Source organism: Astatotilapia calliptera, chromosome 3, assembly GCF_900246225.1.
Source record: "Astatotilapia calliptera chromosome 3, fAstCal1.2, whole genome shotgun sequence".
Lineage (NCBI taxonomy): Eukaryota > Metazoa > Chordata > Actinopteri > Cichliformes > Cichlidae > Astatotilapia > Astatotilapia calliptera.
The window spans coordinates 44,022,299-44,094,387 of NC_039304.1; the positions used below are offsets into that span (position 1 = coordinate 44,022,299).

The 72,089-nt window shown below is 41.2% G+C and overlaps 1 pseudogene; it reads right to left on the bottom strand.

Moving 5' to 3' along the window:
• Nucleotides 1-25,569: 25,569 nt before the first annotated feature.
• On the bottom strand, nucleotides 25,570-49,866 carry LOC113010707 (zinc finger protein 227-like; annotated as a pseudogene).
• Between the last annotated feature and the right edge of the window lie 22,223 nt (nucleotides 49,867-72,089).

Below are 72,089 nucleotides of genomic sequence, written 5' to 3' on the forward strand. Positions count from 1 at the left end.
TTTCACAATGAGTTCACCCGAAACCCTGGCTGATTGTGACCCACACCCGTTTTCACACCTTGGCTCATGTGATTAGGTAGAGTTTCATTAGGGGGTACTTTTGTCCCTCTCAGGGGGACACTCCCACAGGGCTTAAATGTGGGAATCTCCACCATTTGACCTTAGAACTGAAGAAGCTTCTCGGATGAGAGGTGAAACGTCTTCAAGCAAGTTAAAGAAGTCCAGACGCTTTTCTTTGCAAGCTCCTTAGACTACGATGACCTGGATGACTGAGAACCTTCACAGACCTACTCTGTATGTTCGTATGGGTCTAACCCTTTAAGTCCTTTGATTTTTTCCTCGTACTTTATTTTGCCTTTTCATTAACTCTGTCTTTGTACGGACGTGCCGAGTTCTCCATCGTTTTGTACATAACTGTTTTTTGGGCAAATAAAATGCAAGTAGGGATTCAAAACGCAGAATTAATGATTAGCAGTGCTGGAAATGCTAGTGCTTCATGCAGTGTTTTGATTTTGTTGCCACTTGTACCCACAATGCAATGCACGAAAGTCACGTGGTCTGTCAATCTCTATATGGTGGACTGTTAAAGAAGAAGCCATATACAGGGGTGAGGGGAGGTGACCCTTTTGTGATCACCAGGAAGCCACACACACACATACACACAAACACACACATACACACACACGTGCTCGCACATGCATGCACACACACATACACTGTTTTTAACTTTTATGACACCATAGGGGTTTTTCAATGGGAGGTTGTGTCATTTCAATAAAAGGACTGCAAGCAGGGGCTGAAGTTGGAGTTTGCAATGGGTGATCGTGGCTCACGAGTTGGCAGTTCGTCTATAATCGGAAGGTTGCCGGTTTAAGCCCCGGTTGGACAGTTTCGGTCGTTGTTTCCTTGGGCAAGACACTTCACCCGTTACCTACTGGTGGTGGTCACAGGGCCTGGTGGCGCCAGTGTCCGACAGCCTCGCCTCTGTCAGTGTGCCCCAGGGCAGCTGTGGCTACAATGTAGCTGCCATCACCATTGTGTGAATGGGTTAATTAATGTAGTGTAAACCAATTTTGGGTCGTTAAGGACTAAGTAAAGCGGTTTACAAATACAGGCCATTTACCATTTGCTTCTCAGGTGAGGAGCCTCCAGGACCCTGGTCCAGCGGTCTTCCCTTGCAAGTGAAAAACCAATTGATCTCTCTTTGTCGTTCTTTGTTAACGGTGATAAGTCTCCGAACCAGCAAGGCCTGTGAGCGCAGATGTAACAACACCAATGTTTCTGCTTGTAGTACTGTAAAATAGGTGGAATGAAGACACAGTTCCAAAAGCAAACACATTTGGTTGGTGCTGAGAGTGGTCCTGTTGCTAGGGTTGGGGTCATCCTGTAATTTCTTACGAACTACCTTGAATGCAGTAACTGGGATGCAAGTGAAGAGAGATGTAACATCAAATGAGACCATTGTTTCATCTGCCTCTGACAGTTGTGCAGTTACACATCTGGCTACAACTAACAACTTAAATTCAGTTGACCAATTCAACAAAGAGCAGCAGGTCAGATGCTCACGCAGTAATCTAAGAAAATGCACTGAAGCTCATATTAGAAATTATTGTGAGTTGTGATTCTTTTCCCTGTGCTGAGACATAACACAGATCTCAGGGCACCAGCAGGATTCACTTTCACAGACTCACAACCACCAGCTTCACCCCCCCCCCCCCCCTCCAGCTGTAGGCTTTAACATTGAGTTTCCCCACACGTGTACAGACGAGTTAGAGAGCAAGGGAAGAAGAGACGGATTCATAAATGTCTTTGTTTCTGCTCTAACCAAACAATGCTGCTCTACAACTCTAGACTACCAGCCACAAAGACAACAGCTGGAGAAACATCTGTCTACCTCTGACATCCACCAGCTCATCCATACAACAAACAAACATCGACAACCAGGAAGCAGCTTCACCTCTGATCACACACACACACTCAACTCTACTCACTCACCTGGAGAAACAACAACAGTAAGGGTGGTGTTACTGATGATCTCCCATGAGTGTCTTTCTGTCACGTAAACACGACACTCGTATGTTCCAATATCAGCAATCGACACATTTCTTAGAATCAAAGACGCGTCTCCATCCTTCATCTGTCTGTCCTGCAGATCCACCCGGTTCTTAAAAGATGGATGCTGGTGATCTGGAACAAACTGTCCACCCTGGTACAAAAGCACATATTTATCTCCCAGGCCAGCTCTGCTCCAGTGTGCAGATCTGGGCCCTATTTCAGGAAGCCGGTTTAGAAAACTCAGAGTGAAAAACGATACTCAGGGTTGAGTAACCCCGAACTGTCCAACTCGGAATATTCGGTTTCAGAAAGGCTGATAACAATTAGTTCAGTCAACGCGGAGTTGCTTTAACCCCAAGTGAAGCGCGCGGACGAGGATACATAAAGCCCTGATAAGCGGAGCACAGATTAAGCGAGTCACCATGGAGACGGAGGGAAAGAAGGCGCGGTCAATGTATTTTACAGCGCTTGAGGCCGAAATTCTGATGGCAGCATATGCCGATAACATGCAAATTCCGCGGAAAAAAGTAAAGTTAGCCACAGCTGCAACAGACAGGGAGCATGCATGGCAAAACATAGCCGACAGAGTCAATGCGTGAGTGTTAATATAAACATTGATCTAGGGATTTCCACCCATTTAACACGTTATTTTATCATATGTTATTTTATTTGTTATTTTATACATTTTATTTTGTGACGTGATGTGAGCGCAGGTGCAACCCAACAGGCCCCAAACGTGCCTGGCAGCAAGTAAAAATGAAATATAAAAATATAGTCCAAACAGGTAAGGTGTAATTGTATTATGAGCCATAGTGCTTGGTCTGTTTGTCCCATGTAAATCAATTGCAGTTAGAGGCTACATTAATTTCCTTTCTGTAAGCACTTATTGAAATTATCTGAGCACATTACAAGTACATATTTGCTTACTCTGTATGCTCAAATGTGGCCCGTTATAGCCAACAGAAAAAAAGCGGAGGCCCGAAAAACAGGTGGGGGTCCTCCACCACCACCACTCACAGAGGCTGAGCAGTTGGCCCTCAGCCAAAACAGTGGGCGCCCTGTGGCCGAAGGCATCTCTGCGGGGACATCCTCTGAGTCAATAACCCCGCAAGACACAAGTGCCTACAAAAGGGGTAAATTCAAAATAATACATGATGGGCATACATCCTTTCTTCACAGTCACCTTCGCAGTGCTACTCATTCATTTGATAAACTCTTTACCATAATGGATTATTTTGTAGTGAAGTTATTTTCCTACTGATTTTGCCTTCCCTCAGTCTTGGTTGTCTTTGAGAGCATAATGACAATGAAGTGTAAGGTGACTGGTATGTTTGTTAATTGCCATTTGGTCCCTTGTAAGTTATAAGTGACCTGTATAAACCTCATATTCTATCAGTTGATGGTGGTGGTGTACAGCATCTGGTGCAGCCTCCTGTTGAGCCAGACCAACATGCAGTTGTGAGTAATACTCCACAGATTATATGAGGTTACAGTAGAACAGCAATGTTGTTTATTTCTTTACTACAGGAAAATAATGAAGAAACATTGACAGCTGTTACAGAGGAGGAAGCAACAGAGACACTTTATGAGGTTTACATCTTTTAATACTTTGTGTACAGGAAACACAGGCGACCAATAAAGCCAGTTGAACAAAAAATCTGTTTATTCTTCTTTCAACATGTTGAGGTGATGGGTCAAAAGAAATGATTGTGACATATGGTGTCTCTGACTGCTCTTCCATCTTGTATGTCCGTGGGAGGGTCAGGATGTTCATGGTTTGGATCACTGCTGTTTGGTTCAGAAGGACAGTGTTCTCCTCTAATTGTGGCAATGTTGTGAAGAATCACACATGCCACAATAATGTCACATGCCCTTTCTGGGGTGACCCTGAGTCTTTGCAGGCACTGGAACCGGGCCTTAAGCATTCCGATAGTCATTTCAATTCTGGCTCTTGTCCTGCAATTAGCCAGATTATATCGCTGCTGTGGGCCCGGTTCAGGGTCAGGGTAAGGGGTAAGCAAATAGGGTAAACATGGATACCCCCTATCACCAAGCAAGTAGCCAGTGAACTCTCCTAAGACAGAAGGATACACTTCAGTTCAAATGTCCCTGAAGCAATTGGTCTTTATATATTTTAAAGTATTCTCAACTCACCATGTCCAAATTTTGTGCTCAGTGTACATTCACGGAATATTTGTGAGTCATGGACAGAGCCTGGCCACTTGGCTTCCACATTTGTGATAATGTTGGCAGCATCACATATGATCTTCACAGTGCAGAGAACACAAATTAGCATCCATTACTATAATGAAATAATTTGTTAGTTTGAAATGCTACAGGGAACTATGTACCTGTACATTAATGCTGTGGAAAGACTTCCTGTTCACATAGTCTCCTTCATTTACTGAAGGAGCAATGATTGGAATGTGAGTGCCATCTATACAGCCAATCACGCCTGGGAACCCTGAAAATAAATGTACAATTTAAGTAGTAGTCCAAGTATCACCACATCATAAATTAAGTTTTGTTCATCCTGATACCTGCAATTTTGTGGAATCCCTCTTTGATAAATCTTGTGGGTCTATGACCGGGGAACACCACAAACGAGTACAGGAGACGTTTCAGTGCAACTGTAACATTCCTGACTGCCCGACAGACGGTAGCCTTGGAAACGTGCTCAGCGTCACCAATATTATACAGAAAGCTCCCGTTTGCAAAAAACCGAAGTGCAATACAAATAATATGTAATGAACTGAGAGGATGTCCGCGATGTGTCACATGCGTAATATATGGCCTGAGGATGTTATCCAAATAACTTATAGATTGTGCTGAGAAACGGTAACGTTCGCACAGAAAATCATCAGGAAATGATAAAATGTCCAAACGCGCTCTGATCACTCTCTCCCGGCGGTGAGCTCTGCAGAGAATTTGGGCTTCAACATCTAATGGCTCTTCAAGGAAGGGACACGCCATGTCTGACACTTCCTACTGTCAGGTTTCCGACAAAGGGGCGGGGACAGTCAGGGTTAGTTGAAGTAAACCTGCTAGGGGGCAGGTTAGCTTCACGGAGTGTGTCGTCATAGTGACTCACTCAGGCTTCAGCTGAACTCGCTTTGTGAAACCGAAAACCCAGAGTTTTCGTTAACTCAGGGTATACTTACTCAGAGTTTGCACTAAACCGGCTTCCTGAAATAGGGCCCTGGTGTCACCCAGAGTTTTGTTTTTAGAGATGTGTAACAGAACCAGGCACAATGGATCCTCTTACATCAGGTCTTAGCTGAAAGAAAAAAGGACAAATAGGAGCAAAGAGGCAACAAGGCTAAATGAATACAGGAAGCATAGATAATAACTGGAGTTAACATTCTAGACAGCAGCTACTGATGTTGTTGAATGTGATGTGTTGTTTTTACTTGTATTGGTCTGTAATGCAGTAATAAAACGCTAAACTCAGTGATCACACTGCAATAATGTTTCCCATTACAAACCACCAAACATGCCTTTGTCTCCTGTGCAGCGTGAGCTACAATCACCTGATTTCAGTTCATGCAGAGGAAGAAAAAGGTGGAATCATCTTACAACCTTTGAGGAGTGAAGATATGGACATTTCTTTGTTTTTAATTATTGGATTATTTTAAGCAGTATTGCTGTGGCCATGTGTGGCCTGTTTTCTGTCTGTGTTTTTCTGTACTGTGCTTAAGACTTTTCCAGGTCCCTCCCCTAATGAGGAGTCGTGAGCGACTGATTGGACCATGGAGCGGTTGACTACCTTCAAAAGGCCGCTCTGACAGCTCCGAGGGGGGAGAGAGAGAGTGGAACGAGCGAGTAGCCGGACAGCCGTCGCGGCCCTGACCCTGGTGTTCCCAGCCCGTGCTTATCTTGTGTATTTGTGAGAGTGTGAAATTGTGAAAGCCGCTCCTAGTGAATTAGTTGAGCGCTTAGGCACTCTTGGGTTGAAGCGGAAGGGGTGAGCTGCCTTTTCTTTTGGAATCGTTTTCTCCTGTTTTCCGGGTAGGGAGCGAGGGATAGCTCTGTCATTTGTTTGTTCTGTTTTTCTTTCCTAGGGTTTAGTTAGTTTTCTCTGGTGGGACTTAGTTGGTTTTGTTTATTATTTTGGCCTGGGCTCACCCTGGAGCTATGCTTCTTTTCCTTAAATAAAAACACCTTTTTACTCACAACTGGTTTGGATGTTTGGCTTGGGAACCAGGGCGGGGATTTGTCTCTCTCTCCTCCAACCTTATGTGCGTCCCTACCCGCCTAGACTGGGGGCGTAACAAGTATCACTGTGGTTGTGACTGTGTGGAACTTTTAACCTCCTAGGACCTGGCGTCCACATATGTGGACATCACATTTTGGGTTATTTAGACCAAAGTACTCGATTTTGCTCTACAAGGGCCTGATATCCACTTACGAGGACATTATACTGCTACTGTTCTATCAACGTTTTAAACGAATATCCTCATATGTGTCTCTTATTTAAAAACAAAAAACAAAAATAAGGTAAAAAAAAAAATCTGGTAATTCTTTGTTTTTGCATTCATCAGGCCCCAATATGCCCAAATATCAAAGAGACATTAAAAATGCATGGTGTGGAAGAGTTCAGGTCTTAGAAGGTAAAGGCCCCGAACTACCAAAACTGTCTCTGTGTGGTAGTAAATCATTTTATTTAATATGAATATAACTGTAGAACCAATTGGAAATGTTGACAAATGACCATGGACAAGTCAAATCTGTTAAATGTGAGGTGAGCAGTGAAAAATCATGTGACTGACATAAACTTGGGGGTGACGGCCTGGAAGGTAAAATGAGCTTTTTAATCTCTCTGAGACAAACTGTAAAGAACAAGAACAGATTCAGTGCGGCTCTTCGTGTGAGCACGTCTCTCTAAATCCTGTCACACAATCACATGATGAGATAAGCTTTGATTACAAAAGTTACTGAACTGTTGTGCTCGATCAGTCAACACCTTGCATCACTGCTGCACTGGAACGCTGACTCTGAAACAGCCCATCACACTGAATAATGTTCGGTGTCCACAAACATGTCCAGTTGTTCTGCAAACATACACTGTGCAGGATCGGCAGCGTTTTAGAGTGATTTTTTTATTCTGTTTCCTGGGACTTAAGACCATGAATGAAACATTTAAGACAGAAGGAGACACAGGGGTCAAATGTCACATTTTGCAGAGCCTCTGATCCTCCCACAGGCTACAGCAATGTAAAGCTTTTAGATTTGACTTTTTAAAAGCATTTATGATTTTACTTGAGTGATTCTTCGTTTATCTTTTACCTCATTGTTCCAGTGAGCGATTAAAGGAAATCTGTCTCACATGCACGTTCAATTTAGGCTCACCAGTTTACCAAACAAGCGTGTGTTTGGATTGTGGAGGAAAGCTGGAGTACTTGGAGGACTGCAGGTAGGTAGAGAGCAAACAATCTCCTCATAATAGGTGTTCAAACCAGTAACCACCTTACTGTGCAGCTGAGTTTAACAAGCACTATCATGAGGCAGTTATTCCTCTGCTGTCATGAGACTGCATCGTGCCCCCAACAAAGAAGTCCAACTGCATGAAAACAATAGCAAAGGAAAATCATCATCTCGATTCCTCTTGTTCTGTGTCAGTATACAAATCGCTTATCAGTACACTAAGCTAAAGTTGTAACTAAAGAAATATAGTGATTATAATTTATGATGTAACAAGAAACCTCTCTGATTGACTCTGATGACCTTTAAAGTTATGGTGTAGAGTTTAGAAGGGTTTCCTGGTACACTATAAGTTATGGTGTGATTTAACATGTAGATTTCCAGCTGAGGCATCAAAGCTTAGTGTTTGTGTCCATTTCTGTAATGATACTGAATGACAAGATCTAGTTACTTTTTACAGATTCCGGTTTGAAAATGTCATTATGCACAACACAGGCGACTTTTTCAGCTTTTTTATTGAATGACTTTGAAGCTGAAATTGAGGCCCTGTTTCATTATGCTACTCTATAAAACATTTACTGCACTGAGTAATGAATCACCACTCAATAACATGCACGGAGCCTGTAACCCAGGGGGCAGCTATTCATTTTTCCCTTGTCAGTGTCCAGCAGTACTTCCAGATAGCAACTTTGTTCTATCCTCTTGTGGTGTTCATTCAGTTATATACCTTAATCTTAACTGTATCTCCTCCTCTAACTTCATATTTTCTCTCTCCTCCTCCTTCTCCTTTCCCTCTCTCTGCTCTCTACATGGCTGCCACCCTCAGATCGCCTGTCCAATCTTTGCTGGCCTTCTGCATTTCTTCTTCTTGGCTGCCTTCTCCTGGATGTGTCTGGAGGGTGTGCAGCTCTATCTCATGCTGGTGGAGGTCTTTGAGAGTGAGTACTCACACTGGTGGTGGGCATGTCTGCAGCCATAGACTACAGGAGCTATAGGACCAAGAAAGCGTATGTGTGAGTACAGGCCTTTTGCACCTGCAGATTGAGAAGTAGGATTGTGCTATTCCCCCAGATGGAAATGTAATATGCAGTGCCGTGTGAAGGGCTCTTGCGCCTCCCCACAGACTGGGTTCTCTGAACAAAGCCTGATGATTAGCCTTCATAAGATCATCCGCTGAGACAGAGAAATAGTGTGTGTATTCATGTGCATGAGCTCAGTGTGAGTGTACAGTTGTTTGTTGGTTTAGTTGTGCATAACTCACTTGTGTCCTCTGTGTCACTCAAGATGCTGGCTGTGAGTGGATAACTACTTCATCTGGAGCTTCATTGGACCTGTTTCATTTGTTATTATGGTATTAGCCTCCATATTTCGATATCCCGCAGTCAGAAGTATTTCACCAGCATGCAATTTTGCGATGTTATTAACAATATGAAATCAGTAATTTTGGACTAGAGTGCTCACGGCGCATTTTTTTATTTCTTCCTATCGTCTTTCCTTAGCTCAACCTGATTTTCCTCATGATCACTTTGCACAAGATGATACGCAACTCTTTGGCACTTACAGTAAACCTGACTCCAGCCACCGGACAATATTAAGTGAGTTTAAATTATTCAGTGAGACTCACACATTTTTATTTTTGAAGAAAAAAGAAATTTCAAATTGTCTTAGTTTATCTGTGCATCAACTCAGTGTTAGTGAATGCCTCGTTCTCCGCTTCGATCAGGTCCTGGGCACTAGGGCCCATCACTCTGCTCTTCCTACTTGGCTTGACATGGGCCTTTGGCCTCCTCTTCATTAACGAGAATAGAGTCATCGTGGCCTACCTTTTCAGCACCTTCAACGCCTTCCAGGGCATGTTCATCTTTATCTTCCACTGTGCCCTGCAGAAGAAGGTAACAATTCCAAACTACATCTTAAACACACTTTATATAAATTGAATTAATTACGACTAAGCAGCTGAAATGTTGTGTAGATGAACAAATGGGTGGATGTGCCAGTCTAATTGAAATTCAGTAGACGTGCTCAGAAATATTGGATTTTGTTTCATTTCGCTGTGGCTGTGCGATAAAAGGCTCTGTTGCTCCACATTCAGTTTAGCCTATAGAAACAAAAGTGTTTGTGTTTATAAGTGACTCTCAAACCTGCCCACTGTGCCGGTGGTGTTATTTTCTTTACAGGTCCATAAGGAGTACAGTAAATTTCTGCGTCACTCCTATTGCTGCAGCCGCACCTCTACCAACAGCTCCCACGGTTCGTTGAAGAACTCGGGCCTTCGTGCCAACAACCACTACTACACTGGCAGCCAAGCTCGCCATGCAGCAGCCCACAGACAGGTGCAGGCAGCACAGACCCACACATAAACACTCGCAAACATATCATCAGTGGAAAACACCACTGAGTTTTAAAATGGTGTTTTTCTAATAACAAATGATGAATAAAAACAGCTTGTGCAGCAACACGACTGTTTTAGTGGAACAAAATGAGAAATGTTATCTGTCTTTTTTTAAACTAAAAAATGATGTAAAAACAAAGCAAATCTTTTCAAAATTAGGCATGGTTTCTCCCTCTGTAGCTACATTTTCTCCCGTTTTAAAAGGTCTCTTATGTAAGATTATGTTATAAAGATATCATTTGTAGTCCACATGGTGTATATATAGACACAGGCATCATACCCGTCATTGGAAAATACTGTAAATGCCGGCATATGCGCAGCTACACAGACACATACTCAAACAATGGCAATTATTGCTCACAATCGGCAAACAAGCTGTTTCAAAATGTAATAACACTTCCAAACAACAATTCCATCGGCTACTACAGTCATGTCTTACAAATCTCAAGCCCCCGTCACGATAACATGACAAAGCTGTGTTTCTCTTTACTTGATGCCTCATTCTCTTTGTCTGGCGTGTTTGCCTATTCTTTGCAGATTAGAGCGAGCTCCACAGTTTTTATTACAGCTGCCCCACTGAGTTACAAAGTCTACCCGCCGGGTTTCTATATTTAACTTGTCGTGTGTTTACTGCCACTCACTGCACCATGTTTCCTCTTCCAGAGTCAGATCCGCAGGATGTGGAACGACATGGTTCGGAAGCAGACAGAATCTTCTTTCGTGGCAGGAGATATCAACAGCACCCCGAAACTCAACCGTGGTGAGACCTCTCTCTATATATTTCTCCCTCCATTAAATTAAACTGGCTGAAATTCTCAGACACAGGTGACGCACATACAGATTCATAGCATTTAACAATAGAATTACTGACCCCTTTTTTTCCTGGTGCAAGTCCCTACTAGTACATTTACTAACCCTGCGCAAATTTGCATAAATTCCCTGAACCTAACACCTCCTAGCACCCTGCTGAGAGGCCTTCAGCTCCATTGTAGGGTTGTAACACAGATTTTTCTCTTGCCTTGGAGCTGACTACTCTGAGTGAACAAATGCAAATGTTCCAGGCCTCAAAGATAATGGGTGGTTTGCACAACAAAAACAGGAGGAGAATCGAGCTGATGAGCTGTGAAAATTTCAGCAGGGGTGATTAACACCTCGGGACTTCCACCAGAAAATAAAAAAGTCAGTAATTCTAGGAAGTCTTAGGTTCAGGGGATTTACGCAAATTTGCGCAGGGCTAATAAATCTAGTAGTAGGGACTTGCACCAGGAAAAAATGCTCAGTAATTCTAGTGTTAAACACAGTCCCAGATAGCCTGTATTAAATCTGCACTTGTATTAGCTTTTGCTATGGCTTAAAGTTAGGCCAGTCTGGTGTGCTGACAGGCAGCTTTTTTTTTCAAAGAGTTGTCAGACACATAATATATACAGTGGGGCAAAAAAGTATTTAGTCAGCCACCGATTGTGCAAGTTCCCCCACCTAAAATGATGACAGAGGTCAGTAATTTGCACCAGAGGTACACTTCAACTGTGAGAGACAGAATGTGAAAAAAAAAAATCCATGAATCCACATGGTAGGATTTGTAAAGAATTTATTCGTAAATCAGGGTGGAAAATAAGCATTTGGTCAATAACAAAAATACAACTCAATACTGTGTAACATAACCTTTGTTGGCAATAACAGAGGTCAAACGTTTACTATAGGTCTGCAGGTCTCCAGGTTTGCACACACAGTAGCTGGTATTTTGGCCCATTCCTCCATGCAGATCTTCTCGAGAGCAGTGATGTTTTGGGGCTGTTGCCGAGCAACACGGACTTTCAACTCCCGCCACAGATTTTCTATGGGGTTGAGGTCTGGAGACTGGCTAGGCCACTCCAGGACTTTCAAATGCTTCTTACGGAGCCACTCCTTTGTTGCCCGGGCGGTGTGTTTTGGATCATTGTCATGTTGGAAGACCCAGCCTCGTTTCATCTTCAAAGTTCTCACTGATGGAAGGAGGTTTTGGCTCACAATCTCACGATACATGGCCCCATTCATTCTGTCCTTAACACAGATCAGTCGTCCTGTCCCCTTGGCAGAAAAACAGCCCCATAGCATGATGTTTCCACCCCCATGCTTCACTGTAGGTATGGTGTTCTTGGGATGCAACTCAGTATTCTTCTTCCTCCAAACACGACGAGTTGAGTTTATACCAAAAAGTTCTACTTTGGTTTCATCTGACCACATGACATTCTCCCAATCCTCTGCTGTATCATCCATGTGCTCTCTGGCAAACTTCAGACGGGCCTGGACATGCACTGGCTTCAGCAGCGGAACACGTCTGGCACTGCGGGATTTGATTCCCTGCCGTTGTAGTGTGTTACTGATGGTGACCTTTGTTACTTTGGTCCCAGCTCTCTGCAGGTCATTCCCCAGGTCCCCCCGTGTGGTTCTGGGATCTTTGCTCACCGTTCTCATGATCATTTTGACCCCACGGGATGAGATCTTGCGTGGAGCCCCAGATCCAGGGAGATTATCAGTGGTCTTGTATGTCTTCCATTTTCTGATGATTGCTCCCACAGTTGATTTTTTTCACACCAAGCTGCTTGCCTATTGTAGATTCACTCTTCCCAGTCTGGTGCAGGTCTACAATACTTTTCCTGGTGTCCTTTGAAAGCTCTGTGGTCTTGGCCATGGCGGAGTTTGGAGTCTGACTGTTTGAGGCTGTGGACAGGTGTCTTTTATACAGATGATGAGTTCAAACAGGTGCCATTCATACAGGTAACGAGTGGGGGACAGAAAAGCTTCTTACAGAAGACGTTACAGGTCTGTGAGAGCCAGAGATTTTCCTTGTTTGAGGTGACCAAATACTTATTTTCCACCCTAATTTATGAATAAATTCTTTACAAATCCTACCATGTGAATTCATGGATTTTTTTTCACATTCTGTCTCTCACAGTTGAAGTGTACCTCTGGTGCAAATTACTGACCTCTGTCATCATTTTAAGTGGGGGAACTTGCACAATCGGTGGCTGACTAAATACTTTTTTTGCCCCACTGTATGTGAAGATCTACAGGAACAAGTTATTTATTTGTAAAAAATGTTTGGAATCATGTATGATTTCCGTTCCACTTCTCATGTGTGCACCACTTTGTGTTGGTCTTTCTCGTGGAATTCCAATAAAATTAATTCATGTTTGTGGCTGTAATGACACAAAATGTGGAAAAGTTCAAGGGGGCCGAATACTTTTGCAAGCCACTGTGTGTGTGTGTATATATGTATATATATGTATATATATGTATATTATGGATATATTATATTGGTATATTATATTATGCCCTTTAGGAAAATATTATATATATATATTCCAACCAAAGTCTGACTATATAGAATGATCTTTTGAATTTATAGAATGAAACTTGAATATATAGAATGATCTTTTGAATATATAGAATGAAACTTGAATATATAGAATGATCTTTTGAATTTATAGAATGAAACTTGAATATATAGAATGATCTTTTGAATATATAGAATGAAACTTGAATATATAGAATGTATGAACCTCATTTTTAGAGATGATGTGTTTCTGAATTCTCTGCCTTTGCAAAATGGCACCAGCTGAACTATTTCAGTACTTTTTAGAGCTTGACAACTTGACTTAGATAATGTCACTACAGATAAGAATATAGCCCATATGGTTTTCACTGCCCTATGCATCGCCAAGAAAACAGTCCTCATGAACTGGAAAAATAAAAATAATCTTAATTCTAACCAATATAGAAATTATCTATTAGATTACATTTGTCTTGATACAGCCTCTGCCACCACATCACATCAATTGCTCTGGGCTCCTTTGATCAGCTCCATCACCTAGCGGGGGTGGGGGATCATAGTTTGGTCCCACCTATGCTGTTGTGGTTGGTGTGGGGTAGGGACAGGCTTAGGGCGTCGGGTGGTTCACCAGGAGCATCTTCCTTGGAGGGCTCAACCCGGGGTAGCGGTCATGGTTCTTAGGTGACGGTTTCCTCGTGGCTGCGTGCAGCGGGGCTAGGGGAGGGTCTGTGCTGACGGACGTGGGTTACTGACCTGGTAGCCTTGCTGCCCCGGGGTGGGTCCGGGATGGGCATGGGGTTGTGGGGGTGCTCCGTCGCCGGGCTGTGGCCCTGGCTGTGGCTCGGGGGCTTGGGTCCTGGTTGGTGTGTTGCGGGTTGTGGGCGGGTGGGTGTATGGGGGCCCAGCCCTGGCGCAGGGTGCTGCCGGTGCGTCGAGCCACCTGGGGGGCTCTTCGACTGGTGGGGGAGGTTACACCTTGCAGGAGCTCTCCTCTCTTCAGGAACTCACTCTGCAGGAGGGGGAGATACAGGAGAGATGGAGGAAGATCTCAGTCTGGGCTATTGTCTCGTGTAGTCTGGAAGATGAGAGGAGGATGGGGTGGGTGGAGTTTTCTCTGTGGTGAGGTCGGGTGGGCTGTCCCGGGCTCTGTGGGGTCAGGCGGCGCTGCTGTACTGGGCCCTAGTCCGGATGGGCCTGGGCCCCCTTTCCCTGGTGGGTTGCAGAGAATGGAGTGCCTACTGGGGTCAGTGGGGGAGCTTCCTTCCCTCCCCATCTCCAGCTGCCTCCCTCTTCCCGCTCCACCACAATCACCCACACATGCAGGGCCTTGGGGTAAAGATATGTCCCCAGGGTGCAGGGGAGGCATCCCCCCCATCTGTCTCCTTCTGGCTTCCTGTGCCTCAATTTTATCTCACAACTTACACATTCACATTACTCACACTCTCATAACACATACATATAGGATCTTGGGGGTGGGCACGCTACACGGACTCCAAGGTATGGAGGCCTATCTCCCCAACCACTCCCCCTACTAGTGGCAGACGCCCTCAGACATCGGTGCATTGCACCATGTCACTTCATGCGGATTCGCATGAAGTGATGGTGCTTTTTACTTTAGTGCGAACAGCTCTAAACAGAGATGTACATTGCCAATATAGAGAAAATCTCACTTTATTAAGACTTTTAAATAATGTACAGAAATTGAGAGGAAAGCAGAGAGACTCAAAAAAGGCACCGGTAATGATTAGTGATGTTCAGCTCATCGTCAGACTAGCTGATATTAGATGTTATTAATTGTAGAGCTCTGTTCTCGTTGTTCTGTGTAATATAAAACTGCTTAATGTTACTCTAATCAGATGTGGTGATGTAATTATATCAATTACACATGTGCACTTTTAAGGGAGTATTGATTATTTTCAGTTGCTTAGTTTTGCATAGAAAGAGTGACACTGAGTAACTAATAGTTAATCACATGTTAGAATTGTATATACAGTTGCTTCCAGATGCCTATAGCACCTGCTGCTTATTGCATTTGTATATAATACGTAATAAACATTAAGACTAAACAGTGTTAAAAGAAGAAGAAGAAGAAGAAGTATGGCACCTTCACGGATTCTTTTTGATGGTAGCAATCAGGCAGAGACTTTTACTTCCAAAATCAGACGTCCTTATTTGCGCTGGAAGAAAATAAAATACAGATGCATCTGGAGATTATCCTATGAAGTCCTATTCTAAAGGCTGATTTCCCTCCCCCAGGCTTGTACCTGTGGCTTCCTGTCCTAGGGGTGGGGGTTGGCTGTTCTCTAGAGCCCTGCCTGCACTCCATCCTTTTGTTCATATTCCAAGACTATTTTTCTATATGTATTCTTACCCCCTAGCAACCGCCATTTCATATTGTTGCAAGCAATCACAAACTCTACAGTCTGTCTGACTCCAGTGTATCCCAAGCAATCTATTATCCTCAACAGAGATAAACTCAACATAAACGGAACCCACATTAAAGTTAGCTCGGTGCTTACCTTTAGATGATCCCACAAACCGAGAGAAACTCCGTGATGAAGCTGGAAGTCTTTCCTTTTTTTTTTTTTTTGCCTGTCCCGTTTGGCTCTTTTGCATCAGAATTATTGTCTAAAGGCAAAGAAAGATGCCCAACGGATTTTACCAAAATTTTACCAAATTTTACTTTACCAAAATTTTACTTTACCAAATTGACCATCCCAGCCTTGCCGTAATGGTCCATTTGATTCACCTTTTATTGTTTATTTTATTTTCACTTGCTGAATACGGGACAGACTTGACTGGGGGAAAGAAGGGGAGAAAGAAAGAGGGAAAGAGAAACAGCTGAGAAGAGGGACGGGGAGAAGGGCAAAAAACAAAAACCAATAGAATGAGCAGAAAAAAATAAATTTAAAAAAAGTAAAAAAATGCATATATTGATCACCTGGATCACCTGTAGAGAAAGAAAAAAGAAAACAAGCAGAAGAGAACAAGAGTAATAGAATAAACAACATCACAATGATATATGGGAATATGACAGTAAATACTAAATATTAAACATTATTGTGCAGCACATAAGATCAACAGAACACAGTGTGCTTTGAGGTAGGAGCCAAAAAGGGTGTAGTTTGTGGGTGTAATCACCCGTGTGTACACCTGTGAGCATGGACGCTCTTGTTTTTTTTTAAAAGGTTCCTTCATGTAATGATCTGCTAGAGGGTGTGGGGGGGCCACAGCCCCGTCCTCCAGGGCATGAAGCAGGTATGGAGGAGATCAAAACTCCAGACATCCAGAGGCCCCCAGAACACAAGAGACCAAGGAAGACCAACAGAGGGGCAGCCGCACCGATGTCTGAGGGAGTCCGCCACTGGCAGGGGAAGTGGTGGTGGTGGGAGATAGGCCTCCAAACCTTGGAGGGCCTGAGATGTCCCCAGAGAGGTGGCGTCTGATACCCAACCTGACATATAGACACAGACATACAGGCACACACAGATACAAACATCCATTCCCACCCTCATGCTCTCATATGCACTTACTCCACACTCAACCGAAGTGGAGACAGACATAAAGAGACGCTGTACACACGATCACACTCCCCAAGCGTACTCTACGAACCGGGTCTAGGTACCCCCGCCCCTGGAGGGGGGAACTGCACCCAGACCCAGGTGGTGTTACCCTTTTCCCTGCAGTGGGGAGAGGCAGGCCGCCCCGCTGGAAGTCTTTCCAAACAGGAAACAGATGAGGGAGCAGAGACCCACATGGTTCACGCTGATCTCAGCTACAATTCAGGAGACAAGGGTGTGCAGATTGATGCAGATATCGATCCAAAGGTTGGTAGTGGTATATGTTCCTGTAAGTTCACTACTTTACTCCCGTTTCATAAAAAAGCAGCTCTCTCTGCTCGACTCCTCTCCTGCACAGACACTTTGCTCCGCCCCCTTTTCCGGCTCTGCTGTGATTTGTTGCTGCGAGGTCACGTGACTCAGCGTCTCAAAGTAACCACGTGGGGTGTTATTTCAAAAGTAGCGCCTATCTCCTTTTCCTAAACTCTTTTCCTTGGCCTCGATGAAAATGTCATCGTGGGAAGGAGATTTGCTAAGGACTCAGGGAAAGAGAGGAGCGATGTGACACCGGATGTCCGCCCGTTGAAACTACATTGTGCAGAAGATGGACTACAAAACAAACATCTTACTTCGTCACAATGTGTTCTAACCCTGTTCTTTTATGGAGGTCATATAAACGAGAACAGCCTGTTAAAAATATCCTTTCATTACAAAGTTTGAATTTTAAAGAAGAAGGAACCTTTACACTCAGAAAAATAAAGGTTCTTTAAAGAACCATTTTTAAGAACCTTTTTTGAGTGGTTCTTTAAAGAACCATTTTAAATATTTCAAAATAAAATGTATAATAAATTGAATTTGAGTAGGGTAAAATAAATACGAGCACAGCATAGACATAGATTAATGGTTTATTGGCACTTTGTATTACAGAAAAAGACAAAAAGGCATTTTAATGCTAAGCACAACACCACTACTAATAATAGCATATAAGTCATTTAAACAGTAATAATTAAATATCTTTACTATAAATACATATAAATATTATACTATAGATAAAACAACAATTTTTAAATTAGAAATAGCAATACTTTCATAACAGACAATTAAACAACACATTTTCATCAGCATGTTTGCATTTTCAGTAAAACTATTTCAAGAACAATCTTTTTATTTAAATTATCAATGAACTGCAGCCTTAAGTTATGTAAGTTAAGTTTAACGTGGGACTCATGGTCCTTTGTTAGTCCACACTGGGACAATTTCAGTCTCTCACCTGCACTATGCTGGCAATCTAGGAGATATTTAATGCATTTGTCACTCTTTGCACAGCTACTGGTACAGGTGTAGTCAGAGTTCCCAAGTTGAGAACAAATGCCTCCAAAAAGCAAAATGTCTTTTTTAGTTCACTTGGATAGGCAACATTGTAAACATGGTACAGGGAGAAGACAATACCCATCGCCAATGAAATGTCCATTTCCCCACTGTCCAGAATCATTTTTTGTCCATCCATCTGGACATTGACCTCAGTTGAATCACTCAAGGGCTTGCCGTCACTGCTGCTGAGTACGATTGTAGGTATCGGGCTGTGTGGATCCTGAAACAGAAATTAAATTCTTGAAATGAGGAGTATAGTTTAAATAAGTATAAACAACAGCTGTCCCAATGAAAGTATAAAACTCCTGTAAAATACTGGATTTGTTCAAGACCCCCCCCCCCCCCTCCTCTCACCATACCAAAAAATATATAAATTTACCTTATTTATGACGAAGAGATGAGAGGCATTTTCTTTGAAAATAGATGGCAGGAGAAGAACAGCTGTGTTTACCATCTGACCTGAAAAATAAAGAGAAATATGTAAATATTTTCTGGCCAATTTTGTTAATACAAAGCAGTAAAGGCCATATGAGTGCCTTTATCAGGCGTTGAATGTCTTGCAGAACATAAGCATTAGTGCAGTAAATGTATACCTAATTAACTTTTCAGTATAATTCAGTGTAAATGTTAAGCATTTATACAAAACCCCCAAAATGTTGTTCAGTTCTGTAAGTTGCTAGCTTTAAATAATTTGAGTCCTAAAGAACTTGCAGAGCAAGTCTAGCTGCCACTGAACATTTTTTGAGATAAACATTGTGTGAATGACTGAAAATCTTCATAGAGATACATATAGCATCGAGGGTATATCAGTTAAATCTTAAAGTACATCATTGCAGAGACGAGACAGGAGAAATGTCAGTCTGTGGATATTGTAAAGCAGCGGTCCCCAACCTTTTTTGCGCCACAGACTGGTTTATGCCCGACAATATTTTCATGGACCGGCCTTTAAGGTGTCGCGGATAAATACAACAAAATAAAACTAGTACCGGTGCCGAAAAAGAGAAAATTCATTCATAACACACGTGAAAAGACCCAGGAAAACCGAGTAAACGATAAAAATGATAACAAAATAACGCTGAAAACCGATAAAAACCCTGAAAAACGATACATTTCACACCTGAGCCTCAACTCTCGCGGCCCGGTACCAAACGACTCATGGACCGGTACCAGTCCGAGGCGCGGTGGTTGGGGACCGCTGTTGTAAGGGACACTGTGTTTACTAATGTGCTGTATGTGAAACCTTAAAAAGTGGTATCTGAGATAGGAGTTAAAAATGTTTTTGCTCATTATTGCCAAGTGCCCTCACCTTTTCTTTCAGTGTCTGTCTGGCTCTCATCAACAGATTTTAAGCAGAGGCTTTTAAGGTTGCTGTTTGGGGCTATTGACACAAGCTTCGCTGCCAACTTACTGAATCCTCGGATTACTTTTTTGTCCACATCAGTTTTAAGTAACATGGAAGCCTCTTCAAGAAGCTAAAATAAAGGATAAACATATACATATTAGCTTTGTACCATAATATATACCATTATATAGCAAACCAGAACAATCATTATTTCACGCATCAATTATCATTAGAGAAGACGGTGAGACGGTAAGTGACGGAAGTGACGAGTAGGTAAGCGACCCATGTTGTAGGTGACGTCAGACGCCGGAGATTTGGCGGAATAAAAAAAAAAAAAAGCAAATGGTAGCATAGAGTTTAACAAAGGTTTTTCAAGCTTCAGTATTACCAAATATACTAATCAATTGTCATATAACTAACAACATCTGTTCTATCATCTCTAACACCCTGGAGGACAACGGGGAGAGTTTAGACGCTCTCCAAGATTACATCGACCGCTGTTTTCAAGATTTAGTAATGAATAAGGCCCAGAGTGCATCCTCCCCGGCCAAAATTGAGACGCCGTCATCGAAGAGATGTCGCCCGGCAGACTCCCCCGGTACAACATCGCCTGCCGGCAAAGACATCGCAGACATCCTGGAGTCAATCGACAAGCGATTGTCCTATTTACAGATCTCTTCTTTAACTCTTAGGAGTTGATCAAACACATGATATAAAGGTTTGGAGCACTTTAGATTGGCTAAATACACTATAAAAGGTAGATAAAGTATTAATGGCATTATGTCCTACAAGCATACTCGTCATGATCTTTCCGTCTATATGTTAATACCTCTACCTTTTAATAATAATGTATACTTTATTGATCCCCACAGGGAAATTTCTCTCTTTGCATTTAACCCATTCACTCAGTGAAGCAGTGGGCAGCCACTAATCAGGCGCCTGGGGAGCAGTGTGTAGGGACGGTACCTTGCTCAAGGGTACCTCAGGGTAGCCGTTCAGTTGATTCAAACCCCCGATCTTCTGATCATGGGATAACCACACTACCTACTGAGCTATCCCTGCCCTATTTTCAAATTTAATTTTTTAAATACAAAAACTACACTATTCTGATACAAAGGCAAACAGAGCTAATATAATGCTGAATTTCACACCATTCACTTGAGAATCCACAGAGAAATGAAACAATTAATTTAAAAGAGCAATTGATATTTTATTTATTGTTTGACCATACTGCATGAGATCTGCCTCAAAAATCACAATACTAATACTTGTATTGTAGTGGCCACAAGGGAACAGATAACCTCTGAATATGTAACAATGAAAATGTTAGCATGTTACACTCGTTAGCCAATAATTGGGCAATTCAAAGACAATTTGTTGGACAATTGTATCAATGTTTGCTTTTCAGGAATACTTACATATCAATTCAATTCAATTCAATTTTATTTATATAGCGCCAAATCACAACAAAAGTCGCCTCAAGGCGCTTCATAGATACAGAGAAAAACCCAACAATCATATGACCCCCTATGAGCAAGCACTTTGGCGACAGTGGGAAGGAAAAACTCCCTTTTAACAGGAAGAAACCTCCGGCAGAACCAGGCTCAGGGAGGGGCGGCCATCTGCTGCGACCGGTTGGGGTGAGAGAAGGAAGACAGGATAAAGACATGCTGTGGAAGAGAGACAGAGGTTAATAACAGATATGATTCAATGCAGAGAGGTCTATTAATACATAGTGAGTGAGAAAGGTGACTGGAAAGGAAAAACTCAATGCATCATGGGAATCCCCCGGCAGCCTACATCTATTGCAGCATAACAAAGGGAGGATTCAGGGTCACCTGGTCCAGCCCTAACTATATGCTTTAGAAAAAAGGAAAGTTTTAAGCCTAATCTTAAAAGTAGAGATAGTGTCTGTCTCCCGAATCCAAACTGGAAGCTGGTTCCACAGAAGAGGGGCCTGAAAACTGAAGGCTCTCCCTCCCATTCTACTTTTAAATACTCTAGGAACAACAAGTAGGCCTGCAGAGCGAGAGCGGAGCGCTCTAATAGGGTGATATGGTACTACAAGGTCATTAAGATAAGATGGGGCCTGATTATTTAAGACCTTGTATGTGAGGAGCAGGATTTTGAATTCAATTCTGGATTTAACAGGAAGCCAATGAAGGGAAGCCAAAACAGGAGAAATATGCTCTCTCTTTCTAGTCCCTGTCAGGACTCTTGCTGCAGCATTTTGGATTAGCTGAAGGCTTTTCAGTGAGTTTTTTGGACATCCTGATAATAATGAATTACAGTAGTCCAGCCTGGAAGTAATAAATGCATGAACTAGTTTTTCAGCGTCACTCTGAGACAGGATATTTCTAATTTTAGAGATGTTGCGCAAATGGAAGAAAGCAGTCTTACATATTTGTTTAATATGTGCGTTGAAGGACATGTCCTGGTCAAAAATGACTCCAAGGTTCCTCACCGCGTTACTGGAGGCCAAGGTAATGCCATCCAGAGTAAGAATCTGATTAGATACCATATTTCTAAGATTTTCAGGGCCGAGTACAATAACCTCAGTTTTATCTGAATTAAGAAGCAGAAAGTTAGCGGCCATCCAGGTCTTTATGTCTTTAAGACATTCCTGCAGTTTAACTAATTGGTGTGTGTTATCTGGCTTCATGGACAGATAGAGCTGGGTGTCATCTGCATAGCAGTGAAAATGTATGCTATGTCTTCTAATGATACTGCCTAAGGGAAGCATGTATAATGTAAACAGAATTGGTCCTAGCACTGAACCCTGTGGAACTCCATAATTAACCTCAGTGTGTGAAGAGGACTCTCCATTTACATGCACGAACTGGAGTCTATTAGATAGATATGATACAAACCACTGCAGCGCAGTACTTGTAATACCTACAGCATGTTCTAATCGCTCTAATAGGATATTATGATCAACAGTATCGAACGCTGCACTGAGGTCTAGCAGGACAAGCACAGAGATGAGTCCACTGTCAGAGGCCATAAGAAGATCATTTGTAACCTTCACTAAAGCTGTTTCTGTGCTGTGCTGAGCTCTGAAACCTGACTGAAACTCTTCAAATAAACCATTCCTCTGCAGATGATCTGTTAGCTGTTTGACAACTACTCTTTCAAGGATTTTTGATATGAAAGGAAGGTTGGAGATTGGCCTATAATTAGCTAAGACTGCTGGGTCTAGAGATGGCTTTTTGAGTAAAGGTTTAACTACAGCCAGCTTGAAGGCCTGTGGTACATAGCCGATTATTAGAGATAGGTTGATCATATTTAAGATCGAAGAATTAATTAATGGCAGGACTTCTTTGAGCAGTTTTGTAGGAATGGGGTCTAAAAGACACGTTGATGGTTTGGAGGAAGTAATTATTGAAGTTAACTCAGAAAGATCAATTGGAGAAAAAGAGTCTAACTTAATATCAATGGTACTAAGAGTAGCTGTAGATAATATTACATCTGTGGGATGATTATTGGTAATTTTTTCTCTAATGATAAAAATTTTATTTGTGAAGAAGTTCATGAAGTCATTACTAGTTAACGTTAAAGGGATGGTTGGCTCAAAAGAGCTCTGACTTTTTGTCAGCCTGGCTACAGTGCTGAAGAGAAACCTAGGGTTGTTCTTATTTTCTTCAATCAGTGATGAATAGTAAGATGTTCTGGCTTTGCGGAGGGCTTTCTTATAAAGCAGCAAACTATTTCTCCAGGCTAAATGATGATCCTCTAGATTTGTGACACGCCATTTCCTCTCCAGATTACGAGTCATCTGCTTTAGGGTACGTGTTTCAGAATTATACCACGGAGTCAGGTACTTCTGATTTGAGGCCTTAGTTTTCACAGGAGCTACAGTATCCAGAGTCGTACGTAGTGAGGAGGTGAAATTATTAACAAGATAATCGACCTCTGTTGGGGTAGCGTTCAGATAGCTGCTTTGCTCTGTGTTGGTACAGGGCATTGGAGATGATAACAGTGGGTGGATTATATTCTTAAACTTAGTTACAGTGCTTTCAGAAAGACATCTACTTTGATAAAGTCTACTCTTCACCGCTGTGTAATCAATTATTGTAAAAGTAAATGTTATCAGGAAATGATCAGACAGGAGAGGGTTTTCAGGAAACACTGTTAAATGTTCAGGTTCGATGCCATATGTTAAAACAAGATCTAGAGTGTGATTAAAGTGGTGGGTGGGTTCTTTTACATTTTGAGAGAAACCAATTGAGTCTAATAACAGATTAAATGCCATGTTGAGGCTGTCATTTTTAGCATCTACATGGATGTTAAAATCACCCACAATAATTATTTTATCTGAGCTCAGAACTAAATCAGATAAAAGTCTGAGAAATCAGACAGAAACTCTGTGTAAGGCCCAGGTGGACGATAGATGATAACAAGTAAGACTGGTTTCTGAGTTTCACAGCTGGGGTGGACAATGTTAAGCATCAGGCTTTCAAATGAATTAAAAGTCTGTCTTGGTCTTTCATTAATTAATAGGCTGGTGTGAAAAATTGCTGCCACACCGCCCCCTCGGCCTGTGCTTCGAGATTTCTGGTAGTTAGAATGGCTCGGGGGTGTTGATTCATTTAAACTAACATAATCATCCTGCTGCAACCAGGTTTCTGTAAGGCAGAGTAAATCAATTTGTTGATCAATTATTAAGTCATGTACTAACAGAGACTTGGAGGAGAGAGACCTAATATTTAATAATCCACATTTCACTGTTTTACTCTTTGGTTCAGATGTGGATACTGTATTGTTCTTTCTTTGTGATTGTTTATGTTTAAGTTGTTTGTTGCTGGTTTTTAGTTTGTTTTTTGTCTTTTTGGAAGCTGACACAGTCTCTATGGAGATGGGTTTTTGGGGGGGTAGCAGGAGGAGAGAAGCTGCAGAGAAGCGTGTAAGACTGCAACTCTGCTTCCTGGTCCCAACTCTGGATAGTCATATTTTGGGGGGTTTAATAAATTTGTCCATATTTCTAGAAATGAGAGCTGCTCCATCCAAAGTGGGATGGATGCCGTCTCTCCTAACAAGACCAGGTTTCCTCCAGAAGGTTTGCCAATTATCTATGAAGCCCACATCGTTTCTGGGACACCACTCAGACAGCCAGCAATTTAAGGAGAACATGCGGCTAAACATGTCACTCCTGGTCTGATTGGGGAGGGGACCAGAGAAAACTACAGAGTCCGACATTGTTTTGGCAAAGTTGCACACCGATTCAATATTGATTTTAGTGACCTCCGATTGGCGTAACCGGGTGTCATTACTGCCGACGTGAATTATGATTTTACTGAATTTACGTTTACCCTTAGCCAGCAGTTTTAAATTTCCTTCAATGTCGCCTGCTCTGGCCCCTGGAAGACAATTGACTATGGTTGCCGGTGTCTCTAGCTTCACATGTCTGAGAACAGAATCGCCAATTACCAGAGTTTGACCCCCGGCGGGTGTGTCGCCGAGTGGGGAAAAACGGTTAGACACATGAACGGGTTGGTGGTGTACCTGGGGCTTCTGTTTAGGACTATGCTTCCTCCTCACCGTGACCCAGCCGCCCTGATTCCCCAGCTGCTTGGGACCTGCCGGGGAACAGCTAGCGGGGCCTACGCTATTTTCGGCTGCACCAGCTACAGGGGCCTGGCTAGCTGCGGGTGAATGAAGGGTGCGAAGCCGAGTCTCCAATTCAGTAATCCTGGCCTCCAGCGCTGCAAATATGCTACATTTGTTACAGATATCATTACTGCTAAAGGAGGCCGAGGAGTAACTAAACATCTGACACAATGAGCAAGAAAGTGCAGGAGGGACAGGTGAAGTAGCCATGGTGCTAATGAGTCGGCTACGAGCTAAGCTAGGCTAGCGAGACAGTACAGAGACAGTGAGTGAATACTTTGGCTATAAATTAGGTAGTGAGTACACAGAAAGTGTGCTTCGGAGGAAGCACGTGAAGATTATACTATGAAAGAAGAATGTATTTAAAAGTTGTTAATTAAATCGCTAAGCAAATAAGCTACTCAGAAACACCACTGTGTTTGAGCAGGAACAGGAAGTGATACTCTACCACAGAGCGAGCGAACACCAAGTGATAGCGCCACCAAGAGTCAGCCGATCCAGAGCCATAACTCTCCTTCAATAATGGAAAACTCAGAAGGACAGTCCTCAGACGCTCTACATACTGCACATGAGAGGGATACCTGCAAATTTTGAATGATGAACTTAAATTCTGATGTACATACTGTATTTTAAATTAATCAAATCTTAATTATATATAGACTTACATTGTCTCATTACTCAAGTGGTCAAACAGTGCTTGAATAAGCATGTTTTTGAGTCTGTTCTTGGTGGGTGACTTTAGTGCTGCATCTTTATTGGTCAACGCAGTGATCACAGCTGGAGGAAACTGCACTTTGCAGTTAAACATAAGTTGGAGTGCTGACACAGTATGCTTTTCTTTGTGTTGCCTTCCACTGCAAGAAGAAGTAAGAAGTATGTTTAGAGTTTGTTACAAGACATGAATATGCGTGTCCTTGTGTCCTGCATCTGGAATATCCGCATATTTAAAACGTACAATAACAGCTGCTGAACTACAGAAACAGAATCATAACAGAGAGTAAGAGTGGCTGTGACATTTCAATTTGAAAGTAAATGAGTGTGTGATGCACATCAACGCTGGAGAAACAGAGCAGGGCTTGCGTCAACCCCTTGCCCCCCACCCTCCAACACCATAAACCTAGGGGAGGGGAAACACTGGATTGTATGAATGTACAATTCAGTGAATCAACCAGTCAACTTAAGACTCACTCTTTCAGCTTCTCTACAGCAGACAAAAATTTCACTTGGTCTTTCACTTTTGGAAAAAGACGCTCACTCATTCTTTCAGTCATCTGCAGAAGTGTCGATCCATCGATTTCATTGTCTGTGGCACAGAAAAACAATAAGACACGATCAAAACAGAAATGAGCATGTCGAAGATAAAGAATAAAAATATAATAAAACATTACTAAAAAAAACAGCTATGAGTTCATTAGTGACTATAGATGATGACAGACCTGTGGAATAGCCAAAAAGTGGTTAAAATCATTTTAACAGTGGTTGACAACTAACTAAAAAGTCATGGTTTAGGATGTATCTTATCTGACTTTGGTATGGACTGCCTTAAAAGGTCGGTGGATCAGTGTAATGAAGTCTTGACCATCACATCTGTATGCGTCCAAAGCATGAAAGTCTACCTCATCCCCAGGCTTGAATATCAACAGATCATCAGTCTCTCTGATGTGGTATGATTGAAGGTGTCTTATAAACTCCAGTGTTGTGAAAAGTCTTCCAACAAGAAACCAGTTGGCCCTGATATACACAATCAGGACTATTTTCACAAACAGTGGAATTTGCTCTGCATGCACAAGTTCCAAAATGAAGAAATCTCCAACTGCATATTTTACAGAGTTTAAAATGATGCATTTACTTGTCCAGAGTTTCTCATCCACAGTAACGGCTGTCTCCAAGTTTTGCAAACAAATCTGCAAGTTCACTGGAAGTTCTTGAAGTGATAAGTTATTAACGGCTGCTTGTGTATGATCGCTCCTGATGATCCGTTCAGGCTGCTACTCCCAGCATTGACGAAGCTGATTCCTCTTTGCCAAAGTCTGACAAATATTAATATAGTTATTGGTGATTCTTGCTACTGTCTTGAAATATTGATGTCTGGCTTCAAACCTCATGCACCAATGAGAGCGGAGTGACCCATAATCAAGGATGAGCCGAGGATAATGTAGCAGAAAATGCAGCTTGGGTGTAAACACACCAGGAAACAGATTCTTGAAATCTGTCAAAAAGTAAGTGATCAGTTCATGTAGATTACTAATCCAGTCAGTGCTGATGGTTGGACCAAGAATAATCTCTCCTATTTCTCGAACCAAAAGATAAAGCTGCCAAAACTTGTTACCCTTTTCAATCCTGGAGCCTATGAGGAAAGGCAGAGTCCTAAATAATGTCCATTTCTCAACAGCAGTTCCAGAGATATTTCCATCCAGTGCTACCTTCTCAGGTATTAGAGCAGGTTTGGAGGTGCAGTCATTCTGTCCAAAACTAAAAGTCCTTATGCTGTCATTCACCTCTTGGATAGTAACGGTTTTGTCCTCATGCAAGGCTTTTAAAACAGACTTCAAAACAAGAGGAACGACCCCCTCAAGAAAATCATGCATTACATCAGGTGGGAATGCATTTGTGGTATCAAAATATGACAGCTTGTTGAAGGCACATGGGCCAGTTACACCATACACTGACCTACAGTGGGGGTCATCTTCAACACATTGCAGATGGTATGCATGAACAGTCTTTGTCCTAAGAACACAATCTCCCTCACTAATGATCCTAGACAGGTCCTTGTAATGACACATACAAAACCTGCATATTCTACCATTACTGAATGAGCAGCTAAAACCTGCAAGTGTGTGAGAGGTTAGATTGTCTGCAGATATTGTGGCCAGACCACCTTTGATGCAGTACTGTCTGTCTTCAAATTTTAATGGTAATCCACGTTCTTGCAAAACCTGTAGGTCACAAATTAATGGTTCTAATATTTTCTCAAATCCATATGTTTTCACCAATCTATGTTTGACAAGTATCAACAGATGAATATGTCTTAAAACAGATCTGTCGTTTGGTGGAATATTTCCCAAAGTAAAATAAAATGCAGACACTTTATGTAGACGTTTCTTTGATCCTAATGGATTAGCAACTTCAAATTCATCACTGTACAACTGAATTCTCAAATGTGGGTTGTCTGTGTTAAAAAAAATCACTTTCTTTGTAAATTTTCCCATCACTAAAATCTGTTAAGGTTTCAGGAGCACGGGACTCTGGCCTAAAAAATTGTCTTAAAATGTTAGGATCATTACATATTAATTCTAAGACTTTTAGAAGTGGAATATACTGAAAAGTGTCCTGTTTCCCAGTAAAAGGATCTATCCCCAGGATACATTCAACAGGTTCAATCAAGTTTAATTTCTCAACACAGTATCTGTCTAGTTGATATGTGTTGCTGACTGCAGTGAAGCAATGTTCTACCAAACTATTGTCATCAATATAATGAAAACTTGATATATCAAAATTAAGAGTCTGCAAACATTTAGAAAATATCTCCCTATAGTTTTCAATAAAATACTTGAAAATTGACTCTACTTCACTAATAACAAATGTTTGAACTTTTCTATTTACAATACTTTTCTCTTGGAGATTCAAGGAAAACAATGCCAGTTGTTTTCTCACAGTCTCCGTAAAGTTCTCTACAAGTTCACTCAGAGTTCGTTCAGATGATTGGGGAAATTCAACAGTTTCCTGGATGACAGGGTCACAGTCTGGGGCAGACTCTAATCCTTGTTTCTGATATTTATGTTTCTTCCTTATGTGATTTTTCAAAGATTTCACAGACAAAAACTTTCTGGGACAGTCTTCTAGTCCGCAGACAATGAAGAATCCACATTCACTTTCATGGTATATCAGTTGATGTTTCAGCAGTTTTTCATATGTTGGTTTTCTTGTGGAGCACCGTGGACACTGATATAGCACATCCATAGAAATGCTCACCTACAAAGACCTGTTGATAATCTGCCAATTCATTTTCCCCAAGCCAAAGAGATACTTCTCCAACAGTCCACTGCTGAGCCATGATCTATTAAAACAAAACAAAAGGCCATTACATTGTTTTATTCTGTGACATCAAAAACTTATTTATTTATTTTTTGTTCATTCATTTTCCAAGCCGCTTTATCATCATAAGGATCGGAGGAGTGCTGGAGCCTATCCCAGCTGTTTTTTTTAGGCGGGGTAGACCCTGGACAGGTTGCCAGTCCATGGCAGGGTCGTCATTCAGATATGTATGTTTGGATTGTGGGTGGAAACCCACACAGAAACAGGGAGAACATGCAAACTCCACACAAAAAGGCACCATGTTGACCCCGGGAATTGAACAGAGTCTTTCTAGCTGTGAGGCAGCAGCGCTAACCACTGTACCACCGTTTATTCTAACTTTTAAGCCTTCTTCAGATAAATATTGAATATTTTATGCTTTGGATTATCTGGTCTTGTTAGTATAATGACCTCTTTTTTTGCCTAATATATGATGTTCAATAAATGAAATGTACATAATTTTTTTTTAACTATAATAAAAACGGACATTATCTTGGTAACATCAAATGACTGGAGCATAATTTGTCATATATATATATATGTATATATATATACACATTTATATTAGGGGTGCAACGATATTCGTATCGATATTGAACCGTTCGATACAGTGCTTTCGGTTCGGTACGCATATGTATCGAACAATACAACATTTGTAATTCATTTGATCAACTTTCCTTCTGACGATGCTGTCTGTGTTGAGCGCTCAGTGAATCGGCGTTCGACTACTCCGCCTAGGCTGCACTGTCGAGCGCAGATCCACTGAGCGCTCAACACAGACAGCATCGTCAGAAGGAAGAGCGCTGGGAAAGCTAGCGAGACAGAAGTTAAGCTCTCCTTGTAACATGGACCTCCCCCACCTTCATTCAGATGTGGTGTTTGGAATTATTTTGGTTTTCATGTGACGTATGACCCTGAAGGTAAGCGAGTCATGGACTAAAGTAAAACAGTATGTTGGATGTGCCATGCAATGCTCAATTACATGGGTGGGAACTAGTGTGTTAGCGCAGTTAGCTCGTTAACGTGTTGGCCGTCTAGCCCCATGCACGGGGCGATCGGCGGTAGCTCGTTAATGGAGATTTGCCGTGTTGTGGCATTAAGGTCATTTCAACGAGATTAACCTGAAAGCACTAGTGGGAACACAACGAATATGACTGCACATTTACGCCGACATCATCCTAGTGCAAAGACAAAAACAACAAGCATGCTACTAACTTTAGCCGAGTCATTTAGACAGCTGTTAGCACATGATTCTCCTTATGCTGCTGAGAATATAGCCCAGAAGAAGCGGATAGTATAGCTTTTATTTTGGAAAGAGACATTTCTCTGTAATAAACTCTCTTCCCCAAAGATGAGTGATTCCTCAATCAGATACAGGGCTCGCAATATCGCTAGCCCGACGTCCTGGGGCTAGCGATTTTTTCAGATGGGCTACCCTGCCCGTCGGGCTATTGTAGGAAGGAAAAATATATGTCAATGCTTTTGCATTCTTTCAGAAATGTAGCTGGGTAATTATGTCATTGGCATCGGTGAGCCACTGTCAATATGTGACATATTGAAATCGCGTTTGAATTTGCGCTTGTTTTTTTGCTTTCACTTTATAATCGTGCAACTGTGTATAGAGAGTGACAGCACTGATCTGTGAGTGATGATAATTTGTGCACCAATTCCTCTGACATCGTCTTATTAATCGTTAGCTTACTATCCAAACATGACAAGTGAAATCTCCCGCAGCAAGCTTAAACATGTGAGAGGTTGATCGCGCAGAGAATCGCTGAGCTTATGTGAGTGCGTGTGTAAAAGCAGCATGATATATATTTTAGTTCTGCTGAGCCAATTAAGACAGGTCAGGGTGAAGAAGTGACAGCCAAAGAAAAGCTTACCACAAAACGGAGAAGTTATGACAAATCAGACTATAAGGCAAAAAGAAAGTGCAGCTTTATGGTTTCATGGACAAAATAATTTCTGTGGCTGCAATATGACGAGCTAAATAACCAGGGCTGCACATAAGTGGTCCGCAGGTGCGCATTCGCTGTCAAAATAAAAAACGCGCACAAGGGTTAGGGTTAAATTTAAAAACTGTACTTTTGAGTTAAAATATATATTTATACTTTTAATAAATGACAAATTAAAAAGGCATGAACATTTTTTTGTATCGAAAAAATATCGAACCGTGACACCAAAGTATTGATTGATTGATTGATTGAATCTTTATTTTGAACATGTTGAAAAAGTATAAAAAAAAATAGAATTAAAAGAGACAAATGAACAAAGCAAACAAAAGGAAAACGAGCAACCACAACTCCAAATAACGTCCATGTTCAAAAAGGAGCAGGAAGAAGCATAAGCTTATTTAATCCCACCCCTTTTCCACTATCTAGTATCAATAGACTACAGAAATACCTCCTTGTAATTACATTATATGTTATGTGTAATTTTTTTTTTAATATATACACATATATGTTTCTATCTATCCATACCTACGTATATACACACATACGCACATATACACATTTTCAATAACCCCATTAACACCTGAAGGATACACAACCTACAATTTTATATATATTATATATATATATATATATATATACATATATATATACATATACATATACATATATATACACATATACATATATATACACATATATATACACATTTATATACATATACATATATATACATATATATACATATATATACATATACATATATATACATATATATACATATATATACATATACATATACATATATATATATATACATATATATATATATACATATACATATATATATATATACATATATATATATATACATATACATATATATATATATATATACATATACATATATATATATATATACACATATACATATATATATATATATATATATATATACATATATATATATATATATATATATATATATATATATATACACATATATATACACACATATACACATACATATATACCCATACCAACAAACCCGTGCATGCGCACACCCATGAAAATATTAGACAAGAACACCCTATCAAATCTCTACCTTTTCCCTGTACCCTGTAAAAACCATATCCTTAAACCGCTTTTTAAACTGCGCCATGCTTGGACATTGCTTCATATCTTTACTTAGTCTGTTCCACAGCTTCACTCCACACACAGAGATGCAAAAACTTTTTAATGTTGTACGGATACGAGGATGTTTTAAATTTAATTCCCCCCTCAAATTGTATCCCCGTTCCCTTTTAGAAAACATTTTTAGAATATTGTCAGGAAGCAGGTTATTTATTGCTTTATATATAATTTGTGCTGTGAGAAAATGAACCAGATCTGTGAATTTTAGAATTTTTGATTTTAAGAATAGTGGATTTGTATGATCTCTGTAACCAGTTTTATGGATTATCCTTATGGCCCTTTTTTGTAATATAAAGATTGATGATAGCGAACATTTGTAAGTATTGCCCCAAACCTCTGCACAGTAATTCAAATACGGTGCAATCAGGGAACAATAGAGAATGTGGAGTGATTTGTGGTCCAGAATGTGTTTTACTTTACTCAAGATTGAGACACTTCTTGAAATTTTGTTATGTATATGATTTATATGAGACTTCCAGTTTAATTTATCATCTATAATCACACCAAGAAACTTATGTTCAAGTACTCTTTCAATTTCCACACCATCTACATGAATCTGCACTTGTGCATTTCTAAGGGAATTCCCAAATAAGATAATTTTAGTTTTACTTAGATTTAGCGATAGTTTGTTCCTGTTAAACCATTTTTTAATTTTGCACATTTCTGAAGTAATTGTATCCAGCAGCTCCTTTAGATTCCCCCCAGAACAGAAAATATTTGTGTCATCTGCAAATAATACTAATTTTAATATATCAGATGCCTTACAAATATCATTTATATAAATAATAAATAATTTTGGACCCAGTACAGAGCCTTGTGGAACACCACAAGCAATGTCCAAGCATGATGAGGAATGGACACCCAGCTTCACAAATTGTTTCCGGTCACTTAAATAATTTTTCACCCATTGCAGTACAACCCCCCTAATCCCATACCGTTCCAGTTTATTAATTAATATGTCATGATTGATTGTGTCGAATGCTTTCTTGAGATCCAGAAATACTCCAGCTGCATACTGTTTCTGATCTATAGCATTCGTAATCTCCTCAATTGATTCGATTAATGCCAGAGATGTTGATCTTTTTGATCTGAATCCATATTGACTGTCAGAGAGTAATTTATATTTATCTAAGAATTTGTCTAATCGTTTATTAAACAGGTTTTCTAGGATTTTGGAGAATTGTGGTAGTAAAGAAACAGGCCTGTAATTTGTGAAGTGGCGTCTATCCCCGGTTTTATACAGCGGCACAACTTTAGCTATTTTCATTTTGTTTGGCACTTTTCCCGTCTGAAATGATAAGTTGCAAATATATGTTAGAGGTCCTACAATTCCTTCAATCACCTTCTTGACGATTTTCATGTCAATATCATTACAATCAGTGGATGTTTTATATTTACACATGTGTACAATGTCAATTATTTCTTTTTCCTCCACTGATGTGAAGAACATTGAGTTAGGGTTCCTATCAATCAGGTTTTCACTACATTCTACTGATGGCAGTGACTCAGGAATTTGTTCTGCCAGTTTTGGTCCAATATTTACAAAATAATGATTAAAGCTGTTGACCTTATCAGCAGTGTTTTCCATAATATTGCCATTATCGATAAAGTATTGTGGATAACTTTGTTGTCCAGAATTATTTTTAATGATACCGTTTAAAACATCCCATATTCCTTTCATATTATGTTTATTGTTGTTCAATATTTTACGATAATACTCCTTTCTACATACACGTATAATATTGGTCAACTTATTTTTGTATTTTTTATATTTATTTTCAGCTTCTTTTGTTCTTTGTTTTAGGTATTCCCTATAGAGTGTATTTTTCTTTTTACATGCATTTTGTAAACCCTTAGTGAGCCATGGTCTATCTGAATATTTGTGCTTTCTGTTGTATTTTATTGTTGGACAGTTTTTATCGTACAACTCCATGAATATTCTTAAAAATATTCCATATGCAATATCAATATCAGCTTCTTTGTACACCTTGTCCCGTCTGTATCTCAGTTGTTCTTCATGCTGATTTTTCTTATAATTAGTGTCATAAACTGCAAAAACTGGTAGGTGATCACTGATGTCATTAATTAATATTCCGCTCACAATGTTGTTTTCCATATTGTTAGTGAAAATATTGTCAAGTAAGGTGGCACAATGTGGTGTAATTCTGCTAGGCCTGGTTATTTTAGGATGTAAACTCAAACTGTACATAGTGTTTAGGAATTCGTCGGTCATTTTATGCTTTTTTGGATTCAACAGGTCAATATTAAAATCACCACAGATAAACATAACTTTTTGATTTGTTTTAGAGACTATTTCCTCTATGAAGTCATTAAATACTTGAATACTAGAGCCAGGTGTTCTATATATACAGCTAATTATTACATTTTTTTCTTTTTCCTTATAAATTTCAATTGTTATACATTCTAGTAAATTATCAATTACAGTTGTCATACTTTCTACCACCTTGTAGTTTAGGTTTTTATCCACATACACAGCTACTCCCCCTCCACTCTTGTTCCTTCTATTTACAAAATTCACTTCATATCCCTCCAGTCCAAAGTCCATTCCTTTCTCCGCATTGATCCATGTTTCAGAAATGGCAATAATTCCAAATGGATTTGTCAACTCATTTAGATATTCCTTTATATTGTTGAAGTTGGCATACAGACTTCTGCTATTAAAATGGATTATTGATCATTTATTTTCCGTGTTGATGGTGTGCTTAAACTGTTCATCAGTGAAGTAGCAGCAGTTACAGCTGATGTTGTAGAAGAAATTATTTTCCGGGTCTATATCCTTTTCTAAGTCTAGAACATTATGGTCTGTGTATCGAAATGTTCTCAGTTCCAGATTATCATAAAGAGAATTCCAATGAGTCATGTTGATATTGTTGCCGGATGCAGATGAAGCTCTTTTGGACTGTGCCATGTGTTGTGTTGTGTGTCACGTCACATGTGTATTCATACCTCCAGAGTAAGTTGACCTCAGTATTTGTCCAGCTCTTCCATATTTCTGATGACCAACACTTTGGCTTGTTCCGGTGTTCCATTGAGTTTAATGAATACTTTGCAGTTGGTGGTCCATGTATTTTGAATTTTTCCCTGTTTCTTCAAGTAACGTGCTTTCCTGGCAATGTCCGCATTTCTTTTTATCAGATGTTCGTTCATGAAGACATCGGATCCTTTCAGTTTCCTTCCTTGTTTTAACAGTGCTGTTTTCTGTTTTCTGTTTGCAAATCTCACAATGATGGCTGGTTTGTTACTGTCATTTTTTCGGGGTAGAGGGTGGCAAGCCTCAATGTTGTTATAATCCACTTCCACACCTTTGGACCGTAGAAAGGTAACCACTTGATGCTCCGTGGAGTTGACATCTTCCTCTCCTGGCCCTCCTACATTATCAGTGGCGACCGCCCGGGCGTATGACCGGGGTTTGATGCGAAGCCCCGTGATGATAACATCGTTCATCCGGGTGTACTGCTCCAAATCCGCCACTCTGTTCTCCAGGTACGCCAGCCGCCGATCCTTCTCGGCGTTCTGGATGCGGAGAGCCTTAACTTCCTCGACCAGGTCCAGGATGGCTTTCTGCTGCAGTTTGACAGTAGAAATCTCCTCTGTCATAAACTCCAGCGACTTCTTAATATCGTCTCCTTCCTCGGCTGACAGAACTTTTTTCGGGCCCATGCTGAGAGACGCTCTCGTAGCTTTGCCGTGACGACCGGCTAGCTACTTCCCAGAATCCTTTCTTCCCAGAATGTGTGTATATATATATGTGTGTATATATATATATATATATATATATATATATGTATGTATATATATATATATATATGTATATATATATATATATATATGTATATATATATATATATATATATATATATGTATGTATATATATATATATATATATATATGTATGTATATATATATATATATATGTATGTATATATATATATATATATATGTATGTATATATATATATATATATATATACATACATATATATATATATATACATACATATATATATATATATATATATATATATATATATATATATATATATATATATATATGTAGAGAGAGAGAGAGAGAGAGCGAGAGAGAGAGAGCGCGCGCGAGAGAGAGATCTGATATAGATCAGTATCTGAATCTGTCTAATATCCCCCGAATGGATTGTTAATTTATAAATTCACCATATTCATAAACGGCTTAATAATAAATTCTATATTCTGTTACCACATTATTTGTGATCAGTGGGTTTGCAGGGTGGGTGTTGGGGGTCTTTAGGCTTTGGCCCCCACCCCTGCCACCAGAATATTTTTAAGCAAGTGTTTCTAACTTTAATTTGAATATTCAGTATTCCACCATCTGCCCCTCCCCCCCCCTGCACACAAACAAAACACACAGTTTAATTCACTCCCTCATTAAAGTGAATATTATTTATGCCATTTTACACCAACAAACTCAGATAGCTAAGGATGAAGAACCTTTTGTTCTTTAAAGAACCATTTGTAATAGCTAAAGAACCATCTTCAAAATAAAAAGGTTCTTTGACGTATGATGGTTCTTTAAAGAACCATAGAGACATCAGAAGAACCATTTAAGAACCCAAATTTTTCTGAGAGTGGCTGCCAGTAAAAGTAGTCACCTGTGATCTTTAAAATGGCCCTGATGTGTGCTGCTGTTTTTAACTTTCAACAATTCTTTGCTGCCACTGTGAATATGAATGTGGTCTTTGCCTAATTAAATAAATGTTACACTGACTCACTGCTTCATCTTTTGGTACAAACTGGCATTACATGGAAGTACAGCCCAAAACCAGGTTAGCTTGAGTTTCTTTTTTCTGGACATAAAGTCATAGTAGGTGTTGTTTCAAAGCTGGTGGACAGATTTAGTTCATTTTGGAAGTTTTAAGAGCAACTGCTGTGAAAATATTTGCAGCTTTGGGAGAAAATGATTTAAGAGAAGATTTTACCTCAGCAAAAGATTAAATATGAATGAAGGATTGAAATTTAACTTAGGTAACACATAAAATGAATACAACTACTAAACACTACTGTGTCCTAAGGAAACAAAGACTATAATGTAACAGGGATAACATTTTAGAGAATTAAAATCTCTAAAAGGAAAAATAATAAACTTGATATAAACTTGATACATGCAGCTTCCTAAATGTAACATTCAGGATTATTCACTGCAGGTCCAGAAATCAGAGTACCTCATCAGATCCAAGTGTGACATCAGCTGACACTCTTTACAGGAGATTCCATCTGAACTCTGTGGAGCCTGATCTCAAGGTTTTTAAGTCTGAGCCTGAAACCAGAAGAGGATCTTTCTCTCTCTTCAGATTCATTGTGATCCAGTGTTAAGAAATATACTCTAAAACACTTCTTCAGTAAAGACTCAGAGAAGAGAAACACACAGAACTTCTTGCTAGCAAGGGCAGCTTCCAGCACTGAGGCTCGCACTGAGAAACTGCCCTGGTCTTTATTTATACTTCAGGGAGCGTTTGTTCCTTACATTGGAATGTGGAGGTGTGTGTGTGTGTGTGTGTGTGTGTGTGTGTGTGTGTGTGTGTGTGTGTGTGTGTGTGTGTGTGTGTGTGTGTGTGTGTGTGTGTGTGTGGTCGTCAGAGTGTGGCCCCATAAACTACTTCCCTTAACCTGCTGGTCTGGAAAATCCAACAGTTCATCTATATGTAAAAAAGCACTTAAATTAAAACTGACATAGCAACGTTAATCCTACCGTAAAACAATAAGACAAGGTACGACCGCTCTCGTGCTCCTAGGAGGTGGGGGTGAACACCCTAGAATGTTACAGACCTCCTAGGATGAGACATTCTTTCAATATGCCACCAACTATATACTTCTACACAAAAATGATTACATGCAGCATTCTACCATATGCAAACTTATATCATTGAAAGATTATACTGACTAGTAAGCACAATTTTCCTATTAACATCCAGTGATTTCAGTCCTGCATGATCAGACTGATGTTTGCACAGAGCAGATAATGAAGTGAATGTCTTTGCACATTGGTAACAGTGAAACAGTTTATTTACAGCTTGGGATCGTTTGTGTTTGGAGTATGAACTGAGATTCCTGAAGCTCTTGTCACACTGGTCACAGCTGAAGTTCACTTCCATGTGTGTACGTTCAAGTTTGTTACTATCACCTAGAGCTGGGCGATATAAGATTTTTTCATATCACGATATGTTTTTTTCATTTCAGGCGATAACGATATCTATCACGATATAAGCCAAATAACTATATTTGTAAGATTTAAATGTGCCGTTGCTCACAAGTAAAATGTGAAATAATCAGCAGCTTGTTTTTATTTAAATATTTATTTCCCATAATAAGTTCAACAGGGTAGATGTACTTAAGGAACATGAGACTTTTTCAGATAAATAAAGGCAAATATTGCAAACTACACAAAAGGCAGCCGCTAAAGCGTTTAAGTTTCAAAATAGAACAAACAAAACAGACTACTAAACTGTCAATTCCACTTAGAAACAAAATATTAATTCTAAAAATAGTTTCTTTTACAGAAGAACAGACAAAACTGACTAACTTTTGTCAATATCAAATAAACTGAGAACTAAAAGGAAATTCTCAATCTCTCCTTGTTGTATAGCTGAGCTTTTCAAACAGTTTTAACAGTTACTTTAGTATGACAAAAGCCGAATGACGAATTAGTGCTTCAAGTCAGAGACTGAGGCTACGTCCACACGTACACGGGTATTTTTGAAAACTGAGATTTTCCGTTTTCGGTTTAAAAAATAATCCCATCCACTCATAAAGGCAGAAATGAAGGAAAACGCTGCTATGAACATGTCAAAGCAGCAGGTGGAGCTAGATTCCTAACCGTGCAGAAATGTTGGCCAATCAGAAGTCTAGAAGCCTCGGTGGGAAAAAGTAAACAAAGCTGGGGCATAGAAGCAGAACCGAGTCGTATGTGTGGACGGACAGTAACTGTGTGCAAGCAATTAAACACTGCAGAGAGTAGAATTAACAGTATTGTAGAAATTCATTTCTTTTTTTTCTTCTTTTTTTTTTTTTTGGCCTGTCCCGTTTGGCTCTTTTGCCATCAGAATTGTTGTCTAAAGGCAAAGAAAGATGCCCAACGGATTTACTTTACCAAACTGACCATCCCAGCCTTGCCGTAATGGTCCATTTGATTCACCTTTTATTGTTTATTTTATTTTCACTTACTGAATACGGGACAGACTTGACTGGGGGAAAGAAGGGGAGAAAGAAAGAGGGAAAGAGAAACAGCTGAGAAGAGGGACGGGGGAGAAGGGCAAAAGACAAAAACCAACAGAACGGGCAGAGAAAAAAAATGCATATATCAATCACCTGGATCACCTGCTGAGAAAGAAAAAAAGAAAGCAAGCAGAAGAGAACAAGAGTAATAGAATAAACAACATCACAATGATATATGGGAATATGACAGTAAATACTAAATGTTAAACATTATTGTGCAGCACATAAGATCAACAGAACACAGTGTGCTTTGAGGTAGGAGCCAAAAAGGGTGTAGTTTGTGGGTGTGATCACCCGTGTGTATACCTGTGAGCATGGACGCACTTGTTTTTTGTTTTTTAAAAGGTTCCTTCATGTAATAATCTGCTAGAGGGTGTGGGGGGGCCACAGCCCCGTTCTCCAGGGCGTGAAGCAGGTGTGGAGGAGATCAAAACTCCAGACATCCAGAGGCCCCCAGAACACAAGAGACCAAGGAAGACCAACAGAGGGGCAGCTGCGCCACTGTCCCGGAAAGAGCTGAGGAGAGTCCCAGATGAGGGCTCACTCAGCAGCCGCGGAGCAGAAGCCAGGGGGAGTTGCAGTGACGCGCCCGTGAGCTCCGCCGGCAGCCAGCTGCGCCTGAGTGACCGAGCCCCAGGCCGAGAGGCCGGGGGCACCCCACCTCCGAAGTGGCCCGAGCGAGCCCCAGGCTCCAGGCCCCGATAAGCGGCCGCCAAGGAGTGAGCCGGTGTGTACCCGGACGCCCATCCCCGGACACAAAGAACCACCAACGCACCGATGTCTGAGGGGGTCCGCCACTGGCAGGGGAAGTGGTGGTAGGGGGAGATAGGCCTCCAAACCTTGGAGGGCCTGAGATGTCCCCAGAGAGGTGGCGCCTGACACCCAACCTGACATATAGACACAGACATACAGGCACACACAGATACAAACATCCATTCCCACCCTCATGCTCTCATATGCACTTACTCCACACTCAACCAACGTGGAGACAGACATAAAGAGACGTTGTACACATGATCACACTCCCCAAGCGTACTCTACAAACCGGGTCTAGGTGCCCCCGCCCCTGGAGGGGGGAACTGCACCCAGACCCAGGTGGTGTTTCCCTTTTCCCTGCGGTGGGGGGAGGCAGACCGCCCCGACTCCGCAGCAGCAGGAAGGCTCCACACTCCAGACCGCAGTCGGACGGCCAACTCCTCCTCCTAGTCCTAGCCCCCCTGCTCCAGCAGGTTGCAGAGAACGGGGGTGAGAGAAGACTCCGAACCTCCCTCCACCCGCTCATTGTAATGTTGATGCATGTGTGTTCTAAGGTGCATTTAAAACCCAGGAGGGCTTGGAGCTACCTGCCAGAGAGCAGCAGGTAAGCGCATGGTCCCTCCTGCTAGCCCTCAATGTCTACGTGTATTTAAAATTGAGAGGTGGGCAACGATGCCAGGGGTGGGGTGTACACCCTGATGGTACTTTGGACTCCGTGTATCGTGCCCACCCCCAAGATCCTATATGTATGTGTAATGAGAGTGTGAGTAATGTGAATGTCTAAGTTGTGGGATAAAATTGAGGCAGAGGCAGCCAGAAGGGAACAGAGGGGGGGGGGGGTAGCCTCCTCTGCACCCTGGTGACATACCCCTACTCCAAGGCCCTGCATGTGTGGGTGGTTGTGGTGGAGCGGGAAGAGGGAGGCAGCTGGAGATGGGGAGGGAAGGAAGGGAGGGGCAAGTGACCCCTCCCTGGGGCCAGCTCCCCCGCTGACCCCAGTAGGCACCCCCATACTCCGCGACCCGCCAGGGAAAGGGGGCCCAGGCCCATCCAGACCGGGCCCAGTGCAGCAGCGCCGCCCGGCCCCACAGAGCCCGGGACAGTCCACCCAACCCCACCACAGAGAAAACTGCACCCACCCCACCATCCACTCATCTTCCAGACTACATAAGACAATAAACACCCAGGCTGAGATCTTCCTCCACCTCTCCTGTATCTCCCCCTCCTGCAGAGGCAGCTCCTGAGGAGAGGAAAGCTCCTGCAAGATGTGACAATCTCCCCCACCAGTTGAAGAGCCCCCCAGGTGGCTCGACGCACCGGCGGCACCCTGCTCCAGGGCTGGGCCCCCATTCACCCACCCGCCCACAACCCCGGCAACACACCAACCAGGACCCAAGCCCCCGAGGCCCGGTCCGGGTCCCAGCCCAGAGACGGAGCGCCCCCAGAACCTCACGCCCATCCCGGACCCACCCAGGGGCAGCCAGGCTACCAGGTCAGTAACCCACGTCCGTCAGCACAGACCCTCCCCTAGCCCCGCTGCACGCAGCCGCGAGGAAACAGTCACCGGAGAGCCAACAGAGCCCCTAACCGGACATGACTGCTACCCCGGGTTGAGCCCCCAAGGAAGATGCCTCCGGGGAACCCCCCAACGCCCTAAGCCTGTCCCTACCCCCACACCAATCACAACAGTGAAGGCGGGACCAAACTATGACCCCCCACCCCCACTAGGTGATGGAGCTGATCAAAGGAGCCCAGAGCAATTGATCTGATGTGGTGGCAGAGGCTGTATCAAGACTAATGTAATCTAATAGATAATTTCTATATTGGTTAGAATTAAGATTATTTTTATTTTTCCAGTTCATGAGGACTGTTTTCTTGGCTATGCATAGGGCAGTGAAAACCATATGGGCGATATTCTTTTCTGAAGTGACATTATCTAAGCTGCCCAACAAACACACTAAGGGGGAAGTTGGAATGTTACATTTCAGACACTTCGATAAGTCTTCACATATCTCGCGCCAAAACTTCTGAACTGGTGGACAGAACCAAAGAGCGTGGATATAATTGTCCGGTGAATTGGTTTGGCAGTGTGAGCAGTTGTTGGTAGACGTAAAGCCCATCTTGAACATCCGATGACCTGTATAGTGCACTCTATGTAATATTTTGTATTGAATTAATTGAAGACTGGGATTTCTAATTAGATGAAAGGTTTTTAAGCAAATCTGAGACCAGAAGTTTAGGTCTAAGTTAACTGATAAATCCGCTTCCCATTTTGCAATAGGAAGTGATATTGATTCATCTGTTTTAGAAAGCATTCTGTATATTTTGGATAGTAATTTGGGGGGTTTAAGAGTAAGAAATTGAACCACACTTGGTGGTGTTTGTAGTTCAACTTGACCCGGTTTAAATTTCTTTTTTACTATGGATTTAATTTGTTGATATTCTAAAAATCTTTTCTTGTTGATCCCATATTGTGTAACTAGTCCGTCAAATGAAATAAATTCTGTTCCCTCTAGTATATGTTCTAAATATTTGATTCCTTTATAACTCCAATCTGAAAAGTTTATCATATTATTGTTTTGTAATATGTCAGGGTTGTTCCAGATAGGTGTACGTTTGCATGGGATTAATGAAGACGCCGTCAATTTTAGAAACTCCCACCATGCTGTCAGAGAAGAGCTGATGTTGATGCTTTTAAAGCATTCATGTCGTTGGATGTTTGAGCTGATAAATGGTAGGTCTGAGATCTCTAGATTATTGCAGAGTGCTTGTTCTACATCTAGCCAAGGTTCATCTAAGAGGGTGTGTTTTAGCCATCCTGAGATAAACTGAAGACTGTTGGCTAAGAAGTAGTGCTGAAAGTTAGGCAGTTCTAGTCCTCCTTTATCCTTGGTCTTTTGTAGTGTTTTTAAGCTTATACGTGGGGGTTTATTTTTCCAAAGGAATTTGGACATACATGAATCTAGAGATCTGAACCAATCTTGTGGCGGTTTAGTTGGGATCATTGAGAATAAATAATTTATTTTTGGTAAGACCATCATTTTTATAGCGGCAACCCTTCCCATGAGTGATATGGGTAGACATTTCCATCTAGCCAGATCATCTTCTACCTTCTTTAAAAGTGGGATATGGTTTAATTTAGTTAGATCTGCAAGCTTGGGAGAAACATTTATACCTAAATATTTTATATTTCCCGATTGCAGTGGTGTAGAAGAGGAATTATGGAAGGAGCAATTAATCGGTAGGACTGTAGATTTTGACCAGTTAATTGAGTAATCGGATATTCTTGCAAAAGAGTTTATCAATTCAATCACCCCAGAGATATTGGTTTGTGAATTTTGGAGAAAGAGTAACACATCATCCGCATAAAGGCTGATTTTATGTTCCACGTTCTTGCATTTTATGCCCTTAATTACTGAATTCTGTCTAATTGCTGCTGCTAGTGGTTCAATAAAAATTGCAAATAGTGAAGGGGAGAGTGGGCATCCCTGCCTGGTGCCCCTCAAGAGACAGAAGCTGGAGGATGTCTGGTCATTTGTTCTAACACAAGCTGTTGGGGAATTATATAATATTTTTAACCAGTTTATGAAAGAGGATCCAAAACAACATTTTCAGGGATTTCTATAAAACGTTGTATTCACCACAAATAAACCCATCTAAAAAAGAAATTGATCAGTTTTTGGACAACATAACTCTTCCAAAATTATTGGACACTCAAGCAATGGCACTGGATTCACCACTGACACCAGGTAAACTCCAGGAAGCCCTGATAAGTATGCACAATAATAAGGCTCCAGGTCCAGATGGCTTTCCTGCAGAATTCTACAAAGAATTCTGGTCGATTCTAGCACCAGTTTTCTACAGAACGTTGTTGGAAATTAAAGAAAAGGGCAGACTTCCATCAAATATGAATTCTGCAAACATTAATCTCCTGCTAAAACCAGGCAAAGACCCTGTATATCCCTCAAGCTATCGTCCAATATCCCTTATAAATGTAGACCTTAAAATAATCTGCAAAGCTCTCTCAAAGAGACTGGAGAAAATAACCCCCCTCTTAATTCATCCTGACCAAACTGGTTTCATAAAAGGTAGGCACTCATCAACAAATACACGTAGATTACTTAATTTGATAGACTACTCATACAGTAAAAACCTAGAAACTACAATATTCTCTTTAGACGCAGAAAAAGCATTTGACAGAGTTAACTGGAAATTTCTATTTGCAACTTTACACAAATTTGGTAGAAATTCATTTCACCGAAACAATAACGTGGCGCACAGTGTGACGCATGCACCAGTTTATTGTATTTCCAGACTTGCTTTCGGCACAATTTACAGTGCACGCTACTCTGTTTTTTGTCAGACTTGAAATAGCCGAAATACCTTCATACTACGGAACTTCTATGGCTCTTCCGTTCGACAATCTCTCCGGCATTGGAACCATCATCTGTTTTCTCTTCGGTAACCTTCGGTCACGCTCGGTTGATTTTTCTAGTTGGCACACTCATTTCCTCCATTACCCGCTTGGCTTGGCACTTGTGCTGTACGTAAAAAGTCACGCGACGTGACGCTGCGGCTGTGATTGGTTCGGCTCTGCGCTACTTAATTTGGATTGGCTGACCTTTTTTTTTTTTTTTTTTTTAAGAGGACAAGAGCGGCGAGGTCTATCGCGATAGTTTAATTTCTCTATCGAGTAAAAGTTATATCGCGATACATATTGTTATCGTTCTATCGCCCAGCTCTACTATGACCTGATTGTGACCAGCTTTTGTCACAGTGTCTGCACTTGTATGGTGTCTCTCCCGTGTGGATTCCCTTATGCTTTTTCATTGAACTTTTTTCCAGTGGTGAAGGATGACCCACACTGGTCACAGATGTGCTTTTTGACCACACTGTGGAAGAGTTCATGTATTTTTAATGTACTTGGTGTGTGGAAGCCTCTCCCACATTCTTTGCAGTAGTTCACTTTGTCTCCAGTGTGGCTACGTTGATGTGGATTTAGGTCCCGTTGATGATTGGAAGTTTTTCCACAAAGATCACAGAGAAACTCTTTCCCACCACCACAGTGACGACAGGGTTGAGAAATGGATCCATGTGCGTCGCTCCACTTCTAAACAAAGACGTTGTAAGTCGGGGAAATCCTTCAACAATTTTATCCTGAACGTTGCCTGAAATAAAGAGCATCTCTGCCAACGTCCAATTATATTTTAATGTTTACTGTTGAATTCTCCCAATTCTTTGAATCTTTGGGCTGAAGGAGGGACAATACTCGGTGTATAAATGCTCAATCAACAATCATTTATTTCCATACAATTCAACAGTCAGAGCATTACAACGTCCGGACGGGAGAGATGCTACCAGAGGGTCAGGCACATGTCTCAAAATGGTGACGGGTTGCTCAGCTTTTTATAGTCTCTAGTGGCCCCCAGCTAGTCGTAAAAGCCAAAACATCACATTTTTTCTCTGTTACAGCGCCTAAGTTATGACCTCGGCAGTTGTTTCTCTGCTTTCTGTAAGGTGGGGGTGTGGAATGTGGTCTGTCTATCTCCCCTGTCTTTAGACACAGAGTCTCCTGCTTACAACCTTCTCTTCATGATTCAACAATTAAGCATGTCAAGAAAACAGTGTAACACATTCCCAGCAGATCAAGGATACAGAGTGATGCACATTTATCTAATGAACTAATATGTGAATATGTTCTGTTAACTCAAAAGTATAATGAGAACTAAACTACATACAGCTCACACACTCTATATTAAAGGGTATAATGTGATCTACAGCAGTATTCTAATTCAACTACTTTGATTACATATATAAGGTAACATATAATAACAGAATAATCTAATATTACATTACAACTAGAGCTGGGCGATATGAGATTTTTTCATATCACGATATGTTTTTTTCATTTCAGGCGATAACGATATCTATCACTATATAAGCCAAATAACTATATTTGTAAGATTTAAATGTGCTGTTGCTCACAAGTAAAATGTGAAATAATCAGCAGCTTGTTTTTATTTAAATATTTATTTCCCATAATAAGTTCAACAGGGTAGATGTACTTAAGGAACATGAGACTTTTTCAGATAAATAAAGGCAAATATTGCAAACTACACAAAAGGCAGCCGCTAAAGCGTTTAAGTTTCAAAACAGAACAAACGAAACAGACTACTAAATTGTCAATTCCACTTAGAAACAAAATATTAATTCTAAAAATAAATCTTAGTTTGTTTTACAGAAGAACAGACAAAACTAATTAACTTTTGTCAATATCAAATAAACTGAGAACTAAAAGGAAATTCTCAATCTCTCATTGTTGTATAGCTGAGCTTTTCAAACAGTTTTAACAGTTACTTTAGTCTGACAAAAGCCGAATGACGAATTAGCGCTTCCAGTCAGAGACTGAGGCTACGTCCACACGTACACGGGTATTTTTGAAAACGGAGATTTTCCGTTTCCGTTTTAAAAAATAATCCCGTCCACACATAAAGGCAGAAATGAAGGAAAACGCTGCTATGAACATGCCAAAGCAGCAGGTGGAGCTAGATTCCTAACCGTGCAGAAATGTTGGCCAATCAGAAGTCTAGAAGCCTCGGTGGGAAAAAGTAAACAAAGCTGGGGCATAGAAGCAGAACCGAGTCGTATGTGTGGACTGACAGTAACTGTGTGTATATATGTAAGCATTTAAACACTGCAGAGAGTACAATTAACAGAAACAGTCTTGTAGAAATTCATTTCACCGAAACAATAACGTGGCGCACAGTGTGACGCATGCACCAGTTTATTGTATTTCCAGACTTGCTTTCGGCACAATTTACAGTGCATGCTACTCTGTTTTTTGTCAGACTTGAAATAGCCGAAATACCTTCACACTACGGAACTTCTATGGCTCTTCCGTTCGACAATCTCTCCGGCATTGGAACCATCATCTGTTTTCTCTTCGGTCACGCTCGGTTGATTTTTCTAGTCGGCACACTCATTTCCTCCGCTGGCTGCTTCCCAAACAAACCCACGTGCGGCTTGGCACTTGTGCTGTACGTAAAAAGTCACGCGACGTGACGCTGCGGCTGTGATTGGTTCGGCTCTGCGCTACTTAATTTAGATTGGCTGACCTTTTTTTTTTTTTTTTAAGAGGACGAGAGCGGCGAGGTCTATCGCGATAGCTTAATTTCTCTATCGAGTAAAAGTTATATCGCGATACATATCGTTATCGTTCTATCGCCCAGCTCTAATTACAACACTCAGCTTACTGATTGAAAATGAGTCTTCATTTTTCAAAACAGTTCATTCAGTATAACTCCATAAGTTTACTGATCAGACTTGTTCCAAACAATCAGGTTAAAATTACAAGATAAAAAACTAAATACATACCTCACAGTAACTGCACTTGTAGAGTTACTTTCTTGTGTGGATCTGTTGGTGTTTTTTCAGCTGATGTGGAGCTTTAAAAGTCTTCTCACACAGGTCACATTTATAAGGTCTCTCCTCAGTGTGGCTAAACATGTGTCGTCGTAATTGTGCATCGGTTGCAAACAGTTTCCCACACTGATCACAGCAGGAAACATCATTTCCAGTGTGAATCCGTAGGTGATTATTTCGGTACTGTTTGTCACTGAAACTTTTTCCACAAAAGTCGCAGCTGTACGCCTTAATTCCAGAGTGGGTAACTAGATGCCTCTGTAAGTCGCCATTTTGAGCAAAAGCCTTACCACACAACTCAAAACTGTGTGCTTTAAATCCACTGTGGATTAGTTGGTGTTTTTTTAGGCCTCCAGCCAGGGTAAAAGACTTTCCACAAAACTCACAGCTGTAAGGTTTAACTCCACTGTGGATGAGTTTGTGTGTTTTTAAGGTTTGAGCCTGGGTAAAAGACTTTCCACACAAGTCACAGCTGTAAGTTTTAACTCCACTGTGAATGGTGTGGTGTCTTTTTAAGTCTCCAGCCTTGGTAAAAGACTTTCCACACAACTCACAGCTGTAAGGTTTAACTCCACTGTGAATGATTTGGTGTCTTTTTAAGTCTCCTGCCTGGGTGAAAGACTTTCCACACAAGTCACAGCTGTAAGGTTTAACTCCACTGTGGATGATTTGGTGTCTTTTTAAGTCTCCAGCCTGGGTAAAAGACTTTCCACATAACTCGCAGCTGTAAGGTTTAACTCCACTGTGGATGAGTTGGTGTGTTTTTAGGCTTTGAGTCTGGGTAAAAGACTTTCCACACAACTCACAGCTGTAAGGTTTAACTCCACTGTGAATGATTTGGTGTCTTTTTAAGTTTCCAGCCTTGGTAAAAGACTTTCCACAAAACTCACAGCTGTAAGGTTTAACTCCACTGTGAATGATTTGGTGTCTTTTTAAGTCTCCAGCCTGGGTAAAAGACTTTCCACACAAGTCACAGCTATAAGGTTTAAATCCACTGTGGATGATTTGGTGTCTTTTTAAGTCTCCAGCCTGGGTAAAAGACTTTCCACACAACTCACAGCTGTAAGGTTTAACTCCACTGTGGATGACTTGGTGTGTTTTTAGGCTATGAGCCAGGGTAAAAGACTTTCCACACAAGTCACAACTGTACGCTTTAACTCCACTGTGGATGAGTTGGTGAGTTTTTAAGTGTCCAGCCAGGGTAAAAGACTTTCCACACAAGTAACAGCTGTAAGGTTTAACTCCACTGTGGATGAGTTGGTGTTTTTTTAAGTCTCCAGCCAGGGTAAAAGACTTTCCACACAAGTCACAATTGTACGCCTTAATTCCAGAGTGGGTAACTAGATGCCTCTGTAAACTGCTATTTTGAGCAAAAGCCTTACCACATGACTCACAGCTGTGTGCTTTAACTGCACTGTGGATGACTTGGTGTGTTTTTAGGCTATCAGCCCGGGTAAAAGACTTTCCACAAAACCCACAGCTGTAAGGTTTAACTCCACTGTGGATGAGTTGGTGTGTTTTTAAGGTTTTAGCCAGGGTAAAAGACTTTCCACAAAACTCACAGCTGTAAGGTTTAACTCCATTGTGGATGAGTTGGTGTGTTTTTAAGGTTTTAGCCAGGGTAAAAGACTTTCCACACAACCCACAGCTGTAAGGTTTAACTCCAGTGTGAATGGTTTGATGTCTTTTTAAGTCTCCAGCCTTGGTGAAAGACTTTCCACACAAGTCACAGTTGTACGCTTTAAATCCACTGTGGATGAGTTGGTGAGTTTTTAAGTTTCCAGCAAGGGTAAAAGACTTTCCACAAAACTCACAGCTGTAAGGTTTAACTCCACTGTGAGTGAGTTGGTGTGTTTTTAAGGTTTGAGCCAGGGTAAACGACTTTCCACAAAACTCACAGCTGTAAGGTTTAACTCCACTGTGCGTGAGTTGGTGTGTTTTTAAGGTTTGAGCCAGGGTAAAAGACTTTCCACACAAGTCACAACTGTACGCTTTAACTCCACTGTGGATGATTTGGTGTCGTTTTAAGTGTCCAGCCCGGGTAAAATCCTTCCCACACTCATCACAGCTGTAGGTTTTCTCTCCCTTTCTTCTGTGAGGTTTGTCGGCCTCCTGAGAGCGCTGACTTCTTGCTCCATGTTGGTCCTGCAGTGACAGAGATACAAACACAGGCAGTGAGTGAAATTCAATCATGGAACAAACTGAAATTGGTGGAATCAGACATGTAAAAAAAAAAACACATTGTTGGTGTGTTACCACCACCTTCTGGTGATAGTATCACATTACAATGATGTGCTACAATGAGAGTTGTACAAAATGACACTATTGAAGAAATATTGATCATCAATGAATCTCTTTTACTTCAGAAAATTTTTTTTAGTTCAACTGATGATATTGTTGTTTCAATGTGTGTAGAGAAAATAAGATCTTTGTATTTTCTTGCAACTTCTGTGGTTTTTGGTTGTGAATGTAGATTCTGTACGTATGGAGGAGCCCAGGATGGAAAAGATAAAGATAACAGGCTTTTAAAAACCGACCAGCTGTACACACAGTTTCAATAACAGTGTAACTGTGATGTTCTTCTCACCATTTGTGTTGGAGTCATTGTTTCCTCTGTAGTGGCTGAGCTGAGTCCAAAGGGCTGAAATTGTTCCTCTGCTGCACCACCAGACTCTTCTCTTCCTGTTACTCAGCTGGGACACAAAAAGTATATATATTAGGGGTGCAACGATATTCGTATCGATATTGAACCGTTCCATACAGTGCTTTCGGTTCGGTACGCATATGTATCGAACAATACAACATTTGTAATTTATTTTATCAACTTTCCTTCTGACGATGCTGTCTGTGTGGAGCGCTCAGTGAATCTGCGTTCGACTACTCCGCCTAGGCTGCACTGTCGAGCACAGATCCACTGAGCGCTCAAGACAGACAGCATAGACAGAAGGAAGAGCGCAGGGCACCTCCCCCAACCTCATTCAGATCTGGCGTTTGGAATTATTTTGGTTTTCATGTGACGTATGACCCTGAAGGTAAGCGAGTCATGGACTAAAGTAAAACAGTATGTTGGATGTGCCATGCAATGCTCAATTACATGGGTGGGAACTGGTGTGTTAGCGCAGTTAGCTCGTTAACGTGTTGGCCGTCTAGTAGGGCTGAACGATATATCGCATTTGCGATAATATCGCGACATGATCAAGTGCAATTTTCTAACCGCAAAGGCTGCGATTATACTCTGGACATGTCCAAATTCATGGGCTGCATCCTCCTGAGGCCGCATTTGTAGACCGATTACGTCACAGCGACGTGCCGAAGGCTGTCCAAATTACTACCATATCCCAGAATTCATAGCGCGGCCCAGCCAAACTCCAGTTTTCTGGGTCACAAAATAAACTTTTAACATATTTTCAGTGCTTCTAGCACCACATTCGCCTCAGCCATGACAGAGCCAACTTCCACAACCGTGGCTTCCAGGAGGAGGCGGTGTCCACGTCATCACCGCGGCTTACAGCAGCATGAGGTGGGTGACTGTGTGCCGCGTGTTTTTTCTAAGGAGGAAGCTAAAATCAACACAGATTTGCCAGTTCATTGGCCCGGTTATGAAGAGACTGTTCATGTTCATGAAAGGACTAAGACTGACAAGTTACTGCCCAAGTCTTCCACAGAACATCTTATCCCTTTGCACAATTATCTAGCATCTCTGTGTATTGATCATGCCACGACCCATGCTTCTAAGAAGTCAGGCTTCAAGACTGTTTTCACTGGAGATGCTAGCCATGAGGCTCAGCAAAGCCCCTGTGGGACTGAGACCCAGGCCAGGTTATCCAGAGGCTGATTTGGAGGACTAACTTTGCTCTGGACCTCCCGAAGAGCCTGTTGCTGCTTCCATGGGGGTCATTGAGCAGTTTGTGTAGACTCTTCTAGTGTCTGCTGGGGGTTCAGGCGAACCACCCCAGCACTTCACAGCTCCCGCTCCGCCATCAGTTCCTGCTGAGTGCTCTGGAGAGCCCGCCCTGCCGTCTGTGGTTGCCATGCCGTCACCTGCCATGCCTCAGCCAGAGGTTTTCGCACCTGCTCGCCCTGCCACGCCAGCTGGATGTTCAGCCGAGCCCATCCAGCATCCTGCCATGACAGCTAGAGGTTCAGCTGAGCCCGTCCAGCATCCCGCAGCTTCCACGTCTGGTTCTGTCTTGTTACTGAGCAAAAAATCGTAAAGTGAGCTTCTCCACATTACAGTGGGCACTGGAGAACATCATCTATGTGGGACACAATTAGATAGTAAGTCCTAAGTCCCTTGTCTAAAAGGATTCAGCAAGGTAATCCATTCTAAATTCTTCTCGATGCATGCTCAATCATTCAGGTAAGTAAATCTCAAAAAGTTGATTCTGTTCATCTGGACGTAGCGTTTTCAGTGGGAGAAACGTTTCGTCACTCATCCAAGTGACTTCTTCAGTCTCAGCTGACTGCAGGTTTCCCCAATCTTATAAACAGTAACTAGAACCACTGAAGGAACAATGGGCTGGTAGGTCAGTTCCTTCATCATAATTATGTAAATTCTCATGACCACGGATCAAAGACCACTGATCAATGGCCATGAGTACCATTCACAGAGAGTTGGGGAATGGCTGCAATCACAGCATTGTAAGATGGCAAAAGATGTCCCCTTAGTCCCCCTCCGCGATTCAGAGATGGTCTTTCCCTTCTCATGTAGATGGCCTCCTTGACGCCACGCTCAAACTTGCGTTCCTCCCTGTCCAGGATGTGTACATCCTCATCAGTGAAAGAGTGTCTACTGGCCTGTAGGTGTTGTGGAGGCAGATTTTTCTTCTCATGTATTAATCACATATTTAATCATATCACATTAGTTATAGAAATATCACTTTCTCACTTTACTATAGCACTGAGCTCAGCAGTACGGCCGGGATCCAGGTTTTGATTGCATGATTTTTTTTTCCTCTTTCAGAAATATGGAACAGAAAACATGGAGTATGAAGTGTGTAGAAACTGAGGAATGCAGTAAAGAGAAGTGTGTTTGTGTGTGTCTGTAAGAAGTGATGGAAAGAGATGTGTTAAAATATGGATAGAAGAATAAGAGAGGGAAAGTGTTATTGAGCAGTGATGAAAATGATATTATAAGTGTCTCAGTCTGTTATTACAGGTTACTACGGAACTGGATCAATGTCCACCATGGCATAGCAGCCAGAGCAAAATGATAGATTAACATAATTGGAACCACACCGAGCCTGTGTTTTGGTTGAATATTATTCAGCTTCATCCCCATGTATATCTTACACTAAAGAACAAGCTTCGAGGACAATCAATGTCTCCCAAAAGACAAATGCAGTTCGAGAGCAAAGGCGTCGGTTTCAAGAGTCAACAAGGTGAACAGACAGCAGCACTGCCCTAAATCTTAAACCTTAAAGGGTTCAGCAGCACATACAAATGTCATCGTAGACGGAAGCATACGCTCCCAATCACAAGCCGAGAGGTTCACCAAATTCAAATCAAATTCAAATTTTATTTGTCACATACACAGTCATACACAGTACGATATGCAGTGAAATGCTTAGACAACTGCTCGTGACCTAAAGAAAAAAAGACTATGAAGACTTTTCCAGCTTTGTGTGTCTGTTAAAACGCTTTTTACAAATCCTGCTGGAATATGTCTGGTTACATCTGCAGTCAAAGTAAGATGGAAATAATTGAACAAGCGAGCAAACCATCAACTTCTCCCAGCATGCCGAGCTAATGATTAGTAGGTGTTTTTTTCCAAACACCCTCTCAACCTTCTCTCAACGTGATCACAATAAACTGTGAACAGACACCAAGGAGAGCAGCCGAAGACTTCATTCAGGAGGTGTTGAAGTACTCCGACTTCGGGGGCACTACTGAGCCGACAATGGAGTTAGGCATGTTGAACTGGGCTCACGCCTGTCTAGCTTATATTTTAACAATTCCAAGCCCCTTTTAAAGGATAATTTAAACGAACTATCACTCCCCCTAACACCTGTGACCGACGGGGAAAAACGGACCAGTGGTTACAACCGGAAGGGCATCTAAACCCGAGGGGCCAGCATACTTATACTTAAGCAAGTGGGAGCTCGTCGCCTAGCTTGTCGCCTAGCTCGCAGTCAGGAAACGCAATGGAGTATGAAGGTCTGAAATCGGACATCCTGTCCTCTCTTAAAGATGATATCTCTACGATTATCAGGTAAGTACTGACAAGTCCGCTTGCAGAGGATTTCGACTACCTCAAGTACAAATTAAGAGAAGTTAAGACGGAGATTGCTAACAACACAGCAGCAGTCCGCTCAGAAATTAACAACGTCAAGTCCGCTACTAGCGACCTGAAAGAGGGTTTATCATTATGGTCGGAGAAGGTTGTCAGCCTCCAAGAGACGGCTGCAGGATTACAGACTGAGCTGGCTTGCTTAAAAGAAAAGAATGGAGATATGGAGTCAAGAATGCGGAGGTGCAATATTCATATTGTGGGTGTTGCGGAGGATGCTGGTTCCAGCTCGACCAGCTCAGTTTCTACTCTATTGAAAGATGTTCTGTAACTGGATGAAGAAATCCTGGTGGACCGCTCACATAGAGACCTTGCTCCCAGAAGATCTAACGGGAAACCTCGAGTTATCATCGCCAAACTCCATTACTACCAAGACTGCGTCAATGTGCTACGGCAGGCCCGGGAGCGGTGCAACACAAGGGGAACCCTGTGGCCATCTTTCCTGATTACACCGCGAGCATTGCCAAAGCTTGCTCCGCTTTTAAGGACGTGAGGAATCTGCTTCGAGGGCGTCAAGATGTCCGCTACGGAATAATGTTTCCAGAGAGACTGTGTATATCTTTTAGGGGCGAGAGTAAGGAGTTTCTGGATCCAGAGAAGGCAATGGTGTACGTGAAAAACGGCATCTTACCAAGTGAAACTGCCGGGTGAAGTTCCCCTCCTGACTGAATTGTTTCTAGCCAGTCGCAGATGATGAGGCTTCGCAAGACACAGGGTTTGGTGGACAGTAGAGCTGGGCGATATAAGATTTTTTCATATCACGATATGTTTTTTTCATTCCAGGCGATAACGATATATATCACGATATAAGCCAAATGACTATATTTGTAAGATTTAAATGTGCCGTTGCTCACAAGTAAAATGTGAAATAATCAGCAGCTTGTTTTTATTTAAATATTTATTTCCCATAATAAGTTCATCCATTAAGCGGACGTGAATGGATGGATGAAGTTCAACAGGGTAGATGTACTTAAGGAACATGAGAGCAGACCAACATAGAGTGAAGAATGGTTGGGTTGGCCACACATTCCATTCCAACTTTAACTCTGAAGAGGATTGGATTTCCTTATTGGTAAAAGCATCCCTTTTGCTGTATCAAGCATTTTATTTGATCCCGTGGGCCGTTATATTATTGTTGCTGGCCAACTTTATGGACTCAGACTAATTTTAGCCAGCATTTATGCTCCAAACTGGGATGATGAAAACTTCTTTGTCAATTTACTCTCAGAAATTGCAGATATGATAACATACAATCTCATCTTAGCTGTGCTTTCTAGCCTAGACCGATGGTCTAATAAGGATACTCCTAAATCAAAACCCACAGAAATTATTACATGCTTTTTCCAATCCCACGGCGTTGTTGCCTTTTGGCGTTTTCATAACCTTTCATCAAGGGCATACTGCTACTACTCTCCTGTCCACAAAACATTCTGTCGGATAGATTTTTTTCTTTTATTGATAAACGTGCTCTTCCACTGGTTGAAACTTGCAATTATCAATCTATTGTTATTTCAGACCATGCTCCCCTAGTGATGAGAATGCACATCCCTGGTGCCAATCGCATATACTGCCCCTGGAGTTTTAATCCTCTTTTACTCTCTAATGAAGCATTCATGAATTTTAGAAAATCTGAGATTAGAGACTTTCTTGAACAAAACCAGACCCCTGGGATGTCTATTTCAGTCATATGGGAGTCACTGAAAGCCTATCTTCGGGGTCAAATTATCTCATTTTCAGTAGCAAGAAAAAAAGCTGACACTGAGCACTTGAAACAGCTATTATATGATATTTTGTGGTTAGATATAAACTACAGTCACTCACCATCGGAAAGCACCCTTAAAGAACGTCAGACCCTCAAAATGAAATTTGATCTTATTTCAATACAGCAAGTGGAGCAACCTATCCTAAAGTCTAGACGTACTTTCTATGAGGAGGGAATTGGCAGTGTCTTAGCACATCAAATACGTCAAAAGTCATCCAAACAGTTCATCTCTGAAATAGCTGATGAACAGGGCCTAAAGCATACAGACCACGCAGAAATCAACTCCTGCTTCCATCAATTTTACTCTTATTTATATACCGCAGAATCACGCCAAGATGAGTCTGCTATGGACAGTTTCCTTAGTTACCTCAGTATAACCACAGTTGACCCGAAACTGGTTACTGAACTCGAAAGGGACCTCTCTATCCAGGAGGTCATGATGGCGATTGGTGGAATGCAAAGTGGCAAGTAGGGCTGCCACGATTTGTCGACTAGTCACGATTACGTCGACTATCAAAATCGTCGACGACTGACTTAATAGTCGACGTGTCGTTTGAAGCTTTGTAAGATCGCAAAAGACGCAGGAATAAGTAGCAGGATTTAAGAGTGTAATAACGGACTGAAACAGAAGATGGCAGCACTGCATGTACAAGGATGCCAGCTGCCGTTAAACCCCGAAGAAGAAGAAGCAGCTGTGTCCCAGAATTCATAGCGCGGCCCAGCTTAGTTTCCAACAATGGCGGTAGCTAGTTAGTTTTAATATTACTCTTATTATTCTTTCTGGGTCACAAAATAAACGTTTAACATATTTTCAGGCGAGAATGTAGCTGTGTAAACCTCAAATATCTGCTCAGTTTATCAGGACACCACATATTTTCAAAAGCGCTCCGACGTTTTCGGAGACGTCTGTTACCCACTAGCTCGATAGCTAGCCGGGGGCTAGGTCACTAGCGCCGTGAGAACACCGGACTCCCGGCAAATTGTTTTCAAACCCACCGCCATCTTTCGCGACTCAGGTTAAATATATATGAGTCACTTAGATAAATTAAAAATGTTGTTGTTTGGCTTTTTTTTTTTTTTTTGTATTTTATTTGTTCCTGAGTAAATCGGTTTGGCTGAGATTAAAGTTATAGTTTTTACACAGCTGAATAAACGTCAAGCAGACAGCTGATTATCAGAAGTGTGAGATGCTGGAGAATATACTCCGGTGTCCTGTTATATTTTAGATAGCAAGGATTTTATTAAACTTTACCAAAACAATCTGCAAATTTCATTAAAATTGAATAAACTATCATCTTGTCTTCATTTTTAGTTAGCACCTTAAAAGCTTAAAGCTGTAAGCTAATGATAGTTATATAAGAGCAGATGCTGCTGGTGCAATAAACTGTAGTTTTACGTCCAGTGGATGATGATCTGATTAGTCGACTAATCGCATAAATAATCGGTGACTAGTCGACTATCAAAATAATCGTTTGTGGCAGCCCTAGTGGCAAGTCCCCTGGACCAGATGGATTTTTGATGACATTTTCTAACGAACTTGCACCACTTCTGCTGTCAGTCTTTTTGGAGTCCTATTCATCTGGCACTCTCCCTCCAACTATGAGAGAAGGGTTTTTTTCATCCATCCATTCGCTTCCGCTTATCCTTTTCAGGGTCGCGGGGGGCGCTGGAGCCTATCCCAGCTGTCATAGGGCGAAAGGCGGGGTACACCCTGGACAGGTCGCCAGTCTGTCGCAGGGCTAACACACAGGGACAGACAACCATTCACACTCACATTCACATTCACACCTAGTGGCAATTTGGATTATGATTGTGATGGTTCTGTTCTCTTTGTGATTACAGGAGCTGCCCTCAGGTTCAGACCTCAGCACCAGTCAATGACAGCAGACAGATCATCCAACATGTTCACATGTTAACTGCAAAATTAACTGATGAAAACAGTACAAAGGTTAAAGTACCACATGTGCTGTCAGTGAAAGCTGCAGCTGTTTTATTGATAAAGTCAAAGACAAAAAGTCAAAAGGATTAATCACCCATGTATAGGGATGGGTACCGGTGTCCGGTGCCATGATGGCACCGGTTCTGACATAAACGGTAGTAACCAGACCGAAAAGCAGCGCACATTTCGGTGCTTTATTTCGGTGCTTTTTTTTCCTGAGCTGTGATACACTTCTAGCCAATCATTTTACGTTTCCCAGGATAGTAGGCGGGGCCAGGTACGTACGTTCAGTTAGAGCAGAGCTACAGATTAAAAATGTCCAAGGCGAAGCGGTCAAAAGTCTGGCTGTACTTCACAGCAAAATATGCAAACTCAGCAGCAACAAGTGCTTTAAGCTGATACTGTGATACTGTCAAAGGAGGTAACACCTCAAATCCGATGAAACACCTGGCGACGCATAGCGTTTTTTTAAAAGCCGAGAAATGCGCCGTATTTGATAGCTTGCTGCGAGACCTCACACTGTGCACGTTGGGTGGGTTGCCAGTTATCGGACCCGGAGCAACATCCCCCAAAAACCCGAAGAATAGAGTCCTGGCCCCTAGCCCTGCCAGTGTAGCAGAAATGATGAGGATGATGATGGCAGCAGAAGCCGTTCTTCTCTGCGTGAGTCGCTTAATGTTGTTCGAGTGTAATTTACGTTGAGTAGGCTAACCACGTTATTACATTAATGCATGTAAGGTGAACTAGCAAACATCATCATAGTAACTACATGCGGCTGTCTTCTTGTTTGATGGCAGATACTCCCTTCACCCTGGACAAAAAGGCTAAAATGACCAAAGAAAAAGAGGGAAACTGTTAAACATGAGAGGTTTTTGGACAAGGTTTGTGTGTTTTTTTTCCATTGTTTAAGCACTGCTTCCAGCCAAGAGTGATACCATATATGCCCCATAGCTGCAGAAAAGGCTAACATTGTTATCTTTTTACAAAAAACAGCTGAACATGAGAGGTTTTTGGACAAAGTTTGTGTTCTCCATTCTTTAAGCACCGGTTCGATCACCGGCACCGTTTCAAAAGTACCGATTTGGCACCGGTATCGGATAAAACCTAAACGATACCCATCCCTACCCATGTAACTGTGTCACTATATATCCGCATTAACATAGCCGTGTTTGGTGTTTCAGAGAGCTGCTGATCTCAGACCTGCACAGCTTCCATTTTAAACACTTGATGTACTCAGCTGCATGAAGAGCACATTTGAGTTTCTCTGACACAATTAAATAAAACCTGATGGAGGTCAAAGGTCGTCACTATAAACTTGTCATCTGGAATTCTTTCCGTTTTTTTTGCCGATAATGTGTTATTTACCATAAAGTGATTCAGAGTTATTTATACCAGAGTAACCAGAGAGGATAACATATTTTTAAATATACAACTTTCTACAGGACTGAATATAATATCTTTATGTAAATGTCCGGAGACTCTTTAAAAACTGAATATGAATTATCCTAATTTGAAATTCAATTTATTGGATTGAAAATGATCATCACTAAATTGAAATTTAATTTTATATTTTGAAAACGAATTAATTGGCTTTGAAACCGCATTTTATCCTTTAAAAATTCAGCTCTCGAATAATTTCAGATTCACTTCTCACCATTCAGTTTCAGTTCTACAATTCAATTTCAGTTCCAAAATTCAGTTTTTTGGGATTTACATCCGGTTCCGGTTCAAGAGTAGTCAAGTGCAGATTAATAGAACTACGTTTTACTAGCGGACCGAAAGTGTTACCGATGGGAATCTACAGCGTCTTGAGCTGAATTAAGACTTCAGAAGTCATTCGTCATGTCGAATGACCAGCGGATAAACTCTCAGGTTAGTAATAAATGAATTACATGTATAGGAACAAGCGTCATGTTAACAAATGATAGCCATACAGTAACTTTTATGCTTATTGTAGCTGTTAGCTAAAAATGCTAATTTAGCGTAGTTTGCCCTGAATTCAGCTTTAACAAACAAATATGATCAACTGTTTCTAGTAGAATTCCAAAGTTGTCATCTTGTACCCTCTCAGAGCCCTGTATGCTTGCAGAGACCCCTACAGTAGGGAAACATGCAAAACGGTGTCCAAACCTTTGTATTTTAGCTTTATTTATGTATTTAGCTTTATTATTTATTTATGTCACACAATATTTGAAGCACATAGCCCACACTGTGGGAATTTACGACTGTGCATAAATCCTCCTAATATTGGTATGATCTGAGCTCAGACACTGACTCGCATGGGGGGAGCTGCAGCCTGTGATGCGAGTGAGCTGATGGAGAAACGCAGCCAACCAGACAGAGGAGAACTAAAGTTCAACCAGGTACCAAAGCAAATCATTCGTACTGTACAAATAATGTAAATATGACGGTGTATCACAAAAGATTGATATCAAACTGATCGCTTGACCCATATTACGTTACTTGCTCTTCAAGTGAATCAACAAATGGCGAAATGAAAAGCCGATCAACAACAATGCTGTTTCTTTAGAGAGTCTTAGCTTACATGTGTGTTTATTTCATTTTTTCAGTTGTTACCCTCCACGGCTAAATAAATCGGTTTCAGTTATGTACTGAAATATAAGAATGGATATAAGGGGCTTCTTTCAAAGAAAAAACTCTGGTAGATGTTATTTTATATATTATGCTTTGTATGTTGTTCAGTATATCTATGCAAAACAAGAGGAACTTCAATACACAGCAGTATATTCACAGTTTAAACCAGATATTTACATACACTTTGTGGAAAACAGAAGAACATTTTTTTTACTGTACAACATCAATTTAGAGTAAACTTGTTTTGTTTTGGATAAATAAGTATTGAAATATATTTTGAATTAATTAAATGTCAGAATAAAGAGAGACAGAGCTGTCTATTTTTTATCACTTTCATCATATTTAGGAGTACATATACACTAAGTTTATTGTTAATTAATAAGAAAACTGCAGACGATTCCATTCTGAGCTGAAGAAGCTTCTGATAGGTTAGTAGAGTCCATGTGAGTAAATTGGTGGCACAGCTGTGGATGCATATCACTTGCACCTCCGAGACCTGTCATTTGACATTTTCTACCTATAAGACCCAGAGAGTTGTCAAATGACTGGTAGGCTTTTGGCTTCAGCGAAGTGGAAGCTAAATTGGCTAGTCATTCATATGTTAATTAGGCTGTTACCTAGGAATTCTGGAGGGAGGGGAGTGGGGGTGAGTGATTGAGGGGGTGGGGGAGCTGCTAAAAGCTGTGAACTTCCCTTTTGTGTTTCATCTTGATGCATTCTCAATCATCCAGGGAAATAAATCTCCAAAAGTCACCAACTTGGAGTGTTTCAGTTTGCCGTCTTAGGGAGAAATCAACACACGTGGGTGTATGTCCTTTGTTGCTGAGATTTATTGATAAAAACAGAACAAAAAACCAACCATTTGTACACATTTTTACAAATAATAATAAAAAGTGAGTGAGTGAGTACATTTCAACATTCAAAGGAGGAGATACTGGAATTATAATTAGTATCTATGCATGCATTTGTGATTTTGTTTGACCTTCCCATTGCTCACAATTTGAATTTGTTCACACTGCAGATGAGGAGACTGCTTCTCTGCAATCACTTCAATCAGCAATCCTGGCACTGCCAAGGTGTCTGTAGTCTGCATTTACCACATGTATATCTGTTGCAGTGAACACATCGCACAGTGGCACGATTGTATCATATATATACCCACTTGTGACACACCCCAGTGCCACAGTGGCACGGACACAACCCTCCACACTGAGCCCTGGAAAAAGAGCCACATGTCAGGTCAAACACAACTGCAAGAGCAATCGTGCCACAAGTTGTTGAACAGGATTACAGTCTGTTTATAGCAAAGTATGCCTGTAGCACTGCATCTGTGTACACCCAGTGTAACGAGAGCCCTGTCTCCGCAGTCTGATGCGTGATGTGTGAAGGGTCCGGGCTGTGAGGATTATGGCAGTGATGACTTTTCCCAGGAGAAGCTGGGACCCTGTTTACTAGAAGGTTTTAAAATTTCTGTACTTTTAGGTGACAGGAGACATGTGGCCTGGTCAAAACACAGAGAGCTGCACTCTAAAAGATCTTTAAACATAGTAAACATACCTTGTGTGCCACAGATTGCTCCCAAACACGAGGGGACAAGTAATACCTCTAAAACACTTAAGTTGGCTTTATTAAACATTAGATCTCTAGCTGGGAAAACATTTTTAATTAATGATTTAATCACTGAGCACAGCCTTGATTTTATGTTTTTAACTGAAACTTGGTTGGACCAAAGTAACAGTGGAGCTGTTCTCATCGAGACGACCCCTCCTAACTACAGTTTTATCAGTGAGGTCAGGGCGAGCAGGAGAGGAGGAGGGGTTGCTGTCTTATTTAATGAATCATTTCAATGTAAGCAGCTATCTCCTGGAAGTTTTCAGTCTTTTGAATATGTGGCTTTACAGCTGAAGGCCCCATCCAAAGTTGTGTTTTTTAATGTTTACAGGCCTCCCAAATACTGCACAGACTTTTTTAATGACCTCAGTGAACTGCTGTCTGTGATCTGTGTTGATTTTGACTGTGTAATTATTGCTGGGGATTTTAACATTCATGTGGACAACCCTCAGGACAAAGGGACTAAAGACCTGAGTAACACTCTGGGCAACTTTGGGCTGACTCAGCATGTAACAGAGGCCACACATAATAGAGGACACACTCTTGACCTACTGATCTCCAAAGGCCTGAGCATTTCAAAGGTTACTGTGTCTGATGTGGGCCTGTCTGATCATTACTGTGTTTTCTTTGAAAGTAAAATCTCAGCCCACACAAATATATCAACAACAGTGATCACAAAACGGTGTATAACTGAACACAGTAGTGCAATTTTTAACCAGGTCTTCCCATTAACACCTGACCTGCCCAGAGGGTCAGTCAATGAGCTCGTCAATAGCTTCAATGCTAACATGTTAAATGTAATGGACACTATTGCTCCCATTAAGGTGAAGGTTATCTCTGGAAGGAAAAAGTCTCCATGGAGAAACTCCACACTGGTGAAAAAAGAAAAAAGAGAGTGTAGGAAAGCTGAGCGCAGATGGAGAAAAACAAACCTCCAGGTTCATTATGACATTTATAAAGAGAAACTTCACAATTATAATTTACAACTGAGGAATGCAAGGAGGTCCTACTTCTCTGACATCATCACTAAAAACAGCCATAATGCTCGGGTCTTATTTTCTACAGTTGACAGGCTAACAAACCCCCCTGTGTCAGTGGCAGCTGAACTTCATTCGACCATGGCCTGCAATGACTTTGCCAAATTCTTCACTGAAGAAATCCAAAAAATTAGACAAGCAATTGGTACATCAACAGCAGATCCAGGATATGTACTGTGTCCACCAAAAAACTGTTTAAACACCATGAAACAGTTTCAACCTATTAACAGCAAAGACCTGGAGGACATCTTAGGTAAACTGAACTCCTCCTCCTGCTGTTTAGATGTCCTGCCAACAAGTTTTTTCAAAAAGGTCTCAAAGACTTTAGAGTCAGACCTGTTACAGATCGTCAACTTTTCTTTATTATCAGGTGTGTTTCCAGAATCACTAAAAACTGCTGTAATCAAACCTATACTGAAAAAGGACAATCTTGACAAGACACAAATGAACAACTACAGGCCGATCTCAAATCTCCCGTTTTTAAGTAAGATCATTGAAAAAGCAGTTTCTCAACAGCTCAGTTACTTCTTAAAACAGAATAATTGCTACGATGCCTTCCAGTCAGGTTTTAGACAGAACCACAGCACTGAAACCGCTCTGACCAAAGTGTTTAATGACATATGTCTGAATACAGACAGTGGAAAAATGTCAGTCCTAGTTTTACTGGATCTCAGTGCAGCATTTGATACAGTTGACCACAACATATTACTCAAACGACTGGAGAACTGGACAGGTCTTTCAGGAACTGTACTAAACTGGATCAAAACATACGTAGAAAACAGGAAATACTTTGTATCAATAGGTAACTTCACATCTGAGCAGACAAGTATCACATGTGGAGTTCCCCAAGGTTCCATCTTGGGACCCCTTCTGTTTAACATCTACATGCTCCCACTGGCACAGATTATAAACAACAACAAAATAAACTATCACAGCTATGCAGATGACACACAAATATATATCACAATGTCACCAGGAGACCGAGGCCCTGTACAGGCTCTTGGTAAATGCATTGAGGAAATCAATGACTGGTTGTGCCACAATTTTCTCCAGCTAAACAAAAACAAAACTGAGGTAATAGTCTTTGGCGCCAAAGAAAAACGATTACAGGTCACCAGAGAACTTCAATCTATACATCTAAAAACCACAAACCAGGCGAGAAATTTGGGTGTAGTGATGGATGCAGACCTAAACTTAGAAAAACACATTAAGACAATAACAAAGTCAGCTTACTATCACCTCAAGAATATATCAAGGATAAAAGATCTGATGTCTCAACAGGACCTGGAAAAACTAGTCCATGCATTCATCTTTAGTAGGCTTGATTACTGTAACAGCATCTTTACAGGTCTACCTAAAAAATCAGTCAGACAACTACAGCTCATTCAGAACTCTGCTGCTCGAGTCCTCACTAAGACCAAAAAAGTGGACCACATCAGTCCAGCTCTGAGGTCCTTACACTGGCTGCCTGTCCGTCAGAGGATAGACTTTGAAGTTCTGATGCTGGCCTTTAAAGCTCTGAATGGTTTAGGACCAAAATACATCAATGACCTCCTGACCCAGTATGAACCATCCAGATCCCTCAGGTCATCTGGATCCGGTCTTTTATCAGTTCCCAGAGTCAGAACCAGACACGGAGAAGCTGCATTCAGCTTTTATGCTCCTTATATCTGGAACAAACTCCCAGAAAGCCTCAGATCAGCTGAAACACTCAGTTTATTTAAATCCAGGTTGAAGACTCACCTGTTCTCAGCTGCATTTGAATAAAGCACCAAATCCACACTTTAAGCTTAAATTTCAAAACTTACATTTAACTACTGATTTTATCTACTGTTCTGATTTTATCTGTTTTGATTTTATATACTGTTTTGTTTGTTTGTTTGTTTGTTAATTAGTTAGTTTATTTGCTTGTTTTAATCAATTTTAAATCATGCTCTTTATTTGTTCTTGTTTCTAATGTCTCTGTAAAGCACTTTGAATCACCTTGTTGTTGAATTGTGCTATACAAATAAACTTGCCTTGCCTTGCCTTTACATCTGCTTTGCTTTATAGCTGATGTACTGTATCGTTTGTGTTGTTGTGTTTGCACATCTCTGTTGCTTGTGGGGCTCGCACACAAGAATTTCACTCGCATGTGCTGTGCCAGTGTGCCTGCACATGTGATGTGACAATAAAAAGTGATTTGATTTGATTTGATTTGAAAACCCTTAGGAATAACCAGTGTCTGATTGAGCTGCCTGGCTGCAGACACGTAGAGACAGCGCGAGAGGAAAAGCAAAGCTGGATGAAGCACTTTGATTCTGCAACAACATACTTGGTAAACCTAAGCAGCATTCCCACCCCCACCTCCTTGAGGTTGTGCCCTCACTTTTAGGGTGGAAACTTAGTAAAACCTGAGGCCATGCTATCGAAGGGGATCCTGAAAGTACCCCAAATCAAGATTGCCTCCTCCCACTGGCCATGTCTCAGTGGGTCATACAATAATCCCAGCGACAGTATGAAGTTTTGACCCATTTGTTGGGATGGTGAGAGTATTATCTGTCTTTGGACATTTTGCCTGGGAGATACAAAAAGAGTGGGGAAACAGGATGAAAGGCTTATTCTCTAATAATGTGCCACTGTGCGATGTGTTCACTGCAACAGATATACATGTGGTAAATGCAGACTACAGACACCTTGGCAGTGCCAGGATTGCTGATTGAAGTGATTGCAGAGAAGCAGTCTCCTCATCTGCAGTGTGAACAAATTCAAATTGTGAGCAATGGGAAGGTCAAACAAAATCACAAATGCATGCATAGATACTAATTATAATTCCAGTATCTCCTCCTTTGAATGTTGAAATGTACTCACTCACTCACTTTTTATTATTATTTGTAAAAATGTGTACAAATGGTTGGTTTTTTGTTCTGTTTTTATCAATAAATCTCAGCAACAAAGGACATACACCCACGTGTGTTGATTTCTCCCTAAGACGGCAAACTGAAACACTCCAAGTTGGTGACTTTTGGAGATTTATTTCCCTGGATGATTGAGAATGCATCAAGATGAAACACAAAAGGGAAGTTCACAGCTTTTAGCAGCTCCCCCACCCCCTCAATCACTCACCCCCACTCCCCTCCCTCCAGAATTCCTAGGTAACAGCCTAATTAACATATGAATGACTAGCCAATTTAGCTTCCACTTCGCTGAAGCCAAAAGCCTACCAGTCATTTGACAACTCTCTGGGTCTAATAGGTAGAAAGGTAAAAGCCTGGGGCTGCTGGTGCAGAAGAACATTTTTTTTTACTGTACAACATCAATTTAGAGTAAACTTGTTTTGTTTTGGATAAATAAATATTGAAATATATTTTGAATTAATTAAATGTCAGAATAAAGAGAGACAGAGCTGTCTATTTTTTATCACTTTCATCATATTTAGGAGTACATATACACTAAGTTTATTGTTAATTAATAAGAAAACTGCAGACGATTCCATTCTGAGCTGAAGAAGCTTCTGATAGGTTAGTAGAGTCCATGTGAGTAAACAGGTGGCACAGCTGTGGATGCATATAAGGCAAAACACAGAGCCTGTTTCTGTGACATGGGAAAATCAAGAGATGTCAACCAAAACACCAGGAAAAGGATTGTGGAGCTCCATAAGTGTGGCTCAATTTTGAATACAATTTGGTGCCATTTGCAATTAAGAAATACAGATAGTTTCTGTCTTTACTCTTAAAGTTAACAAATGTGTTTTTTTATATTCATCAATCTAAAGAAATTTAGTCTGATTTGATGTTACAATTAAAAAGTGTATCTGTTTTTATCTGAAGAGTACATAAATATCTGGTTCTTATCAGACTGAACTTATCAGTCTTTGCTCGATCACAGCGGGTGGTCATCCCCTTGTCATCAAAGCGTAGGTGTTGCATCATATCTTGGAAGCGGCTTCGTGCCATAGTTCCAATTATCTGTGTGTTTCCCAGGTTTGCTGACCAGCAGTCATTTACAGATGGAACCCTGTAAACCCCCCGCAAGATGACAATTGCAATAAATGCCATTAGTTCAGGGAGGTCCATGAACCAATGAACATGCTCCGTTTGTTGTGCATGTTGAATAGTCCATTCTTGATGATTGAGAATGCTTCAAGATGAAACACAAAAGGAAGTTCACAGCTTTTAGCAGCTCCCTCATTCACACACACCCACTCCCCTCCCTCCAGAATTCCTATTTAACAACCTAATATACATATGAATGACTAGCCAATTTAGCTTCCACTTGGCTGAAGCTAAAGCTTAGCTAAAAGCCTACCAGTCATTTGACTGCTCTCTGGCTTTTAAAGGTAGAACGGTAGAAGCCTGGGAGTTCTAGTGTGTTAATCACATGTTAGAATTGTATATACAGGTGCTTCCAGATGCCTATAGCACCTGCTGCTTATTGCATTTGTGTATAATACGTAATAAACATTAAGACTAAACAGTGTCTTTATTTTATCAGACGTCTTTATTTGCGCTGGAAGACAATAAAATTGTCAATGGAAAATTGTATTTAGTAGTCAGTATAATCTTTTAGTGATATAAGTTTGCTTATGGTAGGATGCTGTTTGTAGTTATTTGGTAGTGACAGGATGTGTGATTTTTAGCAGGCTTGGTTCACCCCCACATCCTGGGAGCGTGGGAGAGGTCGTACCTTGTTTTATTGTTTTAACGTAGCTATGTCTGTTTTAGTCTAAGTGCTTTAACTGCTGGACTTCCTCACCGTGCCATCTAGGGTGGGGGAGACTACCCTCTTTATGACCAAGGATGTACCTTTTGTGCTTTCATGTTATATGACCCTTTGATCAACACACACACCACACACACACACATACGCTCAATGGAGTATAAATAAAGACCGGGGCAGTTCTCTCACTGGGGTCTCAGTCTGGAGGCTGCCCTTGCTAGCAAGAAGTTCTGTGTGTTTCTCTTCTCTGAGTCTTTACTGAAGAAGTGTTTTAGAATATTTTCCCTAACAAAAATACAGATGCATCTGGAGATTATCATATGAAGTCCTATTCTAACGGCTGATTTCCCTCCCCCAGGCTTGTACCTGTGGCTTCCTGTCCTGGGGTTGGCTGTTCTCCTGCCCTGCAGCCCATCCTTTTGTTCATACTCCAAGACTATTTTTCTATATGTATTCTTACTAGTGATGGGACGTTCTGTATCGAGGCTTCGGAGCGTGTGTCGAGTAATGGAGGGGGCGTTTCCGCGAAGCGCGTATCGAGGCTTGCTTCATTTATGGGAGGAGCTGAAAATGATGACGTCCGAAGCCTCGCTGCCCGGCTGTACCACGTGACTGGTTCATGAAGTGGTTCGAACTTTGCCGCGAGATATGACAGCGATATAAACCCCTCAGACTTCATTCAAAAATGTGGGTGTTTGATGGAGAGTTGCGGTTAGTGTGAGTTTGGAGACCGTTTGGAGGTTTATGAGAGTGAGGAGAGAAAGTCTGGAGAGAATGGAGCCAGCTAAGAAGAGGAGGATGTCCTCCCCTGTAAGGGAACATTTTGATCTTATTCCTCCCAACAAGGTATGTAAATTTCTACAGAAGATGTATTTTCATGATACTGATGGTGCAATACAATTTATGTTAAGCTGTCTTTACTTTTGTACAAGGTGAAGTGTTTGCTATGTGCCAGGGAGCTGGGATATAACAACAACACCTATCCATGCTTAGGCACTACAGAGCTTTGCATGAGAATAAGGGGAACACCGATTGTGGAGCAAGACCAGGTGAGCCATCAAATGCAATGATAATATAGGATGCAGTAATGTTACTAAATGATATAACAATATTATACAACTGTAATAAGTTACGTGTGTGATATTTATATTTGTGCTTTGTCTTTATTGTCTTTCCTCAGGAGAACAATCTCAAATAGATGAAGACCTGGTCAGCATGGTGATTGAGGACTCCCAGCCATTTAGCATTGTGGAGGACAAAGGATTCAAAAGATTTGTTAAATCATTAAATCCTAGCTACGTTCTCCCCACTAAAGGTTATAAAAGCAGTGAAAATTTAGTTTTTACAGAATAAAATGTGAACAGGCAGGACTGAGGCTCAAAGCCTCAGTGTGTAGCTGTCCATACCTCAACGTTACAAAAGCACAACTACTGTCCACACCCCAACCACACCTCACCTCACAGTAAATGATCATTTCCATTTCAAGCATTTCCAAATAATCATTTCCCATACTGCCACTATAAATATACACAGTATACTGCCATCACTACAATATACATGTTTTACACACTCCTTTTGTTGTTGACATTTACAGGCTGTGTGCAAAAGGCCACACTCTTCAAATTCATGCCAGCTATTATTTTTACGTCCAGTAGGTGTCCTGCTAGAGCAAATGAAGCTTCATGAAGCTTCGCGTTGGGGTGACCCAATTGGATGAAAAGCTTCAGTGCTTCATGGGGCTTCATCTGCCCATCACTAATTCTTACCCCCTAGCAGCCGCCATTTCATAATGTTGCAAGCAATCACAAACTCTACAGTCTGTCTAACTCCAGTGTATCCCAAGCAATCTATTATTCTGAACAGAGCTAAACTCAACATAAACTGAATCCGCATTAAAGTTAGCTCGGTGCTTACCTTTAGATGAGCCCACAAACCGAGAGAAACTCCGTGATGAAGCTGGAAGTCTCTCCAAACAGGAAACAGATGAGGGAGCAGAGACCCACGTGGTTCCCGTTGATTACAGCTACAATCCAGGAGACAAGGGTGTGCAGATCGATGCAGACATCGATCCAAACGTTGGTAGTGGTATATGTTCCTGTAAGTAGTGATGTGTCCTGTGTGTCGAAGCTTCGAATCGCGCGTCGGGTAATCGCGGGGGCGTTTTTCTGAAGCGCGTATCGAGGCTTGCGTTGATTACGTATGCAGTGACGTTCGAGGCCTCGCGGGCAGTCCGTACCACGTGACTGATTCGGGAACTGGTTCACCGGTTCGCGCCAGATTCGAAATAAAATGGGCAGCAAAACACAGCTGATTCCCCCATGAGCACTGTTATAAAGTCACAAGCACATTCACATCACAACTCCCTCCCTTTTTGTTTCCATGTACATTCCTGTGTTAAGCTGCCAATTTATTATACACAAACATTAATTAAATTAATATAATATAAAATTAGTATAATATTAAATATAACTAATATTTAGAGTTCAGTTATTGGTGTCATGAACAATAGTAATTCCTTTATTCATTCAACTTGAAGTGCCACACACTAGTTTGTGTCATTATTGAGATGTACATAAGCATGATTACGCAGTTACACAATCATCCCAAAAACTGTGTACTGATAGTTTCCACTTTCTCTTTTGTATCAGACATACTGAGACAATATTCGGGATAAATAACCATGAAAAACAATTTATTTATTCAGTTTAACGGTTTACACATCATTATAATCATTGAGCCCGTTTCACTTGAATTGTCCACTTGATGGCGCAGTAGAGCAAATGAATCATCACAATGCTTCGAACCATGAGTCGACCAGTTGGATGGGAAGCTTCAGTTCATCATGAGGCTTCATCTCACCATCACTACCTGTAAGTTGTCAAAGGAGCTTGCAAAGAAAAGCGTCTGGTAGTGATGGCCCGCTTGAAGCTGACGCTCCGGAGCGTGTGTCGAAAAAAAACAACACACTGGTTCAGAAGCACTGTGTCGAGGCTTGCTTCGTTTGGCAAAAGTCACGTGACCAGTGACGTCCGAAGCTTCATTACGCACGTAACTGCTTCGGTACCTGATTCAAACGGATATAAGGAAGTGAATCATCCACGGGATTCGTGGAGTGTGTTGATGGTGACAGAGAGCGAAGAGGTGATCATTCCACTGACAGATATGGAGCCAGCGAGGAAGAGAGGACGTTCTGGCGTGTGGGGATATTTTGAGTTGATTTTGCTCAATTCATTTTATCTGCCGAAGTGAAAAACTTGAAATGTCCAAAATCATGTTTTCATAATGTAAATATCATTACAGCATATGACTTTAGGAACACTTCCATGTGCATTAAAGCTGATGAAGACTACAAAAATGTATTTGACACTATACGTACATTACATTGCTACACAGTTTAGAAAATCATTTTGTTTATTGTTTTTAGGTGATAGTCTGCAGGACCCAGGAATACCTGCATATCTACCAGCTTGCAGTGTGGTTCCTGCACTCCACAGCCTCTTCTGTTCCATGCAAGTGGATTTTCTCCAGGGCAGGAGAAACTATTTCTAAGAAAAGAAACAGACTCAGCCAGCACACAGTAACACTAATCCTCTTTTTAACTGTAAATAACAAAAGGGCTACCTGACATAGATCATGTTTTTACTTTGCAAGTTCTTGATTAGAGGTGGGTTTTGATTATCGCCTTTCTGATTAAAATCCATGCTAAATTGAATAAAGTGATATTGATTCATTACAATCCTGTGTCGATTTGTAAATTAATGTTATTATGCCTGAAACGCCAGCATCTCAGGTTAAACCTCACAACATGTCGTCAAACACCAAACAGCTAAAACAGTAACTGGGAGCAGGTTTACGGATTCTGCATACAAGCGTGAACACAGAGCGCGGACCCGACGCGTCAGAGTCAGATTTTGATGTGTCGTCGGGTCCGCGCTGTTTGCCTCTTTTTTCTTCGCTGGCTTCTGCAGCTGCAGGTTTCATAACTCTCTGTTTACATCTCTAATTAAGGCTCACATGTGTCAGCTTTCTTTTAATAGATACGAAATTATGGATATATACTGTTAAATGATCAGACTTGTAATATTTCTGACTGAGGCAAAACTTTCCAGATTCCAATCAAATTGAATCGGATTCTGTATCGAATCAAAATGATTCTACAAATCAGTAACGATGCAGCCGTACTCAGCCCCCTAAGCATTTTCCCTTTCCAGTTCACAATCAGTCCCACCCCTAGGTCAAAAATATGTATAGGACAATTGGCCTAATCTAATATTTTGTATGAACCTGTCCAGCTGTCCAGTGATTAAATGACAAGTAGATGGAGGCAGGACTCCACAGCAGGGGCATACTCCATAATGTGCTGTGCGTTATCATATGTATATTGTATATATTGCTCACTTATTGTATTTACCAACATCAAGGAGTTATGAG